This window comes from Phragmites australis, chromosome 8, assembly GCF_958298935.1.
Source record: "Phragmites australis chromosome 8, lpPhrAust1.1, whole genome shotgun sequence".
NCBI lineage: Eukaryota > Viridiplantae > Streptophyta > Magnoliopsida > Poales > Poaceae > Phragmites > Phragmites australis.
Genome location: NC_084928.1, coordinates 18,287,636 through 18,359,724, shown reverse-complemented (window position 1 = coordinate 18,359,724; position 72,089 = coordinate 18,287,636).

Genomic DNA, 72,089 nt, shown 5'->3' with positions numbered 1-72,089 from the left:
GCCTTTGTATTAGCGGTTAAGGGGATAGCGAGGTCGTGGTACTTCGCGTTGTCTCCAGGATCCATTTATTCATGGGAGCAATTGCGCAATGCCCTATATAGTAATTTCCAAAGAAATTGAGTGGACAAGGTTACCGCCAGCGAACTCTTCGCACTGAAGCAACAACCCATGGAGACACTGCAGAGCTATATATGTTGCTTCATACACATTCACTGCCAAGCGAAGGGCTTGAGCAAAGACACCATCATTGATGCCGCTATACAGGGCATCAGAGGAGGGCTTTTGGCAGGAAAGTTTACACGCAAGAGACCGGAAAGTGTACAGGAGCTCTTCAATAAGATGGAAGAGTATGCAAGGTCCGAGTTGGATCACCTTCGGAGGAAGAGTGAGATGGCAGCTTCAAAAATGCTAAAGACAAATGCATCAACCAGAGAGGCAAACGCTGGACACTCCAGAGACAGACCGAAGCATGTCAAAAAAGCCGAAGCATTTGAGTACACATTGAAGCAAAAAGAAGTTGACCAGATAGATTCCGGACCAGTCGAAGTCACCCAGGGGTTCAGCGAAGCACAAGGTGAGGCTACTCGAGGAGGCCAAAGTGTTAGAGGCCGAGGAGGACGGGCTCCGCAGGACCCTGTAACATTGTACTGTGAGTTACACAGCGAAGGTGCTGGTCATCGGACAAAACAGTGCCCACATGTCATGGCCATGAAAGAAAGCTTAGCGAAACAATCCTTCGATCATGCGAGAATTGTGCATCATACCACACATTTCAGACAGGGCAAAGCGTGGGAAACCAATCAGACCCGCAACCCAAACACAACGTTCGCTAACCAGTGGCGACCAATGGTTGCGCTGACACACCAATATGTTCCTGTACCTTTGGCTCCGTCGGACCAAACTGTTGGTCAGTTGACTTTCCAAGGGGAGCTCCCACCGCCTCCTCCAAGACCAGCAATCGAAGCCCCTCCGGAAACCAGCAGATCGGTGAGCACGGTAAACCGCATATACAATGTTGTGTTGGCTATCTCTGGAGGATCCAATCAGGAAACAGAATCGAAGAGGCAGCAAAAAGAATATGTGCGAAGGGTTAAACATGTTGGTGTAGGGCCAACTTATGTCCATTCAAGATGGTCCGATGTGTCCATTACCTTCTCACAGGAAGACATGGGGGTTCTAGATTACCCACATACGGACGCCTTCGTCGTCACTGCAAACATTTCAAGAAATGAAGTGCACAAAATCCTGATAGATGGCGGAAGCTCAACATATATCATCTTCCCTGATGCTTTCGACAGGATGTGTTTGCAGTGAAGTGACCTTCACTAGGCTAGGTCCCCGCTGCTAGGCTTCAGGTGGAAAGAAAATCAATTCTTTGGGGAAGATAGCAATCCCGATGTCATTTGGTGAGGGGTCAAATTTTCGAACGGAAGATATCACCTTCGATGTGGTTGATATCAACTATCCCTACAATGCAACATTTGGACGAGGAGTCTCGAATACATTCGGAGCAATACCGCACCATGCATATTTGTGCATGAAGACGCCTGGTCCCGGAGGTGTCATAACAATGCTCAGAGATCAACAGGTGGCCCGTAGGATTGAAGTGGGAAATACTCTAGGCCGGCGAAATGTCCATGTAGTGGCTGGACCTTCGATGGATCATGAAGAACGCGAAGAGCAACCGAAGGTACATAAAATGGCGAAGGCTGGACTATAAGGACAGACCAAGAAAGTGCCGCTGTGTCCAGATAGGTCAGACAAAAAAGTCGTCATTGGGGCAGAAATCACAGAAGAAGCTCAACGAAGGTTGATTTTGTTCCTTCGCAACAATGAAGATATCTTCGCCTGGTCTCCGAAGGATTTGCAAGGAGTCAGCAGAGAAATAATTCAACACACTCTAAATGTAGACCCAAATGCGAAGCTCAAGAAGCAAAAGCTTTGAAAGGCTTCAAAAGAGAGGGAAGAGGCAGCTAAGGCTAAAGTGTAGAAGTTGCTTGACGCCGGCATGGTGTGTGAAGTATTGCATTCGGAGTGGCTGGCTAACCCAATGATAGTCAAGAAAAGTAATGGCAAGTGGAGGATGTGTGTAGATTTCACAGACCTAAACAGAGCTTGTCTGAAGGATGACTTTCTACTGCCACGAATTGATCAACTGGTGGACTCTGCTGCTGGCTGTGAGATGTTGAGTTTTCTGGATGCATACTCTGGGTACCACCAGGTTTGGATGGCGAAGGAGGATGAGAAAAAACAAGTTTCAGAATCTCCTTCGGTATATATTGCTTTGTAAGGATGGCCTTTGGCCTTCGGAATGCTGGCACCACCTTCGCCAGGTTGGTACAGACAGTGATGAATTCACAGCTAGGGTCAAATGTCTTAGCATATGTCGACGACATAGTGGTCAAAAGCATCAGAAAGGACCAACACCTCGAAGACCTTCGGGAAACTTTCAAAAACCTGTGAAGTGCAGGCCTAAAGCTAAACCCAAAAAAATGCGCGTATGGGGTGCAGTCTGGAAGGTTGCTAGGCTTCTTGGTCTCGAAAAGGGGCATCGAGGTAGAACCTCAAAAAATTCAAGCAATAATTGACATGAGACCCCCGCAGAGTAGGAAACAAGCACAATGCCTAGAAGGTAGGTTGGCAGCGCTAAACCGGTTCATCGTAAAATCAGTCGAGTGAAGCCTACCTTTCTTCAAAACGCTAAAAGGCTCTGACCCCTTCAAATTGGGCGCGGAGCAGCTGGAAGTCTTCGACGAGTTGAAGAAATATCTAACAAAGCTCACGGCCTTCTCCAGCCCTGATCCTGAGGCTAAGTTGTTGCTATACATAGGAGCATCCCCTTCGGCAATAAGTGCCGTACTCGTGCAAGAAAGGCAAGAAAATAAAAGGTTGCAACAATTTTCTGTATACTATGTGTCGAAGGCTTTGGCGGGCCCAAAGAGGTTCTACTCCGAAATGGAAAAGGTGGCCTATGTGCTAGTAATGGCATCGCGAAAACTTCGCCATTACTTTACGGCTCACAAGATTACAATGCCCACCTCCTTACCCCTTCGTGACATGTTTGAAAATCGTGAAGCTACAGGGAGGATTGCGAAATGGGCTGTAGAGATCACACCGGAATAGCAATGAAGTCTCAGGCATTAGCAGAGTTTGTGGCAAATTGGACGCCGCGGGCCGAAGCTCCAGAGGAAGTACCATTAGACCCGGTCTAGAACGCATATTGTGACAGAGTCTGGGGGGCTTTGGGCGCTGGTGCGGCGATAGTGTTGTCTTCGCCTTCGGGAGCGAAGTTGAGATACGCCGCCAGGCTCGAGTTTTGATTGACAAACAATGTTGCAGAGTACGAAGCAGTTCTCCTTGGCCTTCGTAAGGCGCGAGCATTGGGCGCCCTAAGGGTCTTGGTCAAGACAAAGTCTAAAGTGATAGCAAGCCAAATTGACAAGACATTTTAGACGAAGGAGCCAGAACTAGTCAAATACATGGCAGTGGTTCGAAGCATGGAAAAGCATTTCCTGAGATTCACAGTCAAGAGCATATCAAGAAATGGCAACTTTGAGGCCAATGACCTTGCAAAGGCCGCGGTGCAAAATCTGCCAATACCGCCAGATGTGTTTTATCAAAAATTGAAGGTGCCAGCTGTAGAGGCCTCTTCGCAGAAGGCACGCCTAGTCTCTATAATTGAGGGCGAAGATTGGCACTCTCCCATAATGGCTTATCTTCGCGGCTACTATCAGACTGAAGATAATGTCGAGGCGAAGTGCATGACACAGAGATCCAGAAACTACAAAATTGTGGGAGATGACTTGTACAAGATAGGAGTCTGCGCATCAATGCTACGATGTATATCCGAGGCAGAGGGGCAAAACTTGCTGAGAGAAATACATGGAGGACTGTGTGGCTCGCACATAGGCACTCGAGCCCTCGTCGGAAAAGCATTCAGGCAAGGGTTCTTTTGGCCGAAGGCGGTCTATGATGCGGAGTGTGTAGTCTGAAGTTGTACGTAATGCCAGTATTTGACGAAGGGTTCAAACAGGCCTTCAACATAGACACAGCTCATACCACCGATCTGGCCGTTAATGCGGTGGGGAATTGACATTGTTGAACAATTACCAGCCGCCCCAGGAAACTTGCGTTACGCTGTCATCGCAGTAGAGTACTTCTCTAAGTGGGTGGAGGCAATGCCACTGGTGAATATAACGTCAAGAAATATCCAAAAATTCTTGTGGTAGAACATCGTCTGCCGCTTCAGAGTTCCACGCGAAGTGACCGTTGATAATGGCATGCAATTTGATAGTGAAGGTTTTAGGCAATTCTGTGAAGACCTAGGAATCAAAGTCCACTTCGCATCAGTATATCACCCATAGTGAAATAGAGCTGTGGAAAGGCCAAACGACATTGTTTTTGCTGGTGTCGCAAGATGTCTGCAAGGCCTACCAAAAGGAAAGTGGTGGAAGAGTTGCCGAAGGTCTTTTGGTTCGTAAGAACAACGGTAACAAGATCAACTAGGTTCACACCATTTCATCTACTCTTTGGCGAATAGGCAATGACTCCGGAGGAATGTAAAAATAGATCATTTCGAATCACGAATGAATCAACACAAAGCGAAAAATTGACATCAAAAGATGCGCTGGAGAAAATGAGAATACAAGCCATCGAAAACTTGACCAGATATCAGGAGACTAGAAGATGGAGAGACAAGAAAGTGTCCCCAAAGGACTTCACCCCTGGGAACTTGGTATTGAGAAGACTCAACGATACTTCCGCCATGGGAAAATTGCAAAGTGGGTGGGACGGACCTTTCTTGGTGAAGAGGTCGTTAAGGCCCGGATCTTACCACTTGGCTACTGTCGAAGGTGATGAACTCCCGCACACTTGGAATGTTGACAACCTTCGTAAATTCTATGTGTAGTAACCGAGGAAGATGTCTTCGCATCAGTGAGTGAAGCACACAAACCAATGCAGCATTTACGTAATTTTGTTTTCCGTTAATTTAATCAAAAGTGTACGGGTGTTGTACTCTTTTCCTCACAGGGGGAACCCTTCATTAGAGTGTGAGGTTTTTAACGAGGCAGCAACCTTTGTAAACCCTCGAATATATATGGAAGTACCCCTAAGAAAGCGTGTACTTTTGTTGAGGATGCATAATTCATCGTCAAAGTGTTGCAGGCCTTCGGAAAAAGGAAGCACACAAATCGACAAGAAGTGCGCCGATAACTCACGATAAAAGTCGAGGTATGAAATGTTAAAGAAAGACATCGTACCCTTTGACTTTGGACGGGCGCAAACCCGCGGCGAAACTTCGATCATGGGCTGCTTCGAAGTTGTCTACATTTTAAAGAATTTTTTTTACAGCATCTTCGCCTGTATGGCAAAGTAATTATGATCGAGTGACACATGAATGTCTGTAATGCTAAAAAAAAGGGAAACAAAAGAAAAAAGCCGAAGTGCTGCTCAACCTCAAAGAAGGTGGCACACCTCTTGGCTAAGTCGGGGGCTAAGAGTGCCTGCCCCGCACCGAAGGAGAAACATACCTTCGGAAGAAAAAAAACCAAAGTGCTGCTCGACCTCAAAGAAGGCGGCGCACCTCTTGGCTAAGTCGAGGGCTAAGAGTGCCTGCCCCCGCACCGAAGGAGAAACATACCTTCGGAAGCAAAAAGCTAAAGTGTTGCTCGACCTCAAAGAAGGAGGCACATCTCTCGGCTAAGTCGGGGGCTAAGAGTGCCTACCCCCGCACCGAAGGAGAAACATACCTTTGGAAGAAAAAAGCCGAAGTGCTACTCGACCTCAAAGAAGGCGGCACACCTCTCGGCTAAGTTGGGGGCTAAGAGTGCCTGCCCCCGCACTGAAGGAGAAACATACCTTCAGAAGAAAATAGCCGAAGTGCTCCTCAATCTCAAAGAAGGCGGCGCACCTCTCGGCTAGGTCAGGGGCTAAGAGTGCCTTCCCCCACACCGAAGGAGAAACATACCTTCGGAATGAAAAAGCTGAAGTGCTGTATTAGATACCTTCGGAAACAAAAATGAAAATTTGACAAAAAAAAAGTCGAAGCCTGGATAACCATCACTTTGAAATTTGCAATAAGCATTTACGATTAATAGCAATTACAACGCAAAACCAAGAGATGCACTACCAAGCCATTGAGAGCAAAGTAAGCGATTAAAAGATCGAGGCCAAGTCAAAAAATGATGCTTCGCTTGCGTTGCTGCCGAAGGTCCCTACGGCTTCAAAGTTGGGGGTACGACGTTCTTAAGATCACACTTCGCGCGCGGTGCTGCTGAATGTCCAAATCAATAAGGACCGACTTGATAAGTACAATATATAATAACAAAACATAATAATCATCTCAACATTCTTTATTCCACAAATTCATCAACATTAGGATCAACAAAATCCTTATACCATCGGCTAAAGACAAATTGAAAGGCTATGCCTCGACTGGCATGAAAAGGCAATGCTAGATCCCATGAGAATCCAACGTAGGAAGATGAAGAAGTGGTAGACGAAGATACAGGAAAAGTGTTCCCACCTTCAATATGTTGCACTATTTGTGAAGAAGGACCTCAGCGATAACAAAATTGAAACTGGCGGGGCAGGAACCCATGGTTATTGTCTTCCGGCTTAGGCTTCAAGTCGAAGAGAATATGCGGAGGCTCAACATATCCGCATGCAATCCGGTGGGACTCACGCTCAGCCCTATGGGTCTCTAACACCAAGGGGCTAAAAGACCTCCAGAACGTTTTGGATTTGACACTCATCACATCATATGACCTACACTTCGCCCTCCAGTACCTCTCAAAAGCAATAACTAGGTGGCGACGGTGGAAGGAATCCTAGCAAGACCAAGACATGAAAAAATTGTCCCGCATCATAGTGATGGGAACAGCATCTTCGGGTACCTGCGTAGTGTCCGAGGGTAGGACCTGCGTAGGGAGCGAAGATAGTTAAAACATTTAACAACAAATAAAATTGTATATATATATATATTACAGATACTTCAGTCGATAACAAAATGTTCAAAACCAAACACGACTCTTCACGCTTTTTCCTCACACCTTCTCAGGTTCTTCGGCCGCCGTGGTCGTCGCCTTAGTCGAAGGGTCTTCCTTCGCTTTCTCTTGCAGGAAAAAGGTTCAATGGATGCGCAAACAGTGGAAATCCTGATTTAAAAAAAAAACACGTACTTGCTGGCGATTGATTTCTGCCTCCCGGAGGGCAAGCTCACGGCCGTGTTTACACCAATAATTGGTAGTGAATGACTGCGCAGTGGCTCTCGACACAGTCGAAGTTGACATATCTGATGGGTAGCAGAAGGTGGGTTTCTGAAGCGTAGTGCGATGGTCACAGCCAGTCATCTCAATTGACTGGACTAAACTCCTGGCTGAGACCTTAGCATAGAAGTCACTGTACAGCTGGGCTGTGGGCAAAAGGCTGTCGCTGGTTTCACTGATCCATCCAATAAGTCCACCCAGCCCGACAAGGTCAAGTGTTGGAGGCAGGGCCAAAGCACCGATTCCATCAAAGGTATTGCTAATGGCTTCGCAGGCTGCAATGGCCTTCAGCTCCAATTCTCCAAGCATAGTGAGGGCATCCTCGGATAGCGCCTTCGCCTCGTCCAGCTCTTCACGCAGCTGCTGCATTTTAGCCTTTTCAGCGGTGACGAGGGCTTGCAGCTCCAGAACCTGAGCTTCAGACGCCATTAGTTTTGCCGAAGACAGGTGACCTCTACCTCTGCGCTCTATTTGCCTGAGCGAAGGGAGCTCACTTCTTTTTCAAGCTGTTACATGCGCAAATCAACCTCCCTCGCTCATTGCGCGAACTCTCGTTTTTGGGCTTCGGCCTTCTCCGCCCAGACCTAAAACATATCCCTTTGCGCCTCTGCATTTCTTGCACGGGCCTTAAAATTATCCGCCTGCTTGTGCTGAGCGTGCGAGATAAGCATAGCCTGTGATAGCACACGGGTATGAGAACAAATAACCAAGGAAATGATGCAGGACTGTAATAAATAAATAAATATAATAAAAATATATAAATACCTTCGCAATGGCCAGGTTGGAGGCGTCGATGAGCTCAGCAGTGGGCTTTCGCACGAGAGAAATCTCAAGCTCGGGTAGAACAACGGTGCCAAAAATCTTCTTCTCATCATTGACCTCCCCCGAGCTTGGCTCAAACGATGAAATCTTGAAGGCTTTGGCGTCGAGTAAGCTGCTGTGACTCAGAATCCCCTTTTCGCCACGGTGGGGCATGGGCGGCGAAGAAGTCTCCTCTTCGGTCTCTGTGGCTCTGTGGCCACCGAACGACTTGTGATCAGAGGAGGAACTCGAAGACGAAGAGGAAGACGACGAGTTAGCTACCGCCTCAACATTCTCAGCTCCTTCGGTCTCAGTTTCCCCTACCACTGGCTCAGTGGTCATGTGCGAATCCGAAGGTTCGTTGTTGTCATCACTAAGAATTAGCGTGGGAAGGTCCACGCTTGCAGAAAAGGATGACTTCGGTGAAAAGGAGTGAGGATCCTGTGTTCCCTTCGGGGGCTGCTGTTGAAGGGACATAGCTCGAAGGGCTAGTGAGCCCTCGGGAGTCAATTCCTTATGAAGGTCGTCGAAGGCCACTTCGCGAGGTCTCTTCCTCAGGGCAAGTGCTTTCTTCTTTTTTGCCCCCATGTGGTGAAGGGTTTGCATTTCTCTGCTTCCTCTGGCTACCAGCGACAGGTTCTCCACCAATTTTGGCAGTTAGGGAGCCCTCTTCGCCTTGACCCGGTAAGGGCGTGATCACTTTCGGTCTGTCCTTATAGGAAAGACCTCAAAACTCAAAAATCCGGTTGAGCTGCCGGCCAAGATCTTGGTCAGCGCATAGCTGGGCTTCACCCTGAGTAAACCTCCCGAGCAGCATCATGACCTTAGCCTCCACTTCAGATACCGTTAAGTCTGCCACAAAGCAAGAAGTGTAAGCAAATGACAGCCGAGGTGCATTTAGGAACGTGATAAAAGATAATACATGTGAAATCTCGGAGAATAGGATGAGGGCGGTAGAGCCCCTTCGGCCCTTTGTCACCGAATTCTGGGATGGTCCAGTCCCAACTGAGGGGCCATACTTCGGATGCCACAAACTCTTCTACAAGATCGAGCGTTGACAGATACTTCGCACACCTAGCGAAGGCCTCAAGTGCCGGCCTTTGAGAGGCCTTCAGCTGCACATCAGGGGTGCGGTTCCCCTTCACTTCTTCGCACTTGGACACAAGAAAATCTTCTCGGTCCACCTTGTGGTAGAACCATCATTGCGTCCAGTCCTTCGGCCATTTATTTTTGTACACCACGACTGGCGTGGTTAGGCCAGGATGGTAAGTAAAGTTCAAGCAGCCATAGTGGGCTTTGCTTTGCATGCTCTGAGCGAAGACCGGTTTTGATTGATGGTGAAGCCTGTGGGCTACGGCGAAGGCCCTGGCTGATGCCTTCACTCCTTCAGAACGGGCTGCCCAGGCAAAAAGGCCAAGCCGAACAATGGCGTTTGGCGTTAGCTGATGCAGGTAGACTTCAAACAATTTCAAAACTTTAGGCACCATCTCATCGCAAGGAAAGCGGAGCCCTGCTCAGAAGTAGTCGACGAAGACGATGGCTACGTCATCTTCGGGCTCTGGAGTCTCGTGAATCCCCGGGTGCCTAACCTTCGAGACATCACTAATCAAACCCTCCCTTACCAGCCCAACCAGGACCTCATCGTCAACCTTAGATTGTCTAATCTAGTAGGTCTTCGGACGGTTTGCCTTGCCCTTCGAAGCCATTCACGCTGAGCTTCAGAAAGAAAAGTGACTGCGAGAGACTTCATACAAGAGCTGCAGCTTCAGCGAGTTCAAGCGATAAAAATCGAGCCACCGCGTGGAGCATATTTATAGCGGTAAAAACAGGGGGTAACAGTGGTTATAATGAGATGCGTCGAAAGTTGAACTGTAGCCGTAAAAGACGGTTAGGCATGAAGCGAAGACATTTAACGTCCTTGATCCGATTGTTGTGTAGGGGCAGAATGGTCATACCAATACAAAAACACAAATAAATAATAATAATAATAATAATCAAAATGAACAACATGAGGGGGTTGTTTGCTAAAAGGTTAAACTAGCCCCCGGAGGCCTTCGACAGGCTGAGGGGGACAGCGTTGAGCTATATCATCCAATTTACAGGCTCGGCCCTTTGAAGATGAACCTTACCCATAGGGGGCTACTATTGGGGGATGATCTCCCGTACCCCTTTGGATGGTGAGTCGAAGTCCGCCGGTGATGGAGCACTGATGAATATTACAGTTGTGTTTCAGGAAGTGCAGGCGAAGGCTCTGACGGCCGTTCGGTCAGAGGCCGAAGGTTGATCCGCGGTGTCAACAGTCAGCATAGGCGAAGGCTCTGGCGGGCCTTCGGTTGGAGCCCGAAGGTCGACCCGTGGCGCCAGGGATCAGAATATGCAAAGACTATGGCGAACCTTTGGATGGAGACCGAAGGGTGACTCGGGGTGCAGCGCCGAGGCTGGCCGAAAGTGCCTGGTGGGCGTCAAAGCCTGTGTAGTTGCTCTGGGTATAGTTGTAAATGTGTAGATGTACTTGATGGTACTATAATACCCTCGAATATGCCGGGAACATGGCAGTTGGGGGGGGGGGGAGCGGGGTAAAATTGTAAATCCTAGCGTGGAGTGGTTGAGTATGGGCTATAAATAGGCTAGCATTGTAACTGAGGTGACAGAGGAATTAAGATTATTTCACCCTCTGATACGTGTCACACTTTGAAGTCTTTGGCTTTCCCTCTAGATCGAAGGCCTTCCTTGTTGTCTGGTGACTTAGACCCCAACAGACTTAATTTAATGTCTTAATTTGAACTATTAAATATTTGTCCAACCATACATGGACCACTCCTTGATGGAAGTATGGTCCAATTTTCCAAATGGTGTCAAGGTAAGTTGATTTGTGGAGCTTCGACATTGATGATCCAAAGGATCCGACTAGAATAGATCGAAACTTGGGCTTGGACCCCGACACACTTATAAGGCTCGACACGGCCCAAAACAATGATGCAACATCTTGGTTCATCGATTCTGATTGATTGATAAGGAATCCAGGTTTAGGACCAGATCCGTTGGAAAGGGCTCATCCTATGCTTTCTATCAAGTACAAGAATTGCTCCATTGGACTCTATATGACAGATATATGCCTATTTTGTTGAATTGGTGTCCATAAACTCCAAACAAAACTTGGAGTATGAATTGAGAACAACTTGGAGTCCGGTTTGATTTGGCCTTCGAGGGGTGACATCCAAATGAAGTTGTGGCACTTCTCCCATATTCCTAAAAAAATAAAATACACAAGAAGTTAGCAGCATCCCATCCTTTACAAGGAAGCATGAACAGCGAGGAACGAGTTTATCTTGTGCTTTAATTATCGTACGTGTCCTCTTGTATTTAGCCATTATATGTCTTGAAGAGAAATATTAGTGCTGACGTGTCTGAAAGAGTGATGTCATCCTCCTCCTCCCCCTCTTGAATTGGAGTCGTTCTTAACTCAAACTCATCTTCTTCTCCCACATATGACTTCAACTATGAAATGTCAAATGTGGGGCTAACCCCAAAATCTGTAGGTAGCTCCAATTTATATGCATTATTATTTATCTTCTCAATTATCTTAAATGGTCCATCAGCTCTAGGCATCAACTTTGATTTTCATAATTTTGGAAACTTATTCTTTTGCAAATGCAACCAAACTAAATCACCTGATTCAAATTTTATTTCATTCCTACCTTGCAGCAACCCTATACTTTTCAGTCATACGTTCTATATTCTCTTTAATTGTTTCACACAACTTAAGAACAAATTCAGTATGCTTTTTAGCATCCAAATTTTTTTTCATAGGTACGCAAAGGTAGTAAATTAATAGGAGCACGGGGTTAAAACCATACACTACTTGAAATAGACTTACATTGATGGTGGAGTGTACCGACCTATTGTAAGTAAACTTAACTTAATATGTAGTAAACATTTTTCCTACATCTTCAAGTTCTTTAAAATAGCCTACAACATGGTGGATAATGTGCAGCTAACGAGCTCTGTTTGTCCATCAGTTTAGGGATGATACATAGTAGAAAATAGTATATTTATCCCCAATTTATTCCAAAGTGATCTCCAAAAATAGCTCAAAAATGTCATATCATGATCCGAGACAATAGTATTACACACTCCATGTAGGCGAATGATTTCCATGAAAAGCAAATGAGCTATGTTTGTGCTATCATCACTCAGTGAGAAGGTATAAAATATGCTACTTTAGAAAATCTATCCACAACTACAAATATATTTTCCCTCCCCCTCTTTGTCCTAGGCAAGGATAAAACAAAATCTATAGAAATATTCTCCTAAGGTGCACTAGGAATAGGAAGATGCATATAAAGTCTATGTGGATTAAGATGGGACTTAGCTTTGTTGCATGTAGTGCAGGGAGCCATGTAGCGCTCGACGTCGTGTCTCATCTTTGGTCAAAAGAAGTAAGCGACCAGTACGTCTTCAATTTTCTTTGCTCCAAAATGTACCATCAAACCTCCTCCACGAGTAGGGGATGAAACTGATCAGATACAAATCGAATAGTACACTTTTCAAATTTCTATCCATATTTTAATACAAATACGAATATGAATCCGAATATCCTCAAATGCGAATACGATTCAGATTATTCGAATATGAATCCATATCCGAATACATATTAGATTTAGTTGTATGCGAATATCCTACAGCTTTAACTACAAATTATGAAATAATAAATTTATTTGACAGGAGAACGATGTCAATTTAACATAAGGAACTTCATTTTTAGTGGATTTATCCTCAACCTTAAGGAAAAGAGCTACTTTTAATGCAATACTATGACTTTAGATGATTTTGGACCGTTAGATAGGAGATGAAAGGCCAGATTTATTGCTACGGTATACGTGGTACAGTACCAAACAATAAAATAATAGGGAGAATCGAAAGAATTAAGCAAGAGAACAATATTAAAAAATAGAACATTATGTTACTTATATTTATATTCCATAGAAGTTTTTCTACATACTCGGATATGGATACATATCCATATCCATTTCAAGGAAAATGGATTCGGATATATCCATATTCATATTTGGAAAATAAATTCGGATATATCCATATTTGTATCCGTCTGTCAATCGGATACAGATTTTTCTTTCCACATTTACATTTAGCCGAATATGAATATCAAATAATATGGATATCTGCTATCCATTTTTCACCCCTATCCATGAGCCTCCTGCAATAACAAAAGACGAACGAAGCTAACTGGAATGTAGAGTTTGTTAGCATGATAGAGCAAACCAACATTAAGCACATATTTACTCCATGTTCTCCCTTCTTTACATTGTTCAATCTCTTCTTTAAAGTCCAATTCAGTAGTATATAAATCTTTTATTGTCTCGAAACCAAAAATTCTATGATCCAATTGGGACATCATGGTATATCATCTAGATAATGCATCGGCAATGACATTTTCTTTACCTTTCTTGCATTTAATCACATAAGGAAATGACTCACCAATTTTGTTCGACTTCTAATATGTTTAAGCGATTCATAATCTGAATGTATAAAAACTTCCTTGGGACATAAATAATGTTGCCATGTTTAAAGAACATGAACTAAAGCATATAATTTCTTATCATAAGCAAAGTAATTTAGACTAGGCTCATTTAATTTCTCACTAAATTATTCAACACGCTTACCTTCTTGAATCACCACCTATCCCAATCCCGCTAGCATCACATTCAATCTCAAAAGTCTTACGAAAATCAGGGAGTTGGAGTATTGGTGCTTGGGTGAGCTTCTCTTTCAACAAGTTGTATGCCTTCTCATGCGCAAGTGCCCATTAGAAAGGCTTTTGTCAGTTCATTCAATGGTGTGGTAATGGTTCTGAAATCTCGCACATAGCGCCAATAGAACCCTGCAAGACCATGAAAGCTCCTCACCTGTGTGACAGTATTAATGGTCAGTCAGCTACTTATGGCTTCAATTTTTTTCTTCATCCACCTCTATCCCTGTGGAGTAACAATATAGCCAAGGAAAGAGACTCAATCTGTGTAAAAGGTGCATTTTTTGGGTTACCAAACAAATGTGCATCTCTCAAAGCCTTAAAAATAGCACGTAAATGACTCATGTGTTTTTCATATGACTTGCTATAAATCATAATATCATTGAAATAAACCACCACAAATCTTCCAATGAAAGTACATAAAACTTCGTTCATCAATCGCATGAAAGTACTAGGTGCAGTAGTTAACTGAAAAGGCATCACTAATCACTAATACAAGCAAACTTAGTTTTAAATGTAGTTTTCCATTCATCTTTCAATTTTATTCTAATTTGGTGGTAACCACTCAGCAAGTTAATCTTTGTAAAAATAATAGAACCACTCAACTCATCAACCATGTCGTCTAGTCTAGGAATAGGATGATGATACCTTATGATAATATTATTAAGGGCTCTACAATTAGCACACATACGCCAACTATCGTCTTTCCTAGGAATCAAAAGAACATGGACAACACCAGTACTAAGGCTTTCTCGTACGTACCCATAGTTCAAAAGATCTTGGACTTGTCACTGAATTTTCTTAGCCTCCTTTAGATTAGTCCTATATGCAACATGGTTTGGCAAAGTCGCTCCTAGGATCAAATCAATTTGATGCTCTATCCCTCGAATTGGTGGTAATCTCGAGGGTATCTTCATTGAAAATACATCCACATACTCCTGCGAAAGGTTAGCAACAACAAGAGGAAAAGAGCTAGATATATCATCAAGTGAAAATAAAGAATATGTGCATATCAAAGCATAGCATGGTAGCTTCTTATCACAAATTTTAGGAAGTTTAGATTTAGTGACAAGCATAACACACCCCTTCAATTTAATTCCCTCGGACTTATAACTAGGCTCCGCTTTCTCCTTTTTAGGTGAAAAAAAATATGTTTTGCTACTTGCTGATTTTCATATTCATGCTCACGCCTCTTCTCTTATTTTCAGTTATCTCTTTATCACATTTTACAATTTTAGCAGGAGATAAAGGTAGCAAAGTTTTTTTTTCCTTTGTGCATGAGGGTGCACTTATTATTTCTATGATGATGTGTTGCATCAGTATGAAGCTCCTAGAGTTGGCCTAACAAAAGTGAACATGCTTGTGTAGGCACTATATCGAAATCAGCAAAATCATAGTATGAACCAATGGAAAAAGGTACCCTAGCTATTTGCATTAGCTTCACATTACTATTGTTGTTGAATCACTAAATGTGGTATGGGTGAGGGTGTGTTCTTGTTGTCAAGCCAAGCTTCTTGACCAAATCTGAACTCACCAAGTTATTGCAGCCCCTCTATCAATTATTACATGAACACAACAATCCTTCACTATGAGGAACATATGAAATAAATTATGGTGCTATAGCTTTTTCGCTTTCTCTATTTGAGTACTTAGCACTCGCTGTACAATGATGGTTCTATATATCTTTCGGCAACAACACCCAATATTCCTCGCTTTCACTATTCGTCTCATTTTCGTCCTCATCACCTGCAAGAACATAATCATCCTCAACATCACTATCACGTACATAACCACCATCTTTTGTTGCAATATATGCTTACTGACTTGGGCAATTTTTCATGATGTAGCCCATTCCCTTGAAACAGTCGCAAACAATCCCAGTTGAACAGCTCGTGGAAGCAACCGAAGAAGAACTCTTGGTTGGGGCCTACACACTAGTAGATTTACTTACCTCTGGTGCTTGTGACGATGTCGGAGGTGCTGTTGAGCACACCCTACTCGAGGAGAGGGTAGTAGACCATGTAGAAAAAGGTGGTTCTATTTTGACTTGCCCCGGTGTTGATCTTGGTGTAGACATGCTTCCAAAATTGTTCATTGGCCTCTGTTGTCATTCCTGCAATTCCTTTTCTACTAAACATGCAAGTTGGAATAATCTAGACACATAATTATATTCTTTGTAATCAACAATGTCCTAAATTTCATGTCTTAAACCCCATAAAAACAAGCCATAGCAACCTCTTCGTCCTCAATAATATCACACCGCAACATACTAATTTGTAGCTCCTGATAATATTCTTCTATAGATCTATTGTCTTAGTTAAATGCTACAATTTCTTACACAAGTCATGTTTAAAAGAAGGTGGAACAATCTGTATAGCAACCTTTAAAGCATCCTATGTAGTAGGTGCTAATAACCCATCGTTGCATACCCTATTCTACCAAATGATGCCAAAGTCTTTAAATTCACTAGTGGATTGCCTAACTCTATGTACTTTAGAAACTAAGTGAGCATTAAATTTTTGTTCTACCATCATCTCCCAATCTATATGTATTTTAGTACCATAAGCACCCACAAAAGATTGTATGGTAAACTTAACTTTAGCATATGTATCATCATTAACACGTGCATTAAGTTGCTAAAAGTTATTACCTCTTATACCTTGATGGTCGAAGTTAATTCATGTCCTTTGGCATGCATCTTAGGCAGCAAAGGCATCATGTTCTTGCCTCGCAATATCATCATCCATGACAGACTCCTAATGTTAAGCAAAAATATCAACTTGTGGCACACTATTCCATGGTCCATTGGTGCCATGAACAACATGTTGTACTAGGGGCTACACTGGAATGGGAGGCTCCATCCTGTTCATCCTATCAGTGAGATTAGACAACAAAATGTATTATCCCTATCAACTACTAGGTGGTGGAAGTGGAAACACATAGTCTTAAGCATCTTACCACACTCTTGAAAGTGTTCTTACCAATCACAGTAAGTGGCACAACCGGTGTCTAGTTCGTGACACTTTGGGTGTGAGTGAGGTGGTTGCAAGGGGAAACCTATTCTGGTCAAGAGAAGGTGGATCTCAGATAGGAAATGTTTCGTAGCAAGAAATAGCAATAATGAATTCAGATTAGCAAAGTTGAATAAAAGTTCACGGCACTCGTCACAATTGCTGGCCTGAACATGCTCCTAGAACTAGCAAGTCATAAATATGACACAAGCATGGTGGAACAAAAAGATGCAATGCAAACCGAATATTTTTTTTACTATTTCTTTTGGCAATCTTTGCTTCTTATTTCTTACTTAATTGCAAATATGAATCAAGATCAAATTTCTTCTACTACTTTTTATAGGTCCAGGGAGGTGAGTGGGTCACAAACTTTTTCTGGAGCGTACGGGCACATTACTCTCTCTCTCTCTCTCTCTCTCTCTGAACTTAGGCTTGATTCAGTTTCAGATATGGAATTCCTCTCGGACTTGGACCGGTAGGGCTCGATATGGTGAGTGCATGGGATGTCCAAGAGCAACAAGAAAAAGATGGAATTAGATTAGGTTTTGGATGTGTGGTCGAATCCGAGTTAGAGGTTGATGTTGTATTCAACTCAATTTCAGATTGGTGGCTTGTCTAAGGAATAAAGACACGAGGGAGATTGAGAAGCTGGTGGAGCATGGTTGGTGAGAAAAACTCTACTATAGCACAAAATGCCCTAATTGCACTGGGGGAATCAAAATAGATGAATTATTGGTGCTGCAAAACATCAGCACTTTCACAAGCTAGGGCAAGTCGAGAGAAAATCCATAGCAAGGACTCGGCGCTAGACACTAGAACACAATGACTAGACCAGCAACAAAGACACTGACTTTGGACTAAATTCAATAACGCAAAACCGAAATAAAAAATTGGAATAGGCACAAAGTAGTTTGGACAGCAGAAGGACGAAGAATACAATCCTTTTGTGAGGCAATTCTCTGAACTCTAGGTGATGGAACTCTAGGTGAAGGGGGACAATGAGATTACCTAATGGGCAACCAAATCTATGATGACACTTGATAGAACTATAGACCAATCTTCCAAAAGGTGTCAAGGTAAGTCAATTTTGGGGAGCTTCAACGTTAAAGATCCAAAGGCTCTGACCAGAACAGATCAAAACCGTCACAACTACTACACCACTACTCTGTGGTTACCAACCGTGCTGAACGTGGTTGACCTCACCAAGAAGGCTTATCCATGCATACGAATCGAGAACCCAAGCAAGAGAATAGAAGATGACATATGTAATTGTCACACCCGGTTTTAATAGACAAAACTAGATGCACTTATGTGTACCTAGGATGTTCAACACACATAAGGACGTCACATGTGAAGTAACAAAAGTAATACTTTTATTAAATAAATGTTAACTCTTATAGCAATTGACATATATTGTCTTCTATGTAGATATCTGCAGTAGAATAGAAGCACTGGTGCCCAACAACACCGTAGGCAACCGACTGGGAGACACGCACCTAGAACGAGACAACTTCGTCTTGATAGTCTTCAACATCTTCATTCACTAAGTAGCACCACACATGTCGTATGACATAAGGAAAATAGTAAGTGTGAGCACATGACGTGCTCAGCAAGTGCGGGAAAGATATGTAGGCTTACAACAAAAATAGGCTGACCCATGGTATATTTGCGTAAATGCAAGTAAAGAAAACGGTAATGTAATTCAAAAGAATTCAACAATTGTTAAGTGAATATACCCCATATAACCAACCAACCAACCTACAAGGCTCCCCACCTTGTAAACCATAACCACATAGTACTTCCTGTAATATAACCAAAAGCATAACCATAACCACAACCATTCCCATACCCAAAACCAACTAATCATGTGAGGATACAAGTTTCTCATGACCGCAAGCATGGCTAATATATCAGATTGTACACTCTGTAGAGGTTGTACAACTTTCCCATGAGTCATGATTTCATCACCTGCAAGCAAATGACTAAAGTCTCCATGTTGCAATACCGGCCAAGCACTATACACACGCCACTAGTGTGTTACCAGGAGATCATTACGAAGGCTTTACAAAGAATCCTCCCAGTATGTGTCACCAACATTCCATGTTTTACCGCCAGGTGCTGCCATCTAGAAGCCCCCTCTTGTGCCCTGTGGTTTCTGAGAATTAACTTCCCTCATCCACACCTCCCATCTAGCCCACACAACACTAGAGAAACCCTAATTAATTGGCTAAGCCTACCTGTATCAGTCTTGTGTTTGTATGGAACTTCTCGGGTTGTCGCTCTACAAACCGGTCCTTAATTAGGTCACTTGAGCAAACACTAAACCAACCACATAACCATGACCACTATCACCAACATCCCTATGCTCAAGGCATAAGGATCCATGTTGCTAAACCATTAACAAGTTAACCACCATTGTTGTATATTTTTATTAGTCAAGATTACGACACTTCCCAGTATCTCAAAAGCATGGCTAAGCAATCTACCCACCAAAGATACCTAAGTATAAACCATCTAGGTTCCAAGGGATGATAATGACAAATATAGGGAAAACCCTAACATAGGTGACTACCCATCATATTGACAGACACTACATGCGATTTTGTAAAACAAAACAGTTGAAATCATAAGTTCAAGATGATCAAGGACACTTGCCTTTTACCCAAAGCTGCTCAGTGTTGACAAAACCTTGGCTTTGAAGTCCATCGAACTATTCTGGAATGCTGTCAACTAATCACAGGAACTACCGACAAACAACACAAAACAAACACAAAGAAAAACATACCAAACATCATTAAAACACTTTAAAAATACTATGGTTGGATAGGTATGATTTTAGAAACATTTAGACGCAAGAATCGCCTAAATCGGAGTTAAGATGAAAAGAGAACAAGTTTTGGGAGATGGATTAGACTAAAAAGAAAATGCTGATTTACCAGAACTATCTTCCTATGGGATTAGGCTTTATTACACAATCACTGTGTCAGGCTTGACAACATTATTGTGCAAGATTCAAGAAGTGTAGGGCAGACCAGACTTTGCTGACTAGGCTATGGAGAATAATGTGGTGCTGACTTGGCATGCTATGCTAGTACTGTCTTGGATTAAAGAAGGGATATACTGATATCTAGTCTCAACCATCCATGATGGATCAAATGGCCAGAGGTTACGCTTCTAGGTTAAGGATACTACCAGTGACTCTGTGTAGCGGTAGTGGCTCAGGTTTTGTCGGAGATAGTGATCAGGTGCGTAGCCACTGACATCGATGTCGGACTTTGATGGAGTTTTAGCGAAATGAGGGAAGCAGGGCATAGAACACGGAAATTCTAACTCAGTGGTATGGTTGGTTTTGGAAGGGATCACCCGAGGTAGCGGCAAAACAACGATGATTGCTGCTAGGTTTGGTGGTGACCACGAACAGATGCAGCAACGAAGATGCTCATGTTCCCCGAGATTGGCTATAAAATTTAAGAAACCATCTAAATATAGAAGTTCATATTTCTTGGGAACACAATTCTACGGCATCGGTTTTGGTAGATCATCCCCTGAGAGGAAGAACAATCAACATATATGAGATGGGTGACGGTTGCGACATGCTGCGGTTGGCAATAGCGTTCCGGTCGTGTCTCTACAAAACTGGTGAAAGGCTCCTAGGGTCACATAGAAGACTTCATGGGACATGTTGTGACGTAGATGGAACATCCATACGGCTTTTGGATTGACGAGGAATGCGAATGCAAATTCAGTGCGCGCGTAGAACGCATCTAGAAACCGGACAAAGGGCATGTCAACCTTAATTTTGGTGGTTTGGCTTCTCTACTGGCTGACCTAGTTGGTGAGGGCGTGGGGAACATCATGGGTCCTGCGTTGCTGAAAGGGCATGGCAAACGGTGTACTAGTTGGTCAGGAACATCGATGCCAATCGGCTACAGCGTAGCTATCCACGATGGCTGGGGCTAGGGCTTGGCTAGGGATTTAGATGATGGTAAAGTAGTAGTAAGGGAGGAGAAGAAGGGGTCCTCACCTTGCTTTGATTGTTGAGGAAGGAGGATTTGCAGAGACGATGACGTAGCACATCACGGGCGACGGCGGCGGCTCCGGTGAATGGCGGTCACGGATAGGGCAGCAGCGGTGTCTAGGGCTTGGGGGTATGGAATAGTGGTAGGAGAGGGCGTGCAACACCTATTTATAGGGCTAGGGGCAGCTAGTTGAAGTGGAGTCCAAGCCGAACATGAATCGGGTTCGAGTTCGAGTCGGTTAGGATTTTCTTTTTCGTAGGTCTCTATTCCAAGGATGATATCTCCATCATCTGGACTCCAAATTGAACATTTCTAGACTCTAAATTGTATTACTCAAAACGATCTACAACTTTTGTATTCATTGGAATGTCTGAAAACGCCATCTTGAGTTGCAAAAATGCACCACAAGATAAACTATTTGAACTCAGACTTATCTGCGCAACACTGATTTCAGGGGCCATAACTTCTAGCTCTATTATCTAAAAGGGTATGTCTATAGGTTCCTATCGAAGCTCTTGATGAGACCTACAACATTGGTATTGTCAAGATTTGCATTTGAGGCCGTCTTGAACTCTAAAACCATGTGGGAAGAAGAGGATATTTAGGACTCCGTGAATACTTACAGATTTTGTAGATCTTTTTTGTTGGGCCCTCTAGAAGACTTGGCTAAGATTGAGCCCAAAGACACTTTAGGTATATCTAGGGTTTAGAAAAGAAACTTTTGCAGAGAAATTTGAATTGAACTAGAGAAGGATTAGATATGATTATTGATTGGATAGATGATGAATTCAAGAATTTGGAATGCTAACCATTAAGATCCTTAACTTATTCACTATTGAGTTTTACAAGAACCTTTCTGAAACCATTTTCACTCAAAACACCAAAGAGAAATAAAGAGAAAAAGAACTCTAATGCATTTACCTAGCTCATAGCAAAACTCAACATGTAATGCACAAGAAATAATAACCTATATTGATCGATAGTTTATGAATAGGTTTTAAACCTATTCTACTGGTGAAGCTATTCAATAATCTTAGAATTTTTTTGAAATTTGAGAAATCGAAAAATCAGGGTGTGATAGTAATTTTATTGTGAATATAGATAAAGTTCACAAAGTGGGGTTCCTCAAACTGAACAAGTGATGAAACTATAAAGTGGTAGAATAATCTAAGAAAAAGACAAAGATTCTAAAGCGGTGGCTATTAAGTATATATGGGGTTCGAGCTAGGGTTCTGTGCGGCCAAGGATGATGCAGACAACTTGGGCTTGGATCCCAAAACACTTACAAGGCCCGACACGGCCCAAAACAATGATGCAACACCTTAATTCATCGATTCTAATTGATTGATATGGAATCTAGGGCTGAGACTAGATCCCTTGGAAATAGCTCATCATATTTCACCAAGTACAAGAACTCCCCTATTGGACTCTGTATGAGAGATATATACTTGTTTTATTGAAATAATGTCCGTAGACTCCAAATTGAACTTGGAGTCCAAATTGAGAGCGTCACGGAGTCCAGTTTGACTTGGCCTTCGAGGGGTGACATCTAAGTGAAGTTGTGGTGCTTCTCCCATATTCCTAAGCAACAAAATATTATAAGAAGTTAGTAGCATCCCATCATTGACCAAGGAAACATGAATAGTGAGGAATGTGTTCACCTTGTGGTTTAATTGTTGTGCACGTGCTCTTGTAATTGGCACTTGTATGTCTTGAGGAGTAATATTAGTGTTGCACATATCCGAAAGAGTGATGTTATCATCACTCCTTATTTTTCTTTTTCTTGGATTAATGAAGCTGCAAGGTTTCCTTATTAGCATATATACCTTAGTATAGAGAAACACGTGAGTTGCTATTTTGTATTCATAGACACAAGTGTGAATTTCTAGCACTAATAATCTGCTCATCCATGATAACATTGATAACCAATGGCATGGTAGGTAATTTTTGTTTAATGGCTCAATAATCAATGGCATGGTGGGTATTTTTGGTAAGATGGTGACGATGACTATTAGGTAACTACCACATTCGGATACCATAGGGTTTCCCATTATTCTCATAGCATATCTCCATCTCTGGGAAGGAGATCCCTGAATGAATGGAAAATGCTCGTAGGCACTCAGGATATCTCGTAAATAGGTAAGTTTCTCTCCAAGAACGGGAAAGAAGACTCGAGAGGATGTACGACGCCCCCTATATATATGGAGCCTTGGGACACTACGGAGGACAATTCATCAGAAGGCAAGGCGTATGCAGATTGGATCTGCAAATGAGATTTAACATGATTGAATGTATGATAGGGTTTAGAGTCATGATGGGCTTTAATGTGATTAAAGGACCATTAGCGTACTCTATATAAGAGGAGGCAGGAGCCGTGGCCGCATGAGTTTTTTTGCACCACCATAACCCTGACTGCCACCTCTTCCCGAACTCCCTGTGAAACCCTAGTCGAGCGTATAGTGCTAGCACACCGGCACACAACATTCCATCCCTGTATGTGTGGATACCGTGGAGGCACTGCTGTGATTGTTGCGGTGTTGATCGATGATAAGGACACTAGGATGAGTTTGACTAATTCTGCATCATGATCCAGGACGTGGAAAAGGCTCCATATTCATGGTCGATGAGGCGGTCAACGTAATCGATTACGTCCTCTATGTGGTCATGAAGCTGGTCGAGGATACGATGCTTGTGGTCAGAGCTGGTCGAGGACGTGGTGCTTGTGGTCGGGGCTGGTTAAGGACTTGCATGAAGTTGGATCAATCTACTCCAACTCTTCTTTTGCTGCACCGTGCTTCTAGTGGCAATGATCTATGATCCCCTACTCTTATGGTTTTCTGGTTGAACACGGTAGAGAAATTTTGATTCGTGTTAGCGTAGCCTACCCCATTCCCCAACAGTGGTATCAGAGCCTACATGCATAGTTTTTGATCTAGATCGGTCACATATGGATGATATGTGGTAGTAATAGATAGGATCTATTATTGTTCTTGTGAACGGTTCATGTGATGGATCGGTTGATGCACAGTTTGACAAAATTGGGATTGGAATGAGGTGTCAGTTGATGGAATCACATGACAGAAAAGATTAGCTCAATCTCCCACCTGGCCGCGTGTATGACTTGCCCCTACTGGCTAGAATCACCATCGAGGCTAACAGTGTGCACTGCTGCATGGTTGGAAGAACAACAGATCGAGGTTGTGTGTGTTGTCATCATTTCTGAAAAATTTCATGCAATGATCAATATGATTGATCTAGTGGAAATTGATGCATTGTGAATGACTCAGAATCGACTTGATATGATTAATTCGATGAGATTTTCATAGCGATATCATAGATATGATCTATGTATTTACAAGAGGTTTTCAGGGTGCTGCCCTAAAACCCACTGGGGGCGGCTCCCCCTCGACCACCCACCCGCTGACCGACCAGTGGGATTGCCATTGCATAGCATACACGCATAGATCGTTATAATAACATGTACAAGTCATGACATTAGAATTCATTTCTATGCTTAACTCAGTTTTGTAGAGAATGTTGTGTTTGGTATGGCCTCATTATGTATGTGATGCATGTGTGTAATTTTCATGTCTTGAATGGCATGGTTAATTGCAGCCAAGGCTATCATGTTATTGTATAATGGCCTATGTGCCGACTTGTAATGCTTCATATTCTCATGTAATTTGTTGCTAGATATTAAGTAGTAGTCTAGTACATGATCATGGAGACTTGAAGTATGATGATCCAGAGGATAGGACCATGGCGATGGAGATCACCATGTGAAGGGGCCATACTATGTCACAGTTAATATGATTGCCTGTGATATTTATCTATGTTCTTGTCATACTGTTCCTTCATATTTTATATGTGATGGATATGATTATCATGATAGAATAGCTTCCCTCAGAAAAAATAAGAGTAATTGATTCCCTTCCAATAGATTCACCTATATAGGTTTTGCTTATTGTTTGGTAGGTCTACCAAAGCAGGGTGTCATCATTTACCTTAACCAGTTAGGGTGGATATCGGACATCTACATGTATAGTGTTGGTTTACTTAACAAGCTATCAAAACAGTTTTGGGCTTGGGGCATGGTGTTGGGTGCCGAGCAACAAATAAGAGTTATATATGATATGATTAGCAAAATGTTGCTTACCTATACCACTAGGTTTCTAGTAGTGATGCCAAAGCTCACTAGAACTTAGTTGAATATGGATCTTGTCCCATTGTATGGCGTTGAGAGGGAAATGGTTTCGAAACATACAGTGGGAGTATCTTCTGGTAAATTGTTTCTTGAAGGATACACACAAACATAGTGTTGCGTTGCATATATTTCGTTGTAGATTTTGGAAGTAGTTTCCCTTACACACAAACATAGTGTTGTGTTGCATAAATTGAATTGGGAATTATTCTCACTCAATGATGCAAAGGATGTATTCTAGAGGTTCTTATCCTGATGAAATAGCTCAAAGATGCTATCTTGTAACTGAGGGAGTTTATGAGAAATACCATGATTACTCGCTTTATGTCCATTGCCTCACATTGAATGTGACTTCAATATGATTGGAGGGCATATTGCTTTGTGGAGAACCAAGCTTGGCTAAAAGATACTTGATCATGAAAGCCTCGCTTGTGGACTTGTTCAGAAAGTGGGGCATAACACTTAAAGAGCCATAATCATACGATGATAGTTCAAAGAAAAACCGCGAATAGTTGGAAGTTCTCAAGAAAAGGAAATGAAGTATGACTTCTAGCCCTAGATACCAATGATATAGACTTGGATCTTGCCATCTTCTCTTGTAACTCTTGGGTAGTTGATACTAGAATGAAACTAGAGTTTTTGGCAAAATGTGAAGTTGATATATGCATTGGCAATATAGCAAATGGTTGTTTTGCTGGCCAATTGGCACTATAGCTTCATTATTACCCTCGGAGTTTTGAATGAAATAATTGCTATTCCTATCTTAACTTGACTATGACCATAAAATCTGTTTTGGAAGTAGAAGATTGTGGACAAATGCTGTTTAACTTTCTAGCAACTTGGTCTAGTCATGATCCATTGGTGAATTAATGGATTTTGAGGATATGTGAGTCTATAACATTGATTGCCCCCACTTTTATTTGGTATTATTGCTCGTGTCATATGAATAAGAGACACATGGAGAAGCTCCATAGAGATGGTCTTCAAGATTCATTTGATTTTGAATCATTTGACATGTGTGAATCTTGTTTACTTGGCAAGATGACTAAGTTGCATTTAACTGGTCTAGGAGAAAGGGCGAGTAAGTTATTAGCTCTTGTACATACAAATGTATGCGGGCTGAGGAGCTCTATAGCTAAAAGTGGTTCTCGTACAAATCTGAACCTTTTGAAAAGTTCAAGGAGTTTCAAAATGAGGTACAAAATCATACTGGCAAGATAATTACATTCCAGTGATTGGATCATACAGATGAATACTTGAGCCATGATTTGATGGTCATCTAAAGCAATGCGGAATTGTTTCACAGTTGACTCCGCAAAACACATCTCCATAAAATAGGTGTCTAAATGGACGAACTGTACTTTGTTGGACATTGTTCGGTGTATGATTAGCCAATTTGATCTTCCATTCTCTTTATGAGATACGCTCTAGATATTGTTGCTTTCACGTTAAATAGGGTTCCATCTAAGTCTATGAACACTACTATATAAACCCCTATATATATCAGCCCATCACTGTCGGTTCCTAATGGGCCAGTAGTAATGGAGAATCACTGTCGGTTCATAAGCCACGCGGGAAAAATACAGTCATCGTGGCTTACGAACTGACAGTGATAAGGGCATCACCGGCTGTTGGCTTGAGCCAACAGTGATGCCCTGCTCCATCTTCACTGCTGGTTTAATCCACCGACCGGCAATGATAGCAGGGCATCATTGCCGGCTTGTTATATGAGCCGGTAGGGATGTCTCGACTATATAAAAGTTGCCCTCTCCTTCGCCAAGCCTGAGCACACAACAGAGAGGAGGTCTGTTTGCTCGGTGGCGGCCATTTTTGGTCACCAAGTTCTTAGTGGATTCAAAATTTTAAGGAATCCTCATGCCCTAGGTGTTCCAAGGTATGTAATTTCATCTCCAATTCATTTCTAGTTGAATTTTACTTGCTAAATTGCTCTAGATTTTGAAAAGATGGAGATGAACCTATGGCCATGATGTTTTAAGACAATGTAGATGCAATTATATCTCATTTATTATACGTAAGCTTCAATTAGTAGCTTATGGTGGAAAGTGTCTTTATTATTGATTTACATTAGCTATAGGTCCGAGCATATTTATTTTTTAATTAATTTAGCAGGCTCCTATATAGAACTAGGTATGAGCATATTTATTTTTGATTTATAACAAATTAGAAAAATTAGCCATGATATTTAGGTATGTTGCAAGCTCCAATTATATTTTTATATTTTAATTAATTAGCATGCTCCTATATGAAAACTTTAGGTATGAGCGTATTTATTTTAATTTTTAATGAATTAGAAAATTTCTCCATGATATTTAGGTATGTAGCAAGATCCAATATATAAACTTTATGTATGATAATTTTTTTATTTTTACTTAATTAGTCCTACAAAAGGGTTTAATAATAAAGAAAATTTCTAGGGATGACACCAAAAAATACTCATAGGAAGCGTACGCGAAAGGATACAAAATGCGGCTCCTCCAACTCGGGTCAATTGCCGGTAGGAGATGACGAGGTAATTTATTTGTTGGTGATCGCAAAATTTTCTAGATGTTATGAATTTGGATTTACAATAATGATATAATTATAGATGGACAGAATATGGATGTACGATGCGAGCCGTGTGAGCGCAGAGTACAAGAACGACGTAGATTATTTCCTGGTACAAGCCGGATGCACAAGTCAAATACGCAGTCTCAATACATGTGCTGTCCATGTGTCGATTGTGAGAACAAGAAGCAGTTTTCCGCCAGCCAGCAGATACATTCCCACTTGATGCCAAGGGGCTTTATGCCTGGCTATACTCGTTGGACCGAGCACAGTGAAGCTGAGATCGTAAAGGAAGGGCAATACATTGGCAGAGAAGACGAAGACTTGTGCACCGATATGCTGGCTGACGAATACACCGATATGCCCCCTGCCGAATATACGTTGGTCGACGATGATCTAGAGGAGATGTTGGTTGATGCTGACACCGATGATCTGGAGTAGATGTTGCGCGATGGGAAGGGAAACTTCACCAATGAAAGAGAGTTTTGAAAGTTCCAGCGTATGGTAGAGGACTCTAAAACACCGTTGTTCCCGAGCTGCGAGAGGTAGTACACAAAGTTGCGTACTGTGCTTTCACTGCTACAATTGAAGGCAAGCAATAGGTGGTCTGATACAAGCTTCACAGAGTTGTTACTGTTCTTGCAGAAATTACTTCCAAAGTGAAATGTGCTACCAGAAAACACATAGCAGGTTGTGTGCCCATTGGGGTTGGAAGTGCAGAAAATACATGCATGTCCAAACGATTGCATGTTGTATCGCAGAGAGCGTGCAGACTTGGAAGCATGTCTCGTATGTGGTGCATCATGGTACAAGCGTGACCATGATAATATCGATGGTGAAGGAAAGAATAAAATGCCTCCCATCAAGGTGATGTGGTATTTTCCTATAGTCCCCCGGTTGGAGCGTTTATTTGCGAACAAAAGGCATGCCAAACTATTGCGGTGGCACGCCGAGGAGCGCAAGGATGATGGAATGTTGAGACACCCCGCTGATTCTACGTAGTGGAGAAACATCGATAGGAAATACAAGGAGCCCTTTGCAGAACATGTGAGGAATATAAGATTTGGGTTGAGTACGGATGGGATGAATCCATTCAGCAACATGAGTAGTAGTCATAGCACTTGGCCTGTGACTCTATGTATCTACAACCTTCCTCCTTGGTTGTGTATGAAGCGAAAGTACATTATGATGCTGGTGCTGATACCAGGGTCGTGGCAACCTGGCAACAATATCGATGTATGCCTGAAACCATTAAAGAAAGATCTTGTAATACTGTGGAACGATGGTGTGCAGGTATGGGATGCATACAAACGAGAGAACTTCACCCTTCGCGCAATGTTGTTTGTAATAATCTAGGATTGGCCTGCCCTTGGCAACCTATCAGGCCAGACTGTCAAAGGCTACTGTGCATCCGTGTATTGTTTGGATGAAACAGAGAGCTTGTGGCTGAAGAATAACCGAAAAATGGTGTACCAAGGTCATCGTAAATTTCTTCACAAGAATCACCCGTACCGCATCAACAGGAGAGCTTTTGATGGGAAAGTTGAGACTCGATCACCTCCTAAGCATCGCATTGGGAGACAGGTATATGACACGGTAAAGGGACTTAGGGTTATCCTTGGAAAGGGATGCGGGAGTACACCGGTTCCCAAATCTAATCTTAGAGCTCCTATGTTAAAAAAGAAATCTTTTTTTATGACTTAGCTTATTGGCCGGATTTGGTGGTTCGACACGCAATCGATGTCATACACATTGAGAAAAATGTGTGTGATAGCTTGATTGGTACGTTACTAGACAAACCTGGCAAAAAAATGGATACACTCCAAGCACGGAAGGACCTAAAATGTTTGAAACTCAGACAGGATCTACATCCCGAAGATATGGAAGAAGGTGACAAATATCTTAGTCCCGCTAGCAATAGTATGAGCAAGGCGGAGAAAATTGCAATGTGCAAGTGCTTGCATGGAATCAAAGTTCCATCAGGTTACTCCGCCAACATAAAGAGACTAGTAAACATGAAGGATTTGAAATTAACTGGTATAAAGTCTCATGATTGTCATGTGATGATGACACTGATGCTTCCAATTGCAATTAGAGGTATTCTACCGTCGAAGGTCCGAAACCCAATCATAATGCTGTGTTCATTCTTCAACGCGATATCGCAGAAGGCCATCGATCCGACCAAGCTAGATAAGCTGCAGAAAGACGTGGTCGAGACTCTATCCCAGCTTGAGGCGTTGTTCCCTCCATTGTTTTTTGATATCATGGTGCATCTCATTGTTCACATTGTGAAAGAGATACGGATTCTTGGCCCCGTGTTTCTGCATCATATGTACCCTTTTGAGAGGTTCATGGGTGTTCTAAAGAAATATGTTTAAAACTGAAATCGGTCAGTGGCCGAGGGCTGGGGAACCGAGGAGGTCATTGATTTCTGCGTCGACTACGTGAATCTCAAATCGATTTGTGTGCCTGTATCTCACCATGAGGGGAGGCTATAAGGGAAAGGGACGATAGGTGCAAACTCGTTCCGCACTAACTACCCCATTTTTATTCACGCGAGCACATTTTGCAGTTCTGTAACAATCAGTTGTAGTGGACCCATATGTTGAAGAACACCAGAAGATGCTACACACCATAAACCCAGGGAAGTCCGATGTTTGGATGACACGAGAGCACCGAGATCATTTTGGCGTCTGGTTATGTAGACATGTGATGTATAAGTAGATAGAGTGTGCTCAGTTGACTGTGTTGTCTCACGGACCGTCAACTACAATCCTCACATTCCAAGGATATGACATAAATGGCTATTTATTTTATACGAGAGCTCGGGATAATAAGAGCGCCAAGAAAAATAGCGGTGTCCGTATAGGTTCCTACGACTGCAATGGAAATAGGGAGACCTACTACGGATTCGTAGAGGAGATCTGGGAGCTCGACTATGGAGTGTTAAAGGTTCCTCTTCTCTGGTGCTAATGGGCCAGACTCTTAGGGGGTGTGAAGATCGACAAGTACGGTACGACTACAGTGGACAAAAACTCGTTGGATGCAGAGAACAACCATTCGTACTTGCGAACGATGTTATGGAAGTCTTCTATGTAAAGGACCTAGATCCGGCTAACAAGGAGGAGCGCCACATGGTTCTTCAAGGAAAAAGAAGAATTGTCAGAGTGGAGAATGTTGTTGACGAGGAAGACTACAATCAATTCGATACGCTACCTCCTTTCGGAGAGGACGTCAACCTAGGTCCCATGGAAGACACCGACGAACCTCCCTATGTACGCTGTGATCATAATGAAGGGTGAATTGTTAAGACAAAGTAGCTAAATTGTATTAATTACTATGTATAAATTTGTTTTAGATGCAATTAATATACCTCACTTTTGTTATGGAACCTTCAGTTTCTAGTTTATGGTGGAAGATGTCTTTATTATTGAGCATATTGATTTTTGATTTTTAATAATAAATTAGCAATAGCACAAGCTAGCACTATTGCTATGTATTACTATTTTTTTATTTTTAATGAATTACCTACAGTTATGAGCATATTTATTTTCAATTTTTAATGAATTACCTATAGTTATGAGCATATTTATTTTCAATTTATATTGAATTACCTATAGTTATGAACATATTTTATTTTATTTATTTATTGTATTAGAAAATTGAACTAGGAAATTTAGGTATATACAAAACATAAGTTTGGTATATAGCAAGTTCAAATTTAAATAAATATGTATTAGGATTTTAGGTCAACAGAGTGTTATAAGTATAGATACTACAAATTAAATCGAAATCACTTGAGTAGCGCAACGGTTTGTTCGGTCTTACTTATGCAGGTCGTGGGTTTGAGTCTCTTCGCGCGGGCGCGAAACTTTGAAATTTTTTTTGCACCCCAAGCCACCAGCAGGGAAAGGGGTTTCACTGCCGGTGAAGTTATTGGGTTGGCAGTGAAAGTACCCTTTCACTGCCTGTCGTCATATTGAGCCAGCAGTGAAGGTACCCTTTCATTGCCGGCGGTACTTTCGCTGCCGGTCGTTATATTGAGCTGGCAGTGAATACCTTCACTGCCAGTGCTCGAATTGAGCCGGCAGTGAAAGCCCTCCCCTATATTATATCGCTCGATGCCCACCCTCTGACACTTAGAAAAATTGAGCCCTGCCTGTGCCCTCCATGACAACGCCGCCTCCTCGACACCGTCGGCTCCTCCCTGACATCGCTGTCCCTGCCGCATCCTCCCCGATGTCGCCATCCCCGCCGCATCCTCCCTGACTTCGCCGTCCCCGAAGCCCCGCCGTCCCTGTCTCGGAGCTGAGGTCGCCGTCTCCATCCCCTGTGCCCTCATCCCCTACACCGCCGTTGCTCTCATGCCGTCGTCGTCCGCGACCGCCCGCCTCATTGATTGATAGAGCAAAGGTAAATCCCCTGCCCTCCTTGGTATTGGGTGCCTCGCCGACCGCTGTTAGTTTAGAACTTGGTAATGGGTGAACTATGAGCTGTGCTGAAACACCATTGTGATTAGTGAAGCAGAACTAGAAGATAATGTATCATAGTTGCATTGTTAACAGATCAAATTGGTAACAGATCAGGTCCCTTTTCACAGTGTTGATTGCTTGCCAACCTTGGCTATATATAGCAAGGTCATTGGGGCATGTATGTTGCGCTCGCATTGGCAGAACTTGGTATTGGGTGATCTATGAGCTGTGCTGAAACACCATTGTGATTAATGAAGTAGACCTAGATGATAATGTATCATAGTTTCATTGTTAACAGATCGAATTGGTATCAAATCAGGTCCCTTTTCACAGTGTTGATTGCTTGCCAACCTTGGCTATGATAGGTCATTTGGGCATGTATGTTGTGCTCGCATTTCAAAAACCAGTAGGCAGTTTGCTTGATGCAGTTTGTTCTTAACTGATGCATTTTATTTTCATCCATTCTGATTATTTTCATAGCACAAGTATTTAATTGTGACTGATGTTTGCTTGATGCATGCTATTATCACATTGCCAAGCATTGCATACTACTCATGTACGCATTGCACAAGGCTGGAGTCATGCATATAGAAAAAATAGAAGAAGTACAGAGGGTGGCATGGTGATAGGAAAATATATATAGTGGCGATGATGATATGGCTTGAGCATGCTTCAACATGGCCTGTTTAGAGAGGAAGCATTCTTCTTAAGTTAGCATTTATATGCCAGTCCTACTAGCAGAGAGCAGCTTCTCTCAAGATGAGCTGGACGTCCAGCTCATCTTGAGAGAAGCTGCTCTCTGAACTAGTAGGACTAGCACATAAATGCTAACTTAAAAAGAATGCTTTCTCTCCAAACAGACAATCAATACTGAAGTTCTAATAAGGCCATTTGATAGAGCCACTATGCTGTAATGTAACACTATATTTTCTTCACAGTAAAAGTTTTTGGTGTTAGTGTGGTTTGTAGTATATTATTTTTGTATATTCTCTGAAATTTAGGATTGCTATGACATGGTATGTTGTTCATCGTGGTCGGCAAAGTGGAGTGTTCTCCAGTTGGGAGGAATGCCACGCACAAGTTAATGGGTTCAAAGGAGCATGTTACAAAGGATACAAGTCTAAACATGAAGCTGTTGCGGCATACAACAGTCAAGTCATCCAAGCCGAGCTAAAATTGGCTAACTTTGAAAATAAGAAATGTGATTTCACGTGTAAAGATGTCATAATCCTAGTTCTAGTTGTAATCATCATTATCTTGCTATGTAAGATGATATGAATTGTAAGATCAATGTGTCAACTGTTAGTACCTTTATGCCTATTTTGCTTTGTAAGATGCGACTTTTTTTGTTAAATGTGGTTGTAACTTATCGATTCCTTCATGGTTATCTCACTCTTTCAACAACCTCCCTCCCTCTCTCATCGGCTTTATCTCTATCTTCCTCCTTCCTCTGCTCTTTATATGTAGAATACTCAATCGCTTATACAGAACTCCCAGGAAGTGATGACATCACCAATTGCCAATCCAGGCCAGGTGTTAGAAGGAGATGTAGTGCCGCCGTCAAACATTGAAGAAGGTAGCCTAAGCCACTACCTCAACCTAGACCAAATAGATGCATGTGGAGGCAGTGAGGTAATTCATAAGTAGATGAATGCATCTGTTGTGCATATTATCGTATAGGTTTCCAATAGTTTTTTTGCTTTTGTGCAGATGCTTGACGCTCTGGAGGGTCATGACAATGAGCAATCCCAGGAGCGGCATCATGTTTGAGGTCCCTTGAAGATGCCTACGGGACGATTTGTGATCATGGAGGTCTCACCAGCAAGGGAGCCAACTGCACCAGAGAGAGTTCTGGGGCCATACAAGTCAGTCTGTGGGCATGCTGTTAAGGATCACGTGCCCATTAGCTATAGATTGTGGACTGGTGAATGAGGTGATCCGCACATGGTTCCTGATTCGATCAAGAATGACATCTTGTGGCCCAAGATATTAGAGAAGTTTGACTTCCCTGAAGAGACAGATGTGGAAGTAATTAAGAGTAAGACGCTAATGATCATGGGCCTTTCATTTAAGAACTGGAAGGGGACACTGAACAGAACATATGTGAAGAAAGGTACAACACCAGATTTCCACAAATGGTGGCAACTGGAAGATCATTGGCAAGCCTTTGCGGAGTACAAGTTGTCGGAAGAAGCACAGAGGTTGAGTGAGGTGAACAAAGCAAACTCAAAGAAGAACCTGTACCCCCATAGAGTCGGTAGTCATGGGTACGTGAGGAAAGAAAGGCAGTGGCAACAACAGCTAGATGAACTGCGAGAGATAGGTGTCACGCCAGAGACGGAGGGCTGGAGCAAATGATCGACACATTTCCTTCTTGGGAGGGATGATTCTTACTTGTCTAATGGAAGCTTATCCTTTACGACCTCCAAAGACCTGGAAGCGACGCAAGATTTTGCAAAAAAAGCTTGTGGAAGCCCACGAGCAGTCTTCACAAGGCTCTTTCAAGCCAGACAGGGATAGGGATGAGCTCACCTTGGCCCTGGGAAACAAGGAGCACGATGGTCGCACACGAGGCATTAGGGTGATGGGTTGGAAATTTGGATTCCCAGGAGACGTCAACAGTTACAAGAGTTGAAAGAGATACCAAGCAGCGTGAGATTCCCAAACGCAGCACTCGAAACTATGCACAAATGCGTTACAACCTGCAGAAATACATGCTCTTCAAGAACAGATCGTCAGGTTCTTCTTAGAACATATTATCAACCCAAGAGACAAGTTTCATGAACCGATCATGCCGTCCACGCGTCAAAGATCTTCAGATGACACCATTCCTTCTAGTAGAGAGAATGTGACAAGGAGGAAGGCTACCAAGGGGCTTGACAACGTATTATATTCGCCAAATGACACGATATTAATGTATGTCATTAATTACAATTTATTAATGAATGATATGAATTACTATGTATGGTGCGAAGTTGGTGTCAACGGGATGGCCTTCCAGCGATGATGCGAAGGAGGAGCAAGAAGTAGCGGCCAGGAAGCATGCCCTGGACGAGGATTAGAGGGTGGCCCATCAGCTGTGCACTATGGAGGAGCAAGAAGATGCGTCCTGTAAGCGTGCCCAAGAGGAGGAGGATGAGAGAGTGACCCATCAGTGTGCTGTGGAGGAGGCTGAAGGCTCAAACCATAGAGGCGTTCAGGTGTCAGACTTTGATGTCTTTGATAGGCCAGCGAGCCTAGAGCTTAGGTGACGCTGCGGTCGATCAGGCGTGCCCAGGTCCAACGCTCCACCACCATTGCCCCCCCCCCCCGCGTCCCCGGATGTACACACGCCAACAGTCGACAGTGCGGAGATGCAGTCCTCATCGCGGGAGAGGAAGTAGAGGTACAGGTAGAGGGATACTGGGCTGGCTGAACTCGAGACTTTTCAGGGGGTGACCTGTGAGAACTATTGTGTTTGTCAATGCCTATGACTTGAAATATGTGTTCATTACTATGTATTAATGAGGTGCATTTATTATTGATTTACATTAAATATATGTATCATTGTATGCATGTATTGAGAGAGAGAGACGGAGAGATCGAGAAGTGAGAGGGAGTACAAAGAGGATAGAGAGAGGGAGGAAGGGAGGGAGGAGAGGCAAAACACTGCTGGCTGAAGGGCCGGTAGTGATTTTAGGTTTATCACTGTCGGCTGAAGGATTTAGCCAGCAGTGATGCCTTGGGTATCACTGTCGGCTGAATCCTTGAGCCGGCAGTGATAAGGCCCTTCACTACCGGTCCACTGAGCCGACAGTGACAGTCCACGACTATCACTGCCCGTTGCCCACTGCCGGCTCCAAAACTGGCAGTGAAGGTGGTTTTGGAGCCGGCAGTGAAGGGGGTTTCTGCAGTAGTGGAAGGAGACGCCATATGAGATATAGGCCTAGAAGTGTCCCGTGTTGTCTTCTCTTAAGATCTGGGGTTGTGGAACCTATGTAAAATGTTTGACGTCCGACAAGCTCACTCTCAATCAGATAAATGCTTCTTTGTGGGGTATCCTAGGAAAACCAAAGGATCTTATTTTTATAAGCGGGGAGAAGGCAAAGTGTTTGTTGCCCGAAATGGTGTCTTTCTATAGAGAGAGTTTTGCTCAAGGAAAGTTAGTGGGAGCACGGTGCAACTGGAAGAGATTTGGGAATCATCATAAAGCAGTTCAGCTCCTACTGAACCACAACTGGATATGAAAAATATTGCAGAACCTATTGTGGAGACGCCAGCCCCATGTCAATCAGAAAGGATCAGTCATGCACGTGAGAGGTTTATGTTTCTCACCACAGAGCAGCGCGATATATTATTGTTGGACAATAATGAGCCCAAGGATTATATGGAAGCAATGGCGGGACCATACTCTAAGAGATGGCTTGGAGCCATGAGATCCAAATTATAATCCATGAGAGAAAACCAAGTTTGGAACTTGGTCGATCCACCTAATGGTATAAAAACTATTGAGTGTAATTGGGTTTTAAGAAAAATGGGTAAACGCTGATGGAAATGTTCACGTCTATATAGCACGATTGGTGGTGATAAGTTTCATGGTAATTCAAAGTGTTGATTATGATGAAATATATTACCCATCACAATGCTAAAGTCTACCGGGATCATCCTAGCGATGCTGTATATTATGATGTCAAAACGGCTTTCCTTAATGGAAACCTAAGTTGGGCGTGTATGTGATATAGCCTGAAGGTTTTGATGATCCTAAACATACTGAGGAGCTATATGCAAGCTTCAAAAGTCCATTTGTCGATTGAGGTGAGCATCTCGGAGTTGGATTTTTCACTTTGATGATATGGCCAAAAGAGTTTGACTCCATTGAGAGTGAGCAAGAACCTTGTGTTTACAACAAGCCTAGTTGGAGCACATTTGGGTTTCTGATCTCATAAATATGTATGACATATTATTGATTGGGATGACAATCTAATACATTAAGCTTCTCAAATCTTCATTGAGAAATGGTTTTAAGATGAAGTTAGGGGAAAGACATATAAATAGAGCATAAAGATCTATAGAGATAGATGAAAGGAGGCCAAAGTGTTGGCACTTGCAAGAATCAGTGTGTGGTGACACCTGATGAGCATGATAACCTGAATAAAATGCCCAGAAAAAGGTCAATGAGATTAAACCAAAGAACGCACATTGACAAGGTATTGAAATAGTTCAATATGCAGGATTCCAAGTAATGTTTCTTGCCAATGCTATGTAGCGTCAGTCTTTACAAGACTTAGTGTGTTGTGACACCTGATGAGTGGGGAAATCTTGATATCAATCACGAGTCCTGTTGATAGTCATCAGGGAAAATAATCCTCTAGTACTAATAAGAACGAGGATGTGACCATGGTTTTTGTAGGAAAGAAAAAGTCGTTCTAAATGGTTACATTGATGCTAGATTTTAAACCAACAAAGGAATCATGGTGTGGAATCTGGTTTTATGTAAATGATGGAAAGGTGAGCTAAAATGTTCTATGCAAGAACCATTGCCTACTCTACAACTATTGCAAAGTACACCATCGCTTTTGAAGTCGCATTAGAGATTGCTTGGATCAGAAAATTAGTTTCTGAGTTATGTGTGATTTGCAATGTGTTCAGTCGAATGGATCTCTATTATCAATAGTAGACCTATTCCTTGAGCACTGGGAACATTGGTACCACCATAATTTTGAGCATTTACTTTGGCATGGATATATCATTTTGAATTGAATGAAGAAGTAATGTAAATACATGCAATGGGTATTGAATATCTATCGGATTGAATCCATTAGCTTGTCTTATCCTACAACCTGAAAGAAGGTGCACTATCGAGCAATAGGTATTGGATACCTATGTCACTAGCTCTAGTGCAAGTAGGAAACTTTTGGTGATATGCCATAAAGGTGATCATGGGGATGATTGTATCGCTTCTATATTTGTGTTGTCTCGAGTAATTTGTTACTTTGTTCTTTGTATGACCATTATAGACATTGATCAGCAAGTATGTGACTTGCTCATGAGACTCATTGTTTGATGTCATTCTAAAATGGTTCTTGGTTTCATATCATCATGTGGAACAATAATGATTCACAAACCATCACATGTATTGATTGATGATCATATTTCATGGATCATAGATATGGAAATATCAAATCAATAATGTGGACACATATTAGCGAACATGGTGTTGGACAGACAAACCTCAAGACACTGCTGGGATAGTTATATGAAGTGCCATCAGTTGTGGTCTCGAATGGTGTACCTACAAAATCCTTTGACCTGAGATCATCATTGATTCCATAATGTGTAGTAACACACTTAGGGGCTTCCAAATGATACTTCGTAACTGGGTAGTTATAAGGGTCGCTTCCGGGTATGTTATAAAACATGTCATGGGATATGAGCAATCAAGATGAAATTTGCTCCTCCTAGATAACATGAGAGATATCTCTATCTCTAGGTCCCTCGAGGTAGTTGGATTGAGAAAGTGCATGGCTATGCCAATATGATTAAAGAGTTAATCATGATGAATCCACAACTTGATCGAGTGAATGGTAGAGCTATTACAAGGGTGGCACATATCTCGTCTTGAGATTGACTAGTATCGTCGGCAAAGGGATTAATGCATGTGCATAGCAAGGTTCAGCCGATATGATCTTTATATGTGCTCGGGAGTCAATATGTGCTGCTAGGTACCGCTATTGACTTGCAATTCGAAAAGGGTTTCTGGGTAGCGGCCGTTTACACATGAACCTAACGGGTCACACACTTAAAGGGATGGAATTTTAAACTTGCATGAATCGACTCTAGTGCAAGTGGGAGATTGTTGGTGATATGCCATGGAGGTGATCGCTTATGAAGATTGGATATGCGAATGAGATTTAATATGATTGAATGTCTATTAGGGTTTAGAGTCATGATGGGATTTAATGTGATTAAACGTCTATTAGTGTACTCTAGATATGAGGAGGTAGGAGCCGTGGATGCATGAGTTCTTTTTGCCACCAAAACCCTGGTCGCCACCTCTTCCCAAACTCCCTGTGAAACCCTAGTCAAGCGCACAGTGCTTGCACACCAGCGCATGACGTTCCATCCCTATATATGTTGATACCGTGGAGGGACTACTGCGATTGATGCGGTGCTGATTGGTGACAAGGACACTAGGAGGGGTTTGACTACTTCCTCATTGCAATCGAGGATGTGGTCGAGGCTCCCTGTTCGTGGTCAATGAGGTGATCGACGTGATCAACTACTTCCTTTACATGGTTGTGAAGTTGGTTGAGGACGCGGTGCCCATGCTCAGAGCTGGTCGAGGACGTGGTGCACATGGTCAGGGCTGATTGAGGACATGCACGAAGTTGGATTGGTCTACTCCAACTCTTCTTCCGCTATACCATGTGTCTAGTGGTAATGATCTATGATCCCCTACTCGCATGGTTTCCTAATTAAACACGGTAGAGAAATTTTAATTTGTGCTAGTGTAGCTCATCCGTTCCCTAAAAAAGCCATTACACACGTGTGGGAGCTCTACATCCATCAAGCATTTCATAGCTTGATATTCGACTACACATAAGGAAGCTACTCGACTAGGTTACATCTATCTAGACTAGCCACCCACTCCCTTGTAACAGTCCCAAAGATCAATACAAGACAAACAAGATGTAGCATTATTGTCCTAAGGGAGGCTCAAACCTATATAAAAACCCCTCAGTCTGGTCCTTTGATTCATCTACTTGAAGCATCCCCTATCTTTTCTACAAGTTCGTAAGATCGGTGGTTCACCAACCGTCAATAGCTGGTGTCGTTTGTGGGGCTCATGACAATAGGCATTGAAGATTTTGCACACGACATGCTGTCAACTTTGCCCAAACCTGCATCGAGGATTGGTTTCTACCAACAAACTAGCGATCGATCAATTGAACTTCAATGAAGAACTTTCTAGTGATGATTCTAGCAATAAGGTAAGTCGCTTTCTTGGATCAATGCATCAAGGACTACGGCATCGAGCTCAAACCACTTGGCTATCAAGACAACCATGAATGTGCTATTCTCCACAAGTCGGGATCCTCCTCCGCAACTTCCAACAACATGGATTGTCAGGATACCTACCCAAACCAATCTGATGAAAAATCCATGATGGATCTGGATTTTGGCCTCGAGAAGTCTTCACCATCAGAGACGGGGGTGGCGATAAGGCAATCATGGTGACGATCCTACAAACACTCAGATCCCTCCCGCTCTGGGTCCGAGCCACGGTCAGCTTCCATTGGCTGCACCTCCCTAGGATCAAAACCCTAACGGAGCGATGGGTTTGTCATCTCCTGACCATTAGTAGAGGGATTGACACTATAGATTTGCAATAGCGCAAAGACTCCTTCTTCTATAAGATGCTCTCATGCGCCCCCAACCACAAATCTGATAACCCTACCAACAAAGGCTGGATGAACTCGTTGACCCACATGACGAAGGAGGTTCTCATTCAGGCCAAGACTCCCATCTAGTCGCCGCTAGTTCTAATTGAGGGAAGTCTCACATCACCCCTTCTTGAGATGGATTTGACTCAGAGAGACATAATCCCCGGAACAAGATGAACCGGGAAGACAACCGCAGAACCTCTTCGGTCAAAGTCACCTGATCAGTGACTTGTGTGAGGTTATCGACCAGTGGAGACGCTCAAAACTCCTCGATGAGGTATCGACCTCCCCTCGACGATCTGATCGAAGGACATCTCGGCACCACTCATGTTAGGGCCGATCCCTAACCTCAGTGGATAAGACACTTGAGGCCATCAGAACCAAGTAGGGTGCCATAACCGGGTGCCTGGCCTTCTCTCCGAATCTACGGAACGTGAGCTAGCCGGTAAGGTTCCGCCTGGGTCGATCGAGAAATACAACTGGAGCAGAAATCTCGTTGAGTTCCTCCAGATTTATACTACGGCTATCCAAGTGGTTGGGGTTGAGAAGGTAATGTCAAATCACCTCCCCATAGCCCTTGAAGGGGCAGCCAGAACATGTCTAACTAAGTTCTCACTAGGAACAATACACTCGTGGGAGTAGCTCTATGAGGTATTCCAAGCTAACTTATAGGGTACGTATGTCCACCCTAGCATGAAAAATGATATCTACTATTGTGAGCAAACGAAGAAAGAAACCTTGCAGCGCGTCACTTTAACAGCACCCAAAACACCATCCCCAAGAACAGTGACTATGATGTCATCCAAGCTTTCACCCAGGGGGTTAAGAGTTAGTGATGTGTTGAAGACGTCACCTAAAAGAAGCCTCAGATGGTCATAGAGCTCATGAAGATCATCGCCATGGCCGTTAAGGCCGAAGACACGCTTCTCTTCATCAAGGAGAAGGCCGGGGGCATCAAGCACCATCAGCTCAGGCTCGATAATGATATAGCCAATAGCAAGCACAAGAAAAACACAAAGTGATGTAAAGGAAATAAAACCAAGGTTGACAAATTTTTTGCATAATTGTTCAATACCCGTCCTGACAAGCGCTCCAGTTCATCCCAGAGCAATAGCTTTACACCAAGCTCTGGTGAATGCGATGATGATCCTTGGAGCGGTCTTAACCAAACCAACAACCACAGCCTCCATGAGTGGAGATGAAGAAGGCAACCAAGGGAAAGAAGACCTAGGTTGTGGCACAAAGCACGGATTCTAGCTCCAGCAGCAATCAGCATGACTCAGATCCAATGGCTTATCAATCAAATGTGTGGACCATCGATCACATGTTCGGTGGTTCCACCTCTTATGAGTCCAAGAGGCAATACAAGAAGGTGGCCCGAGAAGTCTTAGTTATCATCCCCATGGGTCATCAAGCCATTAAGTGTTCGAATATTGAGATTTTCTTTGGCTCGGATGGCTACCTAGAGAACTTCGTATGACCTTGTCGCTTCTCGATAGAAGTTGAGCCTACAATCAACAACTGCAGGGTCTCCCGAGTGCTTATCGGTGGACGAAGTTCCCTGAACAACCTCTTCGTAGGCGCACTCAAAGTGATGCAGATCTCTCGACCTATCATCAAGCCGGCTACGTATACATTCCACGGCATAGTACCCTGTATAGTCGGCTACTCCCATCAGCCAGATATCGCACCCCGTTACCTTCAGAAAGTAGGACAACTTTTGAATAGAAAAAATTATGTTCGATGTGGTCGATTTCGAGATAGCGTACAGTGACAGCTTGGGATGACCAACCTTGACTAAGTTCATGGCCGTTGCGCACTACGCTTACTAGTGCATGAAAATCCAAGGACTTGAGGGGGTCATCATCATCCAGGGTTTCCGTAAGTCAAGTCACCATTGTGACAAGTGGAGCATCTATATGGCATCTCAAAACCGACTTGGCAAAGAACCCAAGAGCTCAAGGATCAAGGTAGACAAGAAGCCTTAGTCGTGACCACATCCACAACGCCTCAAAATGCAAACCCAGAAACCGGAGGGCTTAGTTCCATAACCAGTTTGGAGGCCATGTAACAGTGCCTATGCTACCCTGAAATAAAAGGGTCCCTGCTTATCAGCTTTAATCTAGTATGTGCTATTTAGGTGAAAGATGTTAGGTCTACAATAGCTCATGGGTCATCAATTAGCTCTGTAAGTCCCAAGTGTAAATACTAAGAGTACCTAAATAATAATAATAATAAAGATCATAGTGCCTAGGAAGTCGCTTGAACTCATGTCCTGCCTTGTTTGTCTTCTCGTGCATCCTCATGCATGACACCACACGCACAACAAGGGTATCAAAAAGCTTTTCTCGACCACAAAGGCAATATGAGCTCTCTTTACTTTATTATTTTTTTCTATTCATACTACCTACTTTGAAATCTTTTCTGGGAAGACAATTGAGGGCTTAACAGGTACTCAATATTGGAAACCAAAAAGGACATATTATGTATGTTATGAAAGCTGGTTCTAATGAGAAAGGAATGATCATTATGTTGCGACTTTGGGGTTGCAAAAAAGCTCCTTATCGCATTCCACGAGTGACTGAGGGCTACGACGGCTTCCACTCAAGCAGACCTAAGGCCAACCATAATAAGCGCTTCGATTAGTGACTAACGCATCCTGAACTAATTGAAGGAAGAAGTAAGGGAATCATGATATGCTATTGAACATGTCTAGCACTAAGCATTCCCATCAAATGCAGAAGCATTTAAGATAAAACAATTCCTACAAGTCTAACAAGATACCAAGTTCTTTATTACAACCTGTAGAGTAAAAATTCTACAATGGGAACTAAACTTTGAAGTCTATCGTGTCCACAAATGCCTAGGCCGGCCCAATCATCTCCTCCACCTTTTGAGCTGACAACTCATTCGACTCTTCCCCGAAGCTCTCCTGGAGAACATCAGTGTTGATATTCGGCCAACACAAAGGCAATTGCTTCCTCTGCACTCTGTTTGGCTTGGCTACCTTCCCTTGAAGCCCCCCGTAGGCCTCTAAGCTTAGTTGGGTGGATAGTCCAGCGGCGTCAACATCTCCTACAGGCTCCACCAAGATCCATATTCCGGCGAGTGCCTCCTGGAAGAGGTCGAGGGCAACGGTGAGCTATTGCCAGGTGGTAGACATATCCCTCCAATCATATCCCTCTAGGTCATGTTTGGAGGAATCTTGTACATCCCTTTCATGAGTTCGGGGGTGCGATGACCTCTGGGGTGGCAACCTCCCCTTCCTAGCTATTTGCGATCGATGCTGGGGGCTCACTAGCCTTGGCCCCACCTCATTTAGAGGAAGTGATGCTTGGAATTTCAGGAGGTTGAGATTTAGGGGCTAGAAGCGGCACTTTGAGAAAACTACAAGAAAAGGAATATAAATCTTGTGCTCCTATCAATATAGGAAAGATGTCCCTAGCGACAAATACATACATGGGTCACTTCCTGGTAAGTGAGGGTCTCAACAGGACTAGTATGGAGGGTGGCCTTTTGGTTGCTTTATCTGGATCGCCTCCCCCTGTCCCCACCTCTGGCACGAAAGGGGTCGCGACACTCAATGAGCCCACGATGATGACGCCTTCCCAGGATCCTATGCTAGTGCTTAAACATACTCGGAGTTAAATGCTACGGCTACAAAGGCTTTGGTTAAATGCTTAACTTACCAGAGTTGGGGCCAATGCTCTGAGTGCTTGGGTAATGACCAGATCCATAGTGGTCGTAGTCAGGGTCGAATCTTCAATGGTCGAAGCCAACGCTAGATCTGCAGGAGGCAGGTTTGGGCCTGGGGCCTCGAGGGCTGTAGGTGAAGTAGGAAACATCAGCGGCATGGAGTCATTGATCACTGAGTCGATGTCCTCAAGGAGGTCATCCACATCGAGCGACCCCTCCTACATAGGATGATGCCTGCGATGTGGCACTACCACCATGGCTTCCAATCGGTCCTTTGCTTCTCGTGATCTGGATCTCGTTTGGGTCCACATCCTGAGCTCTTGCATTCTCGACTTCCGAGTCGGGCTACCCGCGCCCAGGTATCTTCATGATTTGCATCCATACCACTATGGTTTACGACTACTTAGAAAGAAGATGAAATCAAAAAACGAGAAGGTTCTTGAGACTTACCGACAAGGTCCTCTCTTGAGCATCGACCTCCATCTCTACAATGGGACCGGGATGTCCGAGTGGCCAGACTTGAGGGCTAAGTCAAATAGGAGCTCGGTCCTCTAGTCCACCACCTTTCAATAAAGCTCTGTGAAGAACAAGAAACAAAGACGTCTCATAAGAAGTGAGCCCGCAGCTTCCCTAGAAAGGTTACTCGGTATCAATAGGTACCTATCTCAACCTCTTATGCCAGATCCATCTCAGCTGTAAACTACCAAGCGCTCAAGATCCTCAACTTTAGAGGGCTCAGTCGGCACTTGATGAGATCCCTGGAAACATCGTACACTGTTAACTCCTTTAGATGTTAGATATCATTTATGAGAGTTCGATGGATGGAGGTCTCCTTTGACTCCTCCATCCATGCAGCCCTTAGTAGCGGAGCTAGACCTTGGTAAGGAAGTCCCAACGAGCTAGGTTGGCAATAGAACCACTTCTTGTGCCACCCCAACCAGGAACTCTTGGCGGCAAAATCAATATACTCCATCATCTTTCCCTCCTAAAGGCAAAATCTAGCGCCACTGGCGACCTTGCCCTAGAACCCATTTAAGAGGTAGAAATACCTGAAGAGGTCAAGGGACTGGTGCAAGCCTAGGAAGGCATCATCACAATGTAGTTAGGGTTGAGGTGAATGAGTTCTAGGCCATAGAAAGTGAGCACCTCAAGGAAAAAGCTTGAAGGGGGAAGCGAAAGCCACAAGAGAAGAAATTGAGGAAAACCATGGTCTAGGCAGTGTCTAGACTTGTGATCATCTGCCCACCACTGGCGTGTAAGCGATTTAAGCCCGAGAAGGGATTACCTCATCGTGCTTTGCCTTGATCAGGACCTCCTCCGAATCTCAGACTCTTTCCAGGCAAGAATAGTACTCATCATCTCACCGGCAGTGGAGCTCTCCACCTTCTCGATCTTCTTTCGACCAATGGCACCGAAGGAATTGCAGGTGGTGAGTTTTGGGGGGGTTTTTTGGTGGCAAACGAAAGTGAGTGAGGTGCGAAGAGATGACAGGCAGTAGACGATGATGGAAGGGTGAATGTTGAGTGGGCTCCCCCTCTGCTTTTATACGGGGTGATGGCTCTCAGAAACGGCTCTAAGACTGACATTATGGCACGACTCAAGGCCACAATCTCTTGCTTTACCGTCACATCGCATTTAATGCCTGATGCATGCAGGATCAGTTGGAGGAGTAACCTAGGGAACCCAGTGCATCGTTCCGTCATGCATGTACATTTTGCTATAGTAATCATGACGTCCTGTCAATAAAAGATTCTCACCACTACCTAAAATCTCTACTGCGGTGGTCCAACTTTCAAACCTGGCTAGTGACTAGTCTTTTCCTCCATATCCTATCATAAGGATAGGATGATATTTTGCACAAATCAGAAATCCTACTCTGATGGATTACATTTCTGAGGACTCGCTTGAGAACTCGAAGGTATTCGAAATCCCAAATAGATGATCTAAGGACCCCGAGAACCTAGTTGGATGCATAATCCTAACCAGGAACCCAAGTCTACTCCATGACATGGTCGAACAAAATGCTTATCTTTGCTAACCAAGTGCTTTACCCGTCGAAGTCTCATTTAACATACTGGTGGGAGGCTTGACGATGACTAGTAGGTAACTACCATATCCGGATACCCTATGGTTTCCCATTATTCTCGAGGCATATCTCTATCTTTGGGAAGTGGATGCCTAGATGAATGAAAACACTCATAGGCACCCAGTATATCTCGTAAATAGGCAAGTTTATGTCCAAGAATGGGAAGAACGACTCTAGAGGACGTACGATGCTACCGCCTATATCCCTATATATACGGAGCCTTGGGACCCTACGGACGACAAGTTATTAGAAGCTAAGACACAAGCCATTACACGCCTGCGGAAGCTTTGCATCCATCAAGCCTTTCGCAACTTGATCTTCTCTGACTATACACAAGGAAGCTGTCGGAGGGTTAACTCCTATCGCAGGGATCCTGAGGGACCCCTTTTTAGAGATTCGGCCAGGGGGATGATCCTGAATATGTTCGCCGGAGAAATAAATGGGTATAAATGCGATGGCCAGCGGGGTGGAACGATCTTGTGTGGAACGAAGTAAATGCACTAGTGTTTAGATAGGTTCGGGCTGCACGGAGGCGTAACACCCTACTCCTGTATGGATACTATAAATGCCCTGAGAATGTCCCTCAAGGATGTTGCTGGTTACAAGAATGTTTGTCTATCCTAGAGCCTGAGGCTCCTTGTTCTTCGGTCTGTGCGTATTTGTTGGCATTGGATGCTCTTGATCTTTTCTTTTCTTCGCTACTGACTTCCTCTGGGATTTTCCAACCTCTGAGAGATTGTCTAACTTGTCGAGCTTGCTCAGAGATTGTGCCGAGATTCAGCCTATTCTGATATTCTTAGCCATGTCTTTGTCTGTGCTGCCAGCTGCTTTAAATACCCGCCGGCAGCAGCGTGTCCCAAACGGGAGGGCACGAGTTCCAAGGCACCATAAATGGAAAGGGCGTCATCATAGCCTCTGTGCGAAGTGACCAGGGGTGGAAAATGCGCCCCACACCCGGTCATCCGTCACCATAAATGCACTAGCAATGGGCGCCGTGGAGAGGGCCCACCGGACAGCCGCAGAGTGGCCCAGCGTGCCCGCCCTGTCTTGTTCTCCTGCCATAGCAGCGCGGCAGACGGAACACCTCGTCCCTCACGACGTTATCCCGAGACAGGCCGGATGGCACGGGATGGGACCCATGCATTTAATGACCCCACGCCCTTCTACCAGAATGTGGCAGGAACTGACACCGAGCATGGCGGGAGCAGTTAGAGGTGACAGGCCATGCGCGCTCTTTAAATGCGGCCTTGGGCCTTTGACTGGCTGACACCTCATCAGTGGGCCCCTGCGGGGGCCACTGTCAGGGGGCTTTCTGAGTCATCGGGGAACCGAGTGCTCGGGGGTCACTGTTCACCTCCCCGAGCACTCTCTCCCGAGAATGCCCTTTCTTGATCCTTGGGGAACCGAGTGCTCGGGGGGTACTGTTCACCTCCCCGAGCACTCTCTCCCGGGCACGCTTGTATGAACCTTCGGGGGACCGAGTGCTCAGGGGCCGCTGCACGCAACCCCGAGCACTCTCTCCCGGAACTTCCTTCGGTGGGTCCTCGGGGTACTTGGGTGCCCAGGGGGCCACTGCTCACGATCCCGGGCACACTTCTCCCGGTACTTAGCTTTCTTGGTCGTCGGGGGACTCGGGTGCTCGGGGGTCACCGTATACCTCCCCGAGCACTTTCTTCCCGGCACTTAGACTTCGCATATCATCGGGGAACTTGGGTACTCGGGGACCACTGACTGTGGCCCCGAGCGCCCTCTCCCGAGACTTAATCTTTTTTACCTCGCGGAGGAGACTCCGCGGGATGGTGCCACGTGTCAGATTGCTGGCCTGGCCTTGGGGTTCGGGGACCCTCGGTTCCTGATTCACCGATAGCAGCCCCCGGGCCTATTGGCAGGCGATGGCCCAGAGACTGCGGATGGGCCCTTCGTCGTCAACGAGGCTGAAGCCAGTACTGACACCACGCGGCGCGCTCTTAGATACTGGCCCTTCCAGTCCAGGCTTCTGGTACGGCCCAATGGGGAGCCGAACGGATGCGCGTCCAGCCGACTCTCGAGGCGTGTGATAACGGGACGGGCGGTGCATGATAATGAGGCAGGTGGCGCGCGTGGCAACCGTGCAAATCGAGGAAAATACGCCTAGCAACTGCTGACACCCGCACGAACCGAGGGAGATTTGCCTAGCGGTTGCGCTGGCCGAGGAAACCGTCCCGCCGAGAGCGCCACGATAGGCAACGTTTGAATTTCCCTGGGTATAAAAGGAGGAGGGGAGCGAACCGCCCCCCCTCTTTATGCCATCTTTGCGAACAGGCCTTCGTCTTCCTTGCGCTCCTGAGCCCTAAATCTTCCTTAGGCGATCAGAGCACCCCTCTTCCCCCACCGTCCAGATCATCCCCCACCCTGACAAGATATCAAGAGCGGGAGGAAGCTACTGTGACAAGACACCTGACAGCGTGCTGCCGGAATCCCAGCTTGTGAATGAGGAGGCGGCGGACAAGGTGCGGAAGCTGATGGTGTCTGAGGGCCAGCGGGGGGGCCTCGGTGGTGACACCGGCGAGCTTCCCGCTGACGACGGATCGGCTGGGGCGCATCGTCCTCTTCACTTCCTTCGTGGCGGCCGGGTTGGTGCCGCCGTTTTTGACATTCTTCCTTCAGATCCTCGACACGTTCGGGATCCAGTTGGTGCACCTCAGCCCCAACTCCGTCGTCATCCTGGCGGTCTTCGCCTACCTCTGCGAGATGTTCGTGGGGGTGCCGCCGTCGGTAACGCTCTTCCAGCACTTCTTCGTGCTGCGATCGGCAGGGAAGAAGAGGGGCTTCTCCACCATGGACGTCGCCGGTTGCTGCAACTTCCGGCTGCTGGACGGCCTGGGGGAGCAGTACATTCCCCAGGTGCTGCAGAGCAAGTGGGAGGACTGGCGGCGCAACTGGTTCTACGTCGACATCAGCCCCCACGACTGTCTGACCCTGCCAGAGATGGCGGCGGAGCCCCAGAAGGCAAACAGGGAGGTGCTGCCGTAGGCGGACGCGCGGATGGCACCGGTCCTGGAGCGCATCGACTTCCTGCGCCAGGCCGGGCTTACTTCAATGATGGTGGTGGCGGACTACCTGCGCCGCCTGGAGCCTCTACGGGAGCGGGCCTGGCCCTGCTGGGCGTACACCGGCCCCCAGGACATCACCCGGACCCAGATCAGCGCAGAGTGGGACCAGGACAGAGCGGCGCTGAGGGGCCTGCTCCGGGTGGTGATCGGGGTGGACGACCTGAGCCAGGCGGAGCTCCCCTAGAAGGAGCTAGCGCTCTGCGCTGACTCTAACCGGGTGGCGCTACAAGCGAAGCTGCCGGAGTTCGACGCCCAGGGGCTGGTCGACCGGCCAGGGCGCCAGAACCCTGGGACTATCCAGATTCCCGGGGTGGACGAGGCAGTTGGCGAGGAGGCTGCAGGCGATCCGGCGTAGACTGGTGGCCCAGGCGCCGTAGGCGGTAGGCCGTAGGCTAGCGGTTGGGCTGCTACAGGCAGCAGCCACCAGGCCGGAGGAGGAGGCGCCGCCGGCAGCGGGGCGGCGACAGCGCCGGGGGACAGAGGGAAGCACCCCCGGACTTTCATTCCTACGTCGGCGTCCCCGCCGTCGCCGTCGCCTCGCGAGAAGGAGGGAGGCAGGGACGGCCAGTTGTCCAGCGTGGGGCCATCGGCGACGGCGGCATCTGCGGTTCTGGAACCAGACCTTGATCTACTTGGGCCTAGTCTGGAGCCCGGAGACCGCATGGCGGCCCTGCGGAGCCCCCCGCGGAAGAGGTGGAGGGAGGACTCTGGGCCAACTCCGTCGGGCCCGGGGTACTGGATCCCAGAATCGAGGTGGCAATACCGAAGACCCAAATCTGCGTAATTCCCCCCCCCCTTTTTCCTGAGCATGCCTTGCCCGGAGTGAGTTCGGAGACTAACCTCGTCTTTCTTTTGCAGGCCACCTACGGGCGCCGCTGGAGACCAAGGACGGCCGGAGGCGTCGAGGCCGGCTCCAGCCCCCGAGCCGAGCGCGCTTGAGCCGAGCGCGCCGGTGGAGCCGGAGCCGCTGAGCACGCCGACCAAGACAGAGCCACAAGCGCCACCCTACCCCGAGCCAATGGCAGCGACCGCACCCGAGCAGCCGGTGCCTGCTGAGCCCGCCCCGAGCGCGTCGAGCGTGGGGCGGATGACCTCGTCATGGGCGGTGCCTGCATGGCAGTTTTTGGGGACCCCGAGCCCCCCGGAGGGGGCTCGCAGGGGACCCAGTGCGCGGCCGTCACCCTGCCGGCCTGCCGACCCCCTCCCAGTCATGCTAGGGAGCGCCCGGGAGGTGATCAGGCGTCTAGAGGCAGCCGTGGTGGGGGAGATGATGCAGCTTGAGGCGAGCCATGCCGCCCTTGTCGTGGAGAGGGAGCGGCTTACCGAGGGCAGGCGCCTTTTTGAGGCTCGCGTCACTGTGGCGTGCGCCGTCATCGAAACCGAGCGGCGCGCTCTAGAGGAGGAGCGGGAGGCCCTGGAGGGCATTCGCACGGAGGCCGTGCAAGAGCAGGAAGAAGCCACCTACCTGGCCGAGGCATCGCAGCAGCAGGCTACCGAGGCACTCGCCAGGGAGAGGCAGGTGCAGGCGTGGGAGGAGGCGGTCCTGGCCCGCGAGAGGACGGCAGAGGCCTCCCTGGCTAACTTGGCCCACCAGAAAGGCAAGGCTGACCAGATCCGCGCTGAACTCCAGTGTCGGGAGGAGGAGCTCCGGCGCCGAGAGGAGGACGTCGCGATCCGAGAGACCGACGTTAGCATCATGGCATCGGATCTGGAAGCCCGGGAGGAACTGCTGATCCGCTGGGAGATGGAGGCTACCGAGGCGATGGTGGCCTCAGTTGCTCGGGAGGAGCGGGCCGCCAAGTTGGAGTCAGAGATGACCGCCCACGAGCAGGCCCTCTCTGCCCTTGCAGAGAGGGTGAAGCAGGCTGAAGCCCAGGCGCCCGGCGTCGCCTCGGCCGGCGCGGCCGGGGGATAGAGCCTCGAGGAGCAGCTGCAAAGCATGACGGAGGAGCTCAAGACCACCAAGACCGAACGGGCCAACGTGAAGCTGATGATGGAAGACATCCTTCGGCAAGCGCAGAGGTCCGTGAGGGTGGCCGGGCTCGGGCGAGTCCATATGGAGGCGAAGGGGACGGGCATCGACCACATCACCCTTGGCTTCCAGAGAATCAGCCAGCGCCTCGAGGTGCTCCCCCAAGCCGTCCAGGAGCTAGCCGCCAGGGAAGGGCGAGGCTTGGCCCAAGCGGTGGCCGAGCATGTCCTGGCCTGCTACCGAAGCCGGGATCCAAACTTCCCACTGGAACCAGCTCGGGAAGGGGTGGTCGAAGCCGAGGAGGAGGCCACCCGGGAGGCAGTTTGGGGCGCCACCGCCGAGGTGGCGGCCTGCTTCACGTGAGAGGCGCCGCCGACTCCAGACTCGGGGAGCAGCGGCGAGGGCTCCGACTTAGATTAGGCTTTTGTAATCTTCAGATCGCGGAAGGCCTGCTCGGCCTCTGGCGTCCAGTCGAATGATCGGAGTTCTTCAGAAGCTTAAAAAGGGGGAGTCCTCGCTCCCCAAGTTTGGAGATGAAGCGCTCGAGGGCCGCCATGCAGTTGGCGAGATGCTGAACCTCCTTGAGTCGAGCTGGGGGTCGCATCTGCTCGATGGCCTGGATCTTCTCTGGATTGGCCTCGATCCCTCGGCTGGAAACCAAGAAATCGAGGAGCTTGCCCGCAGGCACCCCGAAGACGCACTTCTCGGGGTCGAGCTTCAGGCAGGTAGTGCAGAGACTGTTGAAAGTCTCGGCAAGATCTTCGAGCAGGGTGGCACGGTCTCGGGATTTGACCACGAGATCGTCGATGTAGGCCTCGACGTTGCGGCCAACCTACGAGTCAAGGGTGATGCGGATAGCACGCTGGAAAGAAGACCTAGCATTGCGCAAACCAAAAGGCATCGATACATAGCAATAAGTCCCCACCAGGGTGGTAAAAGCAGTTTTTTCTTCATCCTCTACGGCCATGCGAATCTGGTGATAACCAGAGTTTGCATCTAAAAAACACAAAAGATCACATCCCACGGTTGCATCTACAATTTGATCTATGCGGGGCAAAGGAAAAGGATCTTTGGGGCAAGCCTTGTTTAGATCGGTGTAGTCCACGCACATGCAGAGCTTGCCGTTGGCCTTTGGGACGATAACTGGGTTCACCAACCACTTAGGGTGGAGGACTTCTCGGATGAATTCGGCGTCAAGGAGCTTGCTGACTTGCTCCCGGATGAACTCATGGCGCTCGGGCGCCTGCCGCCAGACCTTCTGCTTCACCGGGCGTGCGTCCGGGCGCACAGCCAGGTGGTGCTCGATCACCTCCCTAGGGATCTCGGGCATATCGGACGGCTGCCATGCAAACACATCAACGTTAGCCCGGAGGAAGGTGACGAGTGCGCTTTCCTATTTGCCGCCCAGGTCACCTCCGATTCGGACGACCTGGGAGGCATCTTCGCCCACCACGACCTCCTTCGTAGGAACGAAGGCGTCAGCAGCGAGTCGGGGTTTGGATGAAGAGGGTCCCGGGCCCCCTGGACGACCTTCGACCTCGGCTTGAGCTGAGACCAAGGCTGAGTATAACTGCTCAGCGCAGGAGACGGCACTGCTAGTCTCGGCGGACACGGAGATGGGGTCCGCTGGGTCCGGCATCTTAACCGTGAGGTACGCGTAGTGCGTAACCACCATGAACCGAGCGAGCGCCGGGCGCCCAAGGATGACGTTGTAGGGGAGGGGGAGCTCCATGACGTCGAAGATGACGTTCTCCGTCCGGAAGTTGTCCCGGCTCCCGAATGTCATGGGCAGCTCGACCTACCCGAGGGGCACGGAGTGCCGGGGTGTCACCCCGTAAAATGGGAGTGACGGCTTTAGGCGCTTGGAGGGCACCTACAGCTTCTCGAAAGCCTCCTTGGAGAGGAGGTTAAAGCCTGCGCCCCCATCGATCAGCACTCTACTGACCCTCACATTGCAGATGGTGGGGGACACTACCAGGGGTAGTCGCCCCACGCCTGCAGTACTGGTGGGGTGGTCGGCCAAGCTGAATGTGATCGGTGCGTCTGACCACTTCAGGGGCCTTACGGCCTCTTCGCTCGGGGTCGCCGAGCACACCTCGCGCCGCATGGTCTTGACTGCGGCGGGAGGAGGGCGTGTACGCGCCTCCGTCGATGAAGGCAACGGTGTGCTCAGGCTCCTGGAAGCCGAGCTCTGGGTTGTTGGGGGTGGCTTCATTGTCGCCACCCTGGCGGGGCTCCTCGCGGTCCCTTTGGCGCTGCTCGATGAGGCCCTTGACCATGCGGCACTCCGTTAGGTCATGCCACCTGGTCTGGTGAATTGGGCACCACTTCCCCGTCTCGGGCCCCGCAGGAGCGGGGGCCCTTGCCGGAGTGGGAGCCCTTGCGGGAGCCGGAGCCCTCGCGGGCGCAGGCCGTCTGTCGGCGGCTGCCCCTGCGTGCTTGCTGGCGGCCAGGCTCCTGGGCTGGCCCACAAGCGGGGCCTTGGGCTGGCTCGATGGGGGTAGCCTCGCGCCTCCTACTCTTTTTCTTTTCCCGCCTGTCAGAGCGGGAAGGACCTGGTTGTTCGGCGGCGGGGTGCTCAGGGCGCGGAACGTGCCACGCCCGAGGTTCCGTAGCCTTGGCGCACTTGTCGGCCAGCGCAAAAAGTTCCGCGGTGGTTTTGACCTCGTGCGTAACTAGCTTCTCGACGGGGTACTGCCGGAATGCGACAATGACAGTGTGGGGGGTTATTCACGGGATGGTGTTGCGGACCTAGTTGAAGCGCTGAATAAAGCGCCGCAGCGTCTCCCCCTCCTACTGCTTGATGGCATGGAGGTCGCACTCTCCGCTCCGCTCGTTGAGGTGTAAGCGGAGGTCCTAGGCTCCGGTAGTGGCCAGGGGGGCAGCGCTTCGCCTGGAGGCCCCTAGGCCAGTGCGACCGCCACCTAATGATGGGCTGGTCTTAGCGGAGCCGCGCTGGAATGTGGCGCGGGAACTTTCGGCCAACATCTGGCGGTGGGCCGTGCAGACTAGGGCAGTTACTTCCTGGAGCCAGCGGCTCTCCAGGGTTTCCCCCGCCGCCTGGACTAGCGGGTGCCTGAGGAGAGCGTGTGCCGCAAGCAGCGCGCTCCCGGGACTGGCCTCACCGAAGGCGAGCCTACGCCGGAGCTGTGTCCGACGCTGTCCAGACGCGGACCTGGCGGCAGGAGTTTCGGCCACCTGTTGGGGGTTGGATGGTGCACCGGTGACGACGGCGGCGGCCCTGCTGGGCCCATCGCCCTAGTCCCCTTGAGAGGGGAACACCGTGCGTGCAGATCGTGGCTGCTGTTGGGACACAGCAGCGACTGGGGCCTCCTGAGCGAGGGGCTCCATTTCCTCACTGGAGCTGGAGCCGGAGCGCTGGAGACGATGACCACCGGCCATTTTTTTCTGCAGAAGAAAACAAACAAACAAATTCAGGGATCCTTCCCCCTACCTGGCGCGCCAGCTGTCGGAGGGTTAACTCCTGTCGTAGGGATCCTGAGGGACCCCTTTTTAGAGATTCGGCCGAGGGGATGATCCTGAATATGTTCGCCGGAGAAATAAATGGGTATAAATGCGATGGCCGGCAGGGTGGAACGATCTTGTGTGGAATGAAGTAAATGTACTGGTGTTTAGACAGGTTCGGGCCACACGGAGGCATAACACCCTACTCCTGTATGGATACTATAAATGCCCTGAGAATGTCCCTCAAGGATGTTACTGGTTACAAGAATGTTTGTCTATCCTAGAGCCTGAGGCTCCTTGTTCTTCGGTTTGTGCATATCTGTTGGCTTTGGATGCTCTCGATCTTTTCTTTTCTTCGCTACTGATTTCCTCTGGGATTTTCCAACCTCTGAGAGATTGTCTAACTTGTCGAGCTTGCTCAGAGATTGTGCCAAGATTCAGCTTGTTCTGATATTCTTAGCCATGTCTTTGTCCGTGCTGCCGGCTGCTTTAAATACCCGTCGGTAGCAGCGTGCCCCGAACGGGAGGGCACGAGTTCCAAGGCACCATAAATGGAAAGAGCGTCATCATAGCCTCTGTGCGAAGTGACTGGGGGTGGAAAATACACGCCACGCCCGGTCATCTGTCACCATAAATGCACTAGCAACGGGCGCCATGGAGAGGGCCCACCGGGCAGCCGCAGAGCGGCCCGGTGTGCCCGCCCTGTCTTGTTCTTCTGCCACAGCAGCGCGGCAGATGGAACGCCTCGGTCCTCACGACGTTATCCTGAGACGGGCCGGATGGCACGGGATGGGACCCATGCATTTAATGACCCCACGCTCTTCTGCCAGAATGTGTCAGGAACTGACACCGGGCATGGCGGGAGCAGTTGGAGGTGACAGGCCACGCACACTCTTTAAATGCGTCCTTGAGCCTTTGACTAGCTGACACCTCATCAGTGGGCCCCTGCGGGGGCCACTGTCAAGGGGCTTTCTGAGTCATCAGGGAACCGAGTGCTTGGGGGTCACTGTTCACCTCCCCTAGTACTCTCTCCCGAGAATGCCCTTTCTTGATCCTCGGGGAACCGAGTGCTCGGGGTACTGTTCACCTCCCCGAGCACGCTTGTACGAACCTTCGGAGGACCGAGTGCTCGGGGGCCGCTGCACGCAACCCCGAGCACTCTCTCCTAGAACTTCCTTCAGTGGGTCCCCGGGGTACTTGGGTGCACAGGGGCCCACCGCTCGTGGCCCTGGGCACACTTCTCCCGGTACTTAGCTTTCTTGGTCGTTGGGGGACTCGGGTGCTTGGGGGTCACTGTATACCTCCCCGAGCACTTAGGTACTCGGGGACCACTGACTATGGCCCCGAGCGCCCTCTCCCGGGACTTAATCTTTTTTACCTCGCGGAGGAGACTCCGCGGGATGGTGCCACGTGGTGGATTGCTGGCCTGGCCTCGGGGTTCGGGGACCCCCGGTTCCTGATTTACCGACAGAAGCCACTTTGCTAAGTTAGATCCATCTATGTTAACCTACGCACCCCCTTGTAACAGTCCCAAAGTTCAATACAAAACAAACAAGATGTAGGTTATTATCCTAACGGAGGCTCAAACCAGTATAAAAATCCTTTTGTATGTTCCTTTGATTCATCTACTTGAAGCACCCCCATGTTTTCTACAATTTTGTAAGATTGGCTGTTCACCAATCATCGACAGATGGCATTCTAGGTAATTTTAGTACTCATTAATTCATGGCATGGTGGGTTATTTTGGTTCAATGGCTTGGTGGGTTATGTTGGTATTCACTAATCGATGACATGGTGGGTAGTTTTTATCCAAACATGTAGCGAAAATGACCCTATTAGGCCATGTTTATGATTTTAGTGATTAATGACAACATAGTCAATGGGACTAACATGTTTGTCAAGTATATGCTTTAGCAGGTCTCATGGATGCAACAAAAGAGAAGTCACCGAAGCCAGAACAAAGAGAGGAATGAATTGGACTTGTTCCATGAATTTTTATGTGATCAAATGGATGGATTTATGTATAATCTTGTAGATCTATTCACAAGATTTCCATAGAGCTCAAGATTATCAAAATCACAGTTCGGAGCGAAAAGTTATACCCAAAATACATAACATTGTTTTACTGAAATTTGCCTGACCGGATAGTTCGGTGCTCACATAAAAATTAGTCATGTGCTACAATGGATAATCCGGTGAGACTAATGAAAAACAGTCTGGTGTTTACAGAAAGTTTGAACTTGCCTCATCGGATGATCCGGTGTTCACAAAATGAACACGCCGGACTATTATTTCTAGAGAGCTCCAAAATGAACATATGCACATAGGATAATCCAGTGCATTTGTCCGGTGTTCAGTAAGTTACCACTGGATAATCCAGTGTTAATAGATGAGTTTGAGTGGGTTCCAATGGGTAATTTCTTTTGCTACACTCACCGGATGATCTGGTGTTCACAAAATAAACACACCAGACTATTATTTTCAGATAGTACCAAAATGAATATATACACATAGGATAATCCGGTGCATTTCTTCGGTGTTCAGTGAGTCGCTACAGGATAATCCGGTGTTCACAAAGGCTTAAGTTGGATTCCAACGTCTAGTTTGTGAGAGTGTACTCACCGAATGATCCGGATTAACAACTTTTTAGAGCCATTGGGTTAACGGCTAGTGTGCGAGTTTGAGGCTATAAATATCCCTCCACTCAGTTATTTGAGTGTGCTGGAGTCCAAAGAAGTTCATATACACCTGAGAAAGTATCCAAGCCACCAAAGTGCTTAAAGTGATCATCCAAGGCAATTAAGCACAAGATTAGTGAGTGATTAGTGATTATAGGCATAGAGAGTGAGTTGCTAGGTGATTGCTGCCTAGAGAGTAGATCAATGAGTGATTCAACAGTGTACCTCTTCGTACGCCGGTACCTTAGAATCTTGGTGACTCGCCGACAAGCTTGTTGACCCTCCGACTTGGTGTGGAGCGGCGGCAAGGCAATTGTGCTTTGACGCGGAAACCCTTGCCTTTGTGGCTCAAGCTCCGAAGTGATCACGGCGGCGAGGAACTGTAAGAGAGGCTAGTGATGAGACCTTGTCTTAGTGGCTTGGTGGCTCATTGTGGTGGAGGCCTTGTCTTTGTGACTTGGTGCCTCAAAGGCCATGAATGGGTTCCGACCGAGAGCATATCCTTTGTGGAGCTCCAACGTGGACAAGGGGTGGAATTCATGCCATCGATACAACAGAAAAAAAATCCTTGTACCGAGTTTGCTCTCTGTACCTTATTTACATTTCCGTATTTACTTACTTGCAATTTACCTTCTTAGATAGGTTGCAAGTGCTTTGATCGGTAGAGTAGACACACTAGATAAACCTAGAACACATTTAGATAAAAATTGATATAGGTTTATCTTGTGTTATTTTTGAAGCTGAAATAGTTTTAAGTGTTATAATTCACCCCCTTCTTAGGACGTCACCGATCCTCAATTGGTACCAGAGCCTCATGCTCTTGATAGGCTTAAAATCCTAGAGTTGTGATGTCTGAGGTTGGGATGGATTCTCATAGTGCTCCACTTTTTGATGGCACAAATTTCCCGCATTGGAAAATTCTAATGTTTTGTTATTTGCAAGCTAGAGGCTTAGATGTTTGGAGAGTCACCGAGGAAGGGTTGAAACCTCGCATCACCAACAAGGAGACGCAATTAGATGCTTTGGCAAAGATTATCCTTTTATCATCTATATGTGTTGATGCATTTAGTCATGTATTTTTTTCTCACCAATGCACATGATATTTGGTATAGTCTCATTGAAATACATGAAAGCACAAAAGGATGTGCACAATGAGAAATATCATGTGCTTGTTACTAAGCTCAATGGCATCAAGCAACTACCCCATGAAAGTGCTAATGACATGTACTCACTTTTGAATATTCTTGTCAATGTTATGAGCCAATGGCTCCTTCAGATACGATCAATACCACCAATAATCCTCAAATCATATAAGGTCCAATTACAAGAGCACGTGCACGACAATTAGACAACCAAGTGAACTCGTTTCTCGCTGTTCATATTTACTTGGATGGAGTACTACTAAATTCTTGTGATATTTAATTGCTTAGGAACATGGGAGAAGCACTACAACCTTACCCGGACGTCACCCCTCGAAGGCCAAGTCCACTCGGAGTCATGGTCGTGGTCGAGTCTCAAGACAGTACGTCAGTAAAATGGGCATAACTCTCTCATACGAAGTCCGTTTTAGGCGTTCTTAGACTTGCTGGAAAGCTTATGTCGAGCCCTTTCCAATGGATCTATGATTGACCAAATATTCCTTATAGTTTAATTAGAGTCGAAGGAATAAGGTGCTGCATCACCGTTTTGGACCCTGTTGGGTTTTGTAATCGTGTTGAGGTCAGAGTCCAGGTTGTGCACGCCTCTTTCCATGGGTGCACAACCCTAGGTTGACCTCCTCATGTCCCCCTATAAATATACGGTAGCCGTCATAGTTTAAGCTTGGATTTAACTTAGATTATTCTGTTTTAGACGGTTTCTCCATTTATCGGTTTGTTGAACCCTAGCTCGAGTACTTCATTAGTAATTAGCAATATTTAGATTGCATCTACCTATTCTTGCTTGTGTTCTCGATTCACTTGCAAGAAAAGCCTTCTTGACGGGGTCATCCACGTCTTGGGCACGGTTGATAACCACGGGGTAGTGGTGTAGTGGTTGCGAGGGTTCTCGATCTATTCTGTTCGGAGCCTTTGGATCACGTCAAAACTCCACCAATCGACTTATCAATATACCTTCGGAAGATCGGGCAAACGCGCATCACAATAAGATCAATGGGTTAGGTTTGACACCAATTGAAGATGATCAAGTGGTGAGAAGAATACTTCGAGCTCTTCTTCTAAAGTACAAGTTGATAGTCTCCATCATCTATGACAACTATAACATCAAGAAGATGACTCCAAGTCAAGTGCTTGGCAAGATTACCACCCATGAGATGACAATGAACATGGGGGTTGAAGCTTCTTCCTCATCCAACACCAAGAACCTTGCTCTCACAAGCAAGCAAGCTTAATGTCAACTCATAAAGGCAAGGATGAGGAGACAAGAGCAAGAGTCAAGCTCAAGCAAAGAAGATGGTGATCAAGATGAAGAGAGCTATGAAGAGGTTGATCAAAGCATATCAAGTGATGAAGAAATTGATCCTAAGATGGCTAAGCTCTTCTCAAAGTTAGAGAAGAACATGAAGAAGATCAATGCCAAGGTTGATCATCCTATCTCCATTGAAGACTTGATCAATACAATTGACCATATCAAGAAGGAGAAGAAGAAGACCAAGAACAAGAGGGAGACAAGGGGAGAGCCAAAGCATTCGCAAGCATAGGAAGATGGGTGAGTGATGATAAAGATTCAAAATCAAGTGATGAAAGCATCACCATCCACTCCTCCAAGAGAAGCTCTTTCTCAAGATCATCATCACACAAGTCGTCTTGCAAGCCATCTCACAAGTGCCTTATGACCAAAGGTATAGATAGCGATGTACGTGATGATGAATCCGATGAGGATTCTCCCTCCTATGATGAACTCCATCATTTGATCAATGAGAAACAAAGGGCTCTTGAGAAACAATCAAAAGAGCTTAAGAAATTCAATGCACTTAATGACATGCAGCTACCTTTGTTTTTAATTATGAACAATTACTGTGCAAATTCAATTTACTAAATAAGGAGCATGAAGAGTTTAAGGCTAAATTTGAGTGCATTGAATCTCAAACTAAGGTCTCTTTGAAGCAATCTACCTCTCTTTTTAATTACAATCCTAAGGTAGATGCTTCCACTTCGTGTGATGATTTATATGCTTTATCTGGCTCACCCCTTTACAATGAGATTCGTGTTGAGAATATTTTTGTAGAACAATCTAATGAACACATTGCACAAACGAATGATGAGCTCAAGAAAGAAGTGGACAAGCTCAAGTAGGACTTGGTGATATTGAAGGGCAAAGGACATGTCCAACCTCCTCAAGATAACTGTGCTTTTATGGTGAAAAAACTTGCGGAGGGGTCAACCGTGACATGCTTCAAATGCCATCAAGAAGGTCACAAGTCCTTCCAATGCAAGCAAGTGAAGAAGGAGACCAAGGAGGAGAAGAATATAGCAAACCTCTCCAACAAGACCTCCAACCTCTACACCAAGTCCAACTACAAGAACAAGATAAAGAGCAACCACTACAAGCTCAAGAAGGAGGAAAATGGCAAGGTGGTTGCACACATGGTTGGGAAGAAGGATCGGAGGTGGAACCAACCCATTTGGGTGTCCAAGGAAGTCATCACCAACATGAAGGGGCCCCAATCGGTTTGGGTTCCAAAGAAGACTTGAAGCCTGAGGCGGCTATGGGGATTTGGAGGCTTGGCTTACAATATGAAGTGAATATTCAAGTAAAGAAGCCAAGTGTACAAGATGGGCGCATTGACGAATATTATGATCATCACATACTCAAATCCCTGTACAAAGGTAAAAGAGATAGTCCTTTTTTTAAGATTATTGACAAAGAGGGAGAAGTTTGATGACCAAAGCAAGGAATGCAAGATGAACAATGAGAGGAGATTGTAGCAAGTGCAAGATACATGAAGGTTAACAAAGGGGGAGAAGCTCTTGCTTACGTCAAATCAAGGGAGAAAGTGGCAATGGAGAAAGGGAGAGTCACAAAAAAGTGGGACTAAGTGGTAAGAATATGCATCCTAGCAATATGGTAAGACTTTGTGCTCATTTATGATCTTTACATTTGGAATCATTTGTTATTTGCCACTTGCTTTGGTTGCGTTGTTATCAATCACCAAAAAGGGAGAGATTGTAGCAAAAATGATCCTATTAGGCCATGATTGTGATTTTGGTGATTAATGACAATATAGTCAATGGGACTAATATGTTTGTCAAGTATATCCTTTAGTAGGTCTCATGGATGCAACAAAAGAAAAGTCACTGAAGCTGGAACAAAGAGGAATGAATTGGACTTGTTCCATGAATTTTCATGTGATCCAATGGGATGGATTTCTATATAATCTTGTAGAGATCTTCACAAGCTTTCCATAGAGCCCAAGATCATCAAAATTAGAGTTCAGAGTGAATAGTTAGACCCAAAATACATAATGTTGTTCTGCTAAAATTTACCTGACCAGATAGTCCAGTGCTCACATAAAAATTTGTCCAGTGTACATAGGATAATCCGGTGAGAATAATGAAAAATATTCCGGTGTTCACAGAAAGTTTGAAGCGGAGTCTTTTGCCTCACCGGATGATCCAGCGTTCATCAAATGAACATGTCGGACTATTATTTCCATAGAGCTCCAAAATGAACATATGCACATAGGATAATCCGGTGCATTTGTCCGGTGTTTAGTAAGTTATAACAGGATAATCTAGTTATCACGTCCCAAATTCCATCATCGCGTGATTAAGCTTAATCATGCATCATTAGCGTCATAATTATTTTTGAGGTAAATTATTTTGGCGTACTAGAGCACTTTGTTTGAAATCTATTGGATGAGAGAAAGAAATTCGGAAGAGAAAAGAATTGAGTTCGCAGTTGAAACGGACCTCTTTCTCTAGCATGTGGGACCCACCAGCTGGCCGGCCCCACACGTCACTCTCTCTCCCTCACTCGGCTGCCAACCCCACAGCAGCCCCACCTCACTCTCGTGCCTCTCTCGTGCAAGCCAAGAGAGCCCTCCTCTCTCACTCACTCTCTCAAGCCCCTCTCCCTTTCTCCCTCAAATTCGCGCTCTAGGAGCCGAATCAAGGTATGCATGTGGTACCATTGCGATCACAAGCTCACCAGCATTCCATTCCTCCAATTTGTTTGCTCATTCCCGAAGGATTTGAGCTGATTTGGATGTCTTTTGGTGTTAGGGTTGAAAAGTGAAGAACGCCAGAATTCTACAATTTTCCACCGTTTTCTTCATCACCCCGGTGGCCACTAACCTTCACAAGTGTCGTGGGTAAGTCTCTTAGGCTCCCCATGGCAAGAATTCGTGATTCGATTGGTCGATTTCGTAAAAGAGTGAAATTCATGAGTTTTTGTGAGTTTAACCCTAAATTGAGGAATTAGATGAATTTGAGTTAGGAATGGAGTTTCTAGGTTGTTAAATGAGTTCTAGAACCCTTGAACTAGCTCAAACAAGTTCCCTTTTTGTTTGGAGAAGATCACAATTCGTTCCGGGCATTTTTCCCCTCAAAACAGTTCAGTTCTGGAGCTTCCACGGAGTATCCAGCCTTCCCTGGAGTCTCCGGGTGAGCCCCAGCCAAAAATAACAGAGAGGGTGCTGCCGGAGAGTCTCCCGGAGTCCCCGGTACCCCGGAGTATCCGGCTTTCACCAGAGTATCCGGGTGCACTGTTCATCAGCCTCTGCTGATAATTTATAAAATTCATAATTAATTCATACGAACTCTAAAAATCATGAAACCAATTTTGTTGGTTTCATAATAAACTACTCCATCTAATAAAAATATTCCCAGACATTAAATATCGAATCAAATTTTTGAGGCTAATTAATTAGGCTTAAGCTTCATTAATTCACCATTAATTCTTTACAAGTCCAAAATGGAAGAAACCAATTTTGCTAGTCTTCTTATGACTTTTTCTAGTTAGGAAAAATATTTTCTTACATTTTAACGTATATTTTTATGGTATTTCATTATTTGCACCTTGTGACTTACATTGTTGTATTTCATTTATGCTTATCATTGCACACGTTATGTTTCTTAGAGCACGCCAATCCATCGATCCTAGAGACCGAGGTCGATCCCGAGGCGCCACACCTTTGTGAACCAGTCCATCAAGGTAAGCATCTATCATATTGAACCCTGTCAGTTGAATGGAATAAAATTTAAATATTGATAAGTTATGCTTATGTATAGGTTTGCATGTATAGGAAGTCGATGTCGGGCTTTTATGGGTAGAACCTATGTTGATCGTATTGTCTCTACCTTGAATTATTGTTGATCTATATCCTTGTAGCCTGGGTTTATTCATGATAAGGTCTAACTTAAAAGTGATGCGAGATGCTTAGCAATGCATAGGTCCTCGAAAGAAGTTGAGCGGTGGAATGTCCCATCGTTCGCGAGCTATAAGTTAAATTACTTTCACAATGGTTACCGTGTTGGGTTGTTGGTGTTGGTTGTATGAGTGGTGAGTATGAGACGAGATGTGGGCGGTGCTAGGATGGTGTTTTGTCCTGTCCGGATGTGGAGTTCCCCTGGGTAGGCTGGTAGAGGAAGACCAGACACCGTAGACCGCTTGCATCATTTAAGGCCGATCATCGGGGTAGTTGGCTTTAGCACTTACCTTACTCACCACATGCCGATCTAATGGTAAGGCTAGCCGAATACCTTCGCAACTGTGGCTTTGTAGGGCCAGAACAACGACGGTGTGAGCGGACGGGCTTGTAAGCGGTACCAGTTTGCTCCGGGAGTAGTTCTGGTACCGCCACACCGAGCGTTGCATGTCGCACACGGTTGGGGCTAGTTGGGAAAGGTTGACACAGGTACCCCCTTGTGTGCACTTTAGCGGGTGGCACAAGCCGTATGGTCCCCAAGTCGTGTGGGTCCAGGAGTATCCCCTGCAGGGTGTATAAATAGTTTGAACTGCCGCACTCTCGGTCATGAGTATGCTATTGTTTCATTTGCACCTGGTCATAGAGTTCTCGTGGTTGGTTCGGTTGTATGGTTCGGATATGTGGTTTGTGGTTCGGATATGTGGTTTGTGGTTTGAATATGTGGGAGGTGGTCGAGATAGTACTTGTTATACATTGATACTAATGTGGTTTCAGTTTCATATGATCAATTGGTAGTTGCAGGGTAATTTCATATATGTTAGTTAAGTTAGTTGCTCACACATATGTCTAGGTTGCTTACCGCATATGTTTTACTTAACCTTGTGGCCTACTCTTGCTAACAGCTCAATGCATAATCCTTAGAGTCGGGATATTAAATACCCGTATTGCATAAGACTTGCGAGTACCTTCGTACTCAAGGTGCTGCCCTTAAGTTGATGCAGGTTCACAGGTCGGTGAGGAGGGGGCGGTGTTTGGCTACTTTGTGCTTGCCGATCAGGGTGGCGGGCAGGAGTAGCACATTCTACTCCGAACTCGGTGCTCTTGGTATGGAGCCTAAGGGCATGTGGCTCCATATCCTTTTGTTTTATAGTTTATTTTCTTCCACTGCGTAGATCTTTTGTTGGTTGGGAGTTGAGGGGTTTTTGTCTCCTCCTAGCTCGCTTTTGTTGTAAATTGTTGAAATCAGTTGCATGCTTAATATTTGTAATATAAATATTTATTACTCGCTCTTTATTAAGCTATGTTGTGATGTACCTGTTGGAAGGCATGTGTTCCGATCTTGGGCACAAAACACGTGCCGGGACTACCAGGATGATATTCTGGTTAATCATCGAGGTTGTGATTATGAATAATGATCCTCCTGGTGATTAATTAGAATATTATTTAGACGGTTCCTCACACCAGTGTTCACAGATGAGTCTGAGTGGGTTTCAACGGCTAATTTCTTCTGCTACACTCACCTGATGATTCGGTGTTCACAAAATAAACACACTTGACTATTATTTCCAAAGACCCCCAAAATGAACAGATACATATAGGATAATTCGTTGCATTTATCTGGTGTTCAGTGAGTCATCACAGGATAATCCAGTATTCACAAATGCTTGAGTGGGGTTCCAACGGCTAGTTTGTCAGAGTGTACTCACCGGATGATCCGGTGTTAGTACTAATGTTCTCACCGGATCATCCGGTGTTAATAGCTTTTTAGAGCCGTTGAGTTAACGGCTAGTGCGCAAGTTTGAGACTATAAATATCCTTCCACTCAGTCATTTGAGCGTACTGGAGTCCAGAAAAGTTCATCCAAGGTAATTAAGCCACCAAAGTGCTTAAAGTGATCATCCAAGTTAATTAAGCACAACATTAGTGAGTGATTAGTGCTTATAGGCCTAGAGAGTGAGTTGCTATGTGATTGCTGCCTAGAGAGTGGATCAAGAAATGATCCAACAGTGTACCTCTTGGTACGCCAGCACCTTAGAGTCCTTGTGACTGGCCGGTAATCTTGTTGACCCTCCGACTTAGTGTGAGCGGTGACAAAGCGATTGTGCGGGGACGCGGAGACCCTTGCCTTTGTGGCTCAAGCTCCGAAGTGATCATGGCGGTGAGGAACCGGAAGAGAGGCTAGTGATGAGACCTTGCCTTGGTGACTTGGTGGCTCATCCGGGTGGAGGCCTTGTATTTGTGACTCGGTGGCTCAAAGGCTATGACCGGGTGCCGACCGAGATCATATCCTTTGTGGAGCTCCAACGTGAACTATGGGTGGAATTCATGCCATCGATACCACAGAAAAAAATCATTTTACCAAGTTTGCTCTCTCTACCTTATTTACGTTTCCGCATTTACTTACTTGTAATTTACCTTCTTAGATAGGTTGCAAGCGTTTTGATTGGTAAAGTAGACACACTAAATAAGCCTAGAGAATATTTAGATAGAAATTGATATAGGTTTATCTTGTGCTATTTTTGAAGCCGAAATAATTTTAAATGTCCTAATTCACCCCCTTCTTAGGATGTTACCGATCCTCAAAACATTTATTCTTCGATTTCAGACGTGGACATGGTAGGTAGGTGGCCAAAAACAATTCTTGTGATCCGATTAACATAGGGCTTTCCTCATAATATGTTATTAGTATAGATAGTTATAGATTTTTAGAGCCAATCCATAGACCTAAATGGATTTATAGTAAAATTTCATATAGGATTAAATCCTTAAAAACTCTTCATTTTTTCTATTCTTCCGAATTAGGCCCTAAATTGCTCAAATCTGCAAGCACCATGCCGTTACACCCTTTTGGGTATTTTTAAAATAATATTAATTTAATGAAAAATTACAAATTAGGTATCTATTTTGCAAAACTGTAAACCAAGAAGTTGTCAGCATCCCAAATGCTGACTAGGTGGTATCGGCATTTGGAATGCCAATATGCTTATGTAAGTACATGTGTGGCATCTGTTGTCTAACTTGTCGAAGATAGTTCGCTCTGATAAGACCTATCAGTAGGGATGCAAATGAGTCAGATATTTCTCGATCAATCAACCGTCCGAAGGGGTTTAAATAGCATTTCAAAGCAAAAAATTAGATATTCGGGATTTTTTCCGGATATTGATTTAGAGTCCAATAATTGTAGTGGATATCTGATTTAGATATGGGGAGATAGGTATTCATCGGATATCGGATATCTAAGAATCAAATTGGATATATCCAAGAATTATCTAACGACTATCCGAGTCTATATTTTGGAGCTTTTAACTTTTTCATACGGAGTTAGATGGAGATGATTCTTATATCAAAGTTGTAGCTCTTGATGAGATTTACAACTTTTAAGTTTAGACATTTTGCATTTGAAGTTGTTAATGTGTCCAAATAATATTTTAAAAAAACTGCAACGAGTATATTGGCCACTCATAACATCTCCGACTTCGCTCCAACATGACTCCAATATTGCCAATTTACATGTTGAACTGCTAATGTAGTTAAATTTTGGATATGTGGAATGGTCAAACGATCATAACATATGGGATATACATGGTTGTTTTTACTCAATATCTGAAAAACATTATTTGTATCTAACTCATCACACATTCGATTCGTATCAATCCCGCATTCGTGATCGAGACTATCCTCATTCATATCTGACACTATCCGTATTCGACTCTAACTCAAAAAGAAATATAAAATAGGATATAGGATCAACGATATCCTTTCGCATCCGATCGGATTACACCCCTACTGTTAGCCTTTGGAACAGCCAATGGCCTATCATCGTTACAAATGATGATAACATGACATGCCTCTTTTCTCTCCAGCATAATTAAATCTGTCTTTTCTCTATCCGGCATGCATGCAGGTCATTAATTAGCACTCATGCATCTCTCTTTGGCATGCACAGTATATGTGCACAGAGTGCTCACTGCCTCTGCTCTTCAAATTTTAAATAGCTCAGGTCCAAACTATTTTTTCACTTAGGCTCCGTTTGGTTCTCATAACTGTAATTGACGAACTGAATTGGACCTTAAATTCAAATCCAAGGAGAACTGAATGGCTCCCTAATTTCAATATTTGTGTTTTATTGTCAAAGAATTGTAGGATGGAAATAGAATCCTTGACCAAATCCATTTATTGTTTGGCTGCCAACTAGAGTTGCTTGTATCTTCTCTGTCAAAAATAGTAGAACACTCGCAACAGAGAACAATACCAGATGCTCGATATGGTCATGCTGGTACCAACTCAACCATGGTTGCACTCACACGAACACGCAGAAACCAAAAAAAAACACCAAGTTTGTAGATTTGTAAAACTATGTGAAAAATAGATAAAGAAGACACAATTTAGTGATAGCTCATTATACGACCCGTCACTTATGTATTCTTAGGTCAGACCGGACATTGACCTGTCATTGATCACAGGTCATTAGTGATGGGTCATAATATTACTCGTCACTTATTACATTAGTGATAGGTCATAACTGCACCTGTCACTTATTAGCTAGTCATAAGTGATGGGTCATGTTACAATATATCACTTATTAACTGGTCATAAGTAATGGGTCTCCCTGCATTAGTCATAAGTGACGGGTTATGTTACAACCCGTCACTTATGATCTGATCATAAGTGATGGGTCTCCTTGTAGCAGTCATAAGTGACGGGTCACGTTACGACCCGTCACTTATGACTCGTATAGGTGATGGGTTATATTCCGACCCATCACCGATGACTAGCTCTATTATAAGAGCTGGCCAGCTACTGTGCGCATAGAATAGACTCAACCTTACTGTGCGCATAGTAGATCTGGCAATTTTGTTCGGTTTCACTAGAGACTTTCCAATATCTTGTTGATTTAAAGTTTGAATTGTTGCTAGGTCTTTAAAGGATTGCATCACCCCCTTTCCTCCTCCTCTAACCCCTATTTAATCTTGATTTTTTGTACTTTGAATTATAATAGACCATTTTGCATCCAAAATCTTAGGACAAGTGAGTTGTATTTATGTTAGATGTGATACTAGGTTTGCCTGATCTACCACTTCATGCCATAGGTCTAGTGTAATTGTATAGAATTTTTAATCTCATACTTAATCACCCAATTAAGGTAATTGTTCATGAAGAATGAATGTTTTACATTGTAGATGTTGGATAGAAGTTGGATGTACCTTCAGACCCAGACTTGTTTGGAATACCTGAGCGGGGTGAAGTATTTCATGAGTGCTGCTTTGACGGATATGAAAGATCATGGTAAAACGATAATGTATTATCCATGTCGCGATTGCAGGAAAGATAAGAAGTTCCTGAAACTAGACAATGTCCATACACACTAGGTCATGCATGGATTTAAAGAGAATTATACATGTTGGAACAAACATAGCAAGAAAGGCCTTAACAAGGGTGAGGTGGATCGGGCCCTAATGCCGATAGTGTGGCTCAAGGACTTACACCCTGTGATATTGATTATGATCTCAGGGATGAGGACATATTAGGTTTCAATGATAATGGATTTTGTGGAAAATGTTGACCAGATGGTGCGGTATGTCGAGTGGCATGACAAGTATAATAATGTTGAGTTTGCTAAATTTCAGGAATTTGTGCGGGATTCCAAGGCACCACTTTATCCTACCTGTAAGGAGAAGTACATACGGATATTTGGGAACCTAAAGCTTCTACAGTTGAAGGCAACCCATAGTTTGACTGACAAGAGTTTCGAAGCATTGTTGGATCTGCTAAGGGACGTGCTACCGGAGGGGAACTTGGTACTTGAGGGTGTCTACGACACGAAGAAGATAATTTGTCCTTTAGGACTAGAAATAGAAAAAAATACATGCATATAAACAAGATTGTATCTTGTTTCTGTGAAACCCATTGATATAAGTGTAGAAATGACGGTGATGACGAGGATGGAGGCAAGAAAAGTAAATGGTCTCCTGGAAAGGTGGTGTGGTATTTTTCTATAATTCCATGTCTAAAATAGTTGTTTGCCAACAAAAAGGAGGCCCAATTGATGTGTTGGCATAAGGAGGGTCAAAATAATAACGCAATGACATGGCACCCGGTGGATTCCGCTCAATGGTGAATCATTGATTCCATATTTGGTTGGTTCGCTGAAGAAATGAGAAATATTAGGTTTGCTATGAGCATAGATGGTATGAATCCATTCGGTAACATGAGTATTGTTGGAGCAGGAGTTCGTCTTGCCTCAGCAAATACGGCGAGAGTTTCTTCTAAGGAGAAGACTCAAGCTTGGAGATGAAGTTTTAGAGGAAGGAACACCACGAGTATATTGATGATAGGAAAAACGGATCGATCTGGGGGGAGAATCACAGGTTTGTTGTGATGCGTGTTATGTGTCCGTTGTGACCGTCTAGCCTTCTTGTCCTTTGTTTCCTCTGTCTTTCTTCCCAGACGACCATGGCCCCCTATTTATAGGGTCATGCGCAGTTTGGCGTACAAGTTATCGTAATGTATGAATATCTGGGATCCAACCGAATTACTAGGCCTTATCCTGGATAACTACTTTCTTCCCTATCAGGGAGATGAATATCCATCGTGGTAACTATCGTGGTGCCTGCCCCCTAGAGTGTGGCAAGCCGGTCGCCAATTGTGGCCCAACGCCACACTATCAGGGGTGTCAGGATAGCCTCCATTACGCTAGGGTGTCAGAGTGGCGCCCATCAGCTTAGGGCCTTTAATGCCGGTCACTTCCTGGCAGGCAAAGCACAACCAGTGCTCCCGTTTCAGAGATCTTCCCAAGGATTGCTGACTCACCCTGCTGCCTTCGGGAAGGTAGCCCGATCATCCCGAGGCGGGGGTCTCGGGAGGCAGGGGTTTGGGAGGTGAACACTTCGGGAAGCAGGACTCCGGAAGGCCGGGGCTTCAGGAGGCTAAGGCTTCGGGGGATCGAGACTTCGGGAGCTGAGCCTTCGAGAGGCCGAGCCGGTTAAGCCAAGGGAAGGCTTCGCAGGTACGAAGAGGTACCGTGAAGGGACCTAATGACTTTGGAGGTCGAGCCTTTAGCTGAGGATCCGGAGATCAAGGCTCCGCGGGGTCCTGGATAGTAATCTTCAACCATTATCCTCACACCAGGGCAGTCCCCTGATATGCGGCGTCCACACACTATCGAAGCTACACAATACCTTGCAAGAAACCTGGGCAGTCTTGCCCCTCAGGTGACCTAGTAATGCTACGCCCGCGGTGTGTGGGCTCCACTTCCGACCAGGGCAAAGCCTACCCTCCAGGAAACCTTTTCAGGTGACCTTGGGTTTAAGAAAGCGATGCTTACTAGTGCGTGGGCTTGTCATGCCTACCGAGAAATCCCCCGAGGATGCCACAACTACATTATCAAGGAAATCCCTTGATAACCGGCATGTACACACTATCGAGGCTACACAATACCTTCCAGGAAACCTAGGCAGTCTTGCCTTCCAGGTGACCTAGGCATCCTACGCCTGTGGTGCGTAGGCATGTCGTGCAACGAGGATTCCTTGCGATAGCATTCCTCGGAGCACCGCAACTCCACCAATGAGGACATCCCCCGGTGCATGGCTTCGACACCCGAGGCTATGCAAATGCCTTCCAGGGCACCCTGGGCATAATTTACCATGCAGGTGACCTAGGCATAGGCGGCACCCGCGGGTGTGGGCTTCACTGTCTATAGAGACAACACAATGCCTTTTAGGAAATCTAGGTAGTCTTGCCTTCCAGTTGACCTAGGCATGCTACATCCGCGATACGTGGGCTTGTCACGCCACCCGAAGATGTCCTACAGGTGGTGTCACAACATGGTCTATCAAGAAAATCCCTTGATATGTGGCAACTACACTTCCAAGGTCACACAATGCCTTCCAGGAAACCTGGGCAGACCCACCCCCTAAGCGACCTAGGCACTATGCGTCTGCGGGAGTGCAGGGATTTTGCATGGCTATACTAGCTAAGTTTTGCAGTCTACTGTTGGCAACAAGAAGCTATTTGTAACATGAAACATAGCTAGGTTAACAACTGCTCATGCTAAATGAGAATGTAACTTAAGTTCTACTTCATCTACTTAGTGGATATCTATTGCAAAAGACTTCTAACAATATAGTTGGAGGCCTCAACAAACTCTAACCTTGCCGTATGAAAGACGGATCATTAGGTAAACTACTGGATAGTTAACAGTGGGTGT